General features: G+C 38.6%; 7 protein-coding genes across 10 annotated transcripts in view; 4 read left to right on the top strand and 3 right to left on the bottom strand.

Moving 5' to 3' along the window:
* The window catches only part of LOC146480253 (adhesion G-protein coupled receptor D1-like), a 34,050-nt gene extending 32,472 nt beyond the window's left edge, over positions 1-1,578 (top strand). For all 4 annotated transcript variants that reach the window (XM_085109429.1, XM_085109428.1, XM_085109426.1 and 1 more), the window contains one exon: positions 705-1,578. In XM_085109429.1, the coding sequence (XP_084965555.1) occupies positions 705-896 (192 nt within the window). In that variant the 3' untranslated portion in view covers positions 897-1,578. The remainder of the gene's footprint in view (positions 1-704) is intronic.
* A 1,965-nt stretch (positions 1,579-3,543) lies between these two features.
* On the bottom strand, positions 3,544-6,526 carry LOC146480252 (melatonin receptor type 1B-A-like). Its single transcript, XM_085109400.1, has one exon. The coding sequence runs from the start codon at positions 6,364-6,366 to the stop codon at positions 5,278-5,280; it is 1,089 nt and encodes a 362-aa protein (XP_084965526.1). The 5' UTR covers positions 6,367-6,526; the 3' UTR covers positions 3,544-5,277.
* An 826-nt stretch (positions 6,527-7,352) lies between these two features.
* LOC146480251 (melatonin receptor type 1B-A-like) lies at positions 7,353-16,356 on the bottom strand. Its single transcript, XM_085109398.1, has 2 exons — positions 14,399-16,356; positions 7,353-7,407 (listed from the first exon to the last, which is right to left on the bottom strand). Exon 1 carries the CDS (start codon positions 15,545-15,547, stop codon positions 14,456-14,458), a length of 1,092 nt encoding a protein of 363 aa, XP_084965524.1. The 5' UTR covers positions 15,548-16,356; the 3' UTR covers positions 7,353-7,407; positions 14,399-14,455.
* A 20,875-nt stretch (positions 16,357-37,231) lies between these two features.
* LOC146480250 (5-hydroxytryptamine receptor 7-like) lies at positions 37,232-38,564 on the top strand. The gene has a single exon (XM_085109288.1). The coding sequence runs from the start codon at positions 37,500-37,502 to the stop codon at positions 38,517-38,519; it is 1,020 nt and encodes a 339-aa protein (XP_084965414.1). The 5' UTR covers positions 37,232-37,499; the 3' UTR covers positions 38,520-38,564.
* A 14,595-nt stretch (positions 38,565-53,159) lies between these two features.
* Positions 53,160-54,688, bottom strand: LOC146480249 (uncharacterized). Its single transcript, XM_085109431.1, is given in 3 exon segments — positions 53,160-53,681; positions 53,684-54,279; positions 54,391-54,688. Coding segments are annotated over 3 exon segments (1,416 nt in total).
* A 929-nt stretch (positions 54,689-55,617) lies between these two features.
* LOC146480248 (adenosine receptor A2b-like) lies at positions 55,618-57,320 on the top strand. Its single transcript, XM_085109433.1, has one exon. The coding sequence runs from the start codon at positions 55,620-55,622 to the stop codon at positions 56,685-56,687; it is 1,068 nt and encodes a 355-aa protein (XP_084965559.1). The 5' UTR covers positions 55,618-55,619; the 3' UTR covers positions 56,688-57,320.
* Positions 57,321-59,918: 2,598 nt separating this feature from the next.
* LOC146480247 (beta-2 adrenergic receptor-like) lies at positions 59,919-62,107 on the top strand. Its single transcript, XM_085109437.1, has one exon. The coding sequence runs from the start codon at positions 60,877-60,879 to the stop codon at positions 61,840-61,842; it is 966 nt and encodes a 321-aa protein (XP_084965563.1). The 5' UTR covers positions 59,919-60,876; the 3' UTR covers positions 61,843-62,107.
* The last annotated feature ends 9,982 nt before the right edge of the window (positions 62,108-72,089 follow it).

Here is a 72,089-nt window from a genome sequence, read left to right as displayed (position 1 = left end):
TCAGTTTTTCAATTGGTTAGGACGACTTTTAAATCAAAAGAACACTTGGACATGTTAAATATTCCATCGTTCTTAAAAAAATATCCCTTCTCAGACCAAAGCGGTGTGTTCAACATGACACAAGTATGAACACTATTATTACATTTTTCTTTATGAATATTACATTTTTGTTATTTTATGACTGAGCAAAAAAAATATCATCGATGATCGCCGCGTGGGGCGCTTTCGACGTAGCTGATACTAACGGTATACACGGGGGCTGCATACACGAATTCCTCCTAAAGTAAAATTAAAAGTAAATCACTTTATTTTAGCGTCAATATAATTAGCGCAGAGCACTAATTGGGGACACTTTCCAGATCGAATTGGAATTTAGAAATGTTGGTTTCTGAGGGAAGGGGAAAACCGGAGTACCCGGAGAAAAACCTGTCGGAGCAAGGACAAGAACCAACCATTAACTCAACCCACATATGACGCCGGGTCCAGAAATCGAACCCGGGCCGAACTGGTGGGAGGCGATTGCTCTCACCACTGCGCCATCACTGCTCCCCCAACTTTAAAGTCTAAATATATCCCCAAAAAATTAGATGTTTTCCTCTGAAATAACTTAGGGTTTTCAGCTCTTAACGTCAAGCCACATCAAAAACTCCTCGGGACTTTATACTCTGCACCTTAAAATAAAGTCCTGTTATTTATAACCGCAGGGATTTTTTATCTTCCTTCTTCACGTTTTACGAAGCAGTGAAATACGCGCTACAGTAAAGAGAAAGGTACAACGTTGGGGAAGCAAAAGAAATACCAACATTGTGCCTTCGTCAGCTGTACCAACAAACTGCAACAGTTCCGATGCCAGGCAACAATTATCTGTATCAGCAGGACAAGAGGACACATCATAACCGAAACCTACCAGGCTTACCATCACCTCTTCTTCCTAACTTCAATTAAGCAGGAAGAAAATTTAGACAGACTCTAGAAAGGGCAAAGTATTTACTCGAAGTTATTTACTAACCTTTGTAGCAAGTGTTTCCCATGGGTTTATCTGTGTGTTAGAAGGACTGTGTAATGAACATAATGCATTTCATTCCTTGTGCGTTTGTATAAGGAATCTTGATACAAGAATTACAACATGGTAATAATCTCTTGGCGTATGCTAGCGTATACTGATCCACGTGAGGGGCCTCGCCCTTATATTTTCCCGAGTAAGAGACCAGATGCCGATCACAAACTCGTTCCCAGGGGCTCTGCTCTTTCCGTACCGAAGAGGAGAGATCCTGGGAACGAGGTTGATACAAATCATTTTATCTTATGCTCTTTGTTACCTGGGGAAGATCCTGTAGCCATTCTTCAAACCAGCGAAGACAAAGGAGACGACTGTAATACAAATTGTTAGAGCACTAGTCGGGTGTCTAACCAGGGGATCAGCTCTGCCTTAGTCAGTTTACAGGAACACGCTGATTTTGTTTTTCAATAAGTCTTTACTTGTTTTTTAAGTTGACTTTACATTTATAACATACCGTAAACTTTATTTATACTCGAGGACCTGGTGCTTATTAGGCTCCAAGCTCAAGCAGTTAATAAGTCGAGTTTAGAATAACTAACAAATAAAATATAACGAATGAGCAAACAAATAAATTAAAATTGACAGGTTTTACAGTTCAGTTCGTTCAATCTCCCACTTAGAACTTCTCGCGTTGCTTTCATGTTGGATGGAGAATGATTGACAACTTACTGTCAAACCCCTCATCAACTGCTAATGTGCTCTAACGTAAGCCTTCGCATGATTGGTTGGTATCCAAATTTCTGATATGTTCCTTCCCTTTATTTAACAAGGGAACAGTGATTTTCTTTTGGGATTTTCTTTATGTAATGTTTAAAACACGAGCAGCAGTGTTTTATCGGGATTTAAAACCACGAGGCGCAGCCAAGTGGTCTTAGACCCGATAAAACACGCGCTGCGAGTTTTTTGAACGGCTTCAAACACATTCCTGGAAAAGCGTGCGTCAAGAGAGTTCATAACAATGATGCTTTTGTGAACGTTGGAAATTAGCATACGAGAAAAACGTTAAACACCGCATACTAATAAGGAGGAGGTTTTATCGGGTTTTAAATACACTGCACGTGATGTTCTATCGACCATTTGATAGGTCAATGGACTTATAAATTATTAATGAGTTTTTGAAGTTTTTCAAAACGTCCAGCCAAAATAAAGCAACGGGAGGAACATACAAAGTGCAATGAACATTTACATCGATAAATGTTATACATTAACAATCGGAAATATGTTAAATATCAAATTGAAAGTTTCAAGCACTATCAAGCATAGTGGCTATATAACACAACGACATTCCAATAAGAAAGGCGGTGCTAGAAGTCCACACCTATTTCCATAAATTACAGAGTATGTCTTTACAAGTTTCAGTGCCCTAATTAAAAGCACAGTACGTGGTCATAGAAAAAAAAAAGGATTTACACTGACAGATACCTTCAAATGAAAAAGCCTTCTGATTACTATTATTTAAATATTTTAAGTTCGGTTAAGAATAAATCTAAGTAAAAATATCGGCTGGTATAAATTCAGTGACAAACGTAGTAGAATGTTACTAAACACGATAACAAAATAATAAATAAGATAAGGAGAATAGCCATTTCCAGGTGCTAACTACCTATGGGTTAACTGGAGGTCAAAAACAGTAGAATAAGGCATGATTTAATGTAAACAATCCGGACATTGTTATCTGGGGAAAATCAATTTCAAGAATGCTTGATTAAAAAATCAATCTTCCAAGAAACAGTCCACCTGCTCGTACCAAATTCATACCAGGAGAAAACAACGTTTAATGCGCGCTAGGTCAGTACTTAACACTGAACCTTTAGTAGAATGGTGAACCATTGAACCATTATACCTTTTTAATCCCATTCCATAAAATTTTCACCATAAATAAAACACTGATTGCACCTTTTCCCAACACCAACCATAAATAAACTGAACAAAACCAAAGACAAAATAATACACTGAAGTGTGAGTCTTTACATTGCTCGTATTTTCATTGTTTAACAAAATGCAAATGATACCAACAAATGGCACTCAAGAACATAAGCTTGAAAAACGATCGATGTGGCATGCAAAGTGTTCTCCATCACAAGCTTATCTCAATGAAAAAAGGTTTGCATCATCTATACAGCTGTTTAAAGGCCCACCTATTTTTAGTGTAACTTTGAATAGCCAAAAACATATATGTATGGATGTAAACATCAAAATAATGGTTCTGTTTTGTGCACAGAAACTGGTTTAATTTATCTTTGGCTGCGGATGGCTAGGATGGAAACGGATTGCAACATGAAAAAATTAGCCAATTTTTTCAAGTTCCTCATATGCTGATCTTAGAAAATGGCTAACAACTGATTATAGTTTACTATCATTTCATATTTCACTGCCGGTGCTCTAACAGCAATTTCGTATTAGAAGACAGGTTCTTAGTGAGAAATTTGAGTAGTTTTGATCAATAGAAAGCGACAGTGCCCTTTAAAATGCACAAATCTCAAATCTCATTACACCTTAGAGCTTTGCTCCATACACTTTCGTTACCAAGGAATCAACTTCTTCGATTAAGTTTCTTACGTGTAACGTGTAACCAGTCGCTGGGAAGATTTCCTTCAGTGGAACGCGTCTTTCACGAAGAAAACGCATAAATGTCTTCTATTGTAAGCATCTCTCAAAGAAGCGGACAATAATGCATTTATTAAAATCGATATCTGGATCTTTGGATAATACACATGAAGAGTTTTGAATGGCTTAGCGGACATAGGATACCAGCAAATTCAAATAAAATCGGTATAAAATCAGCAAGATGTAGCAACATTAATAAAATAATTCTTCCACCCGCGCTTGGATATGGGATAATTATAGCCCCCTATCACGTAATATCCAACGCACGTTAGTGGAATAGTATATTGTCATTAATAAAACAATTCATTCGCCCGCGCTTGTTGGATATGGGATAATTATAGCCCCCTCTTCGTTGATCTCTATCATCTCATGTCCGACGCACGATGGTGAAATAGTATATTGTTAAATATTTACTTGAGCACCTGTGAACCAGCTGATAAACCAATCAGACTGTAGGTTTCTTCTGAGAATTTGACCTTCGACGAGTCGAGACGACGACGACCGGAAGTCTTCCAACGCATGCAGCGGCTTCTGCGCATGTCATAGATGTCGTCCACATAGTGTTGAGGACGTCAAAACAACCGATTTGCCGTCTTCGAGTGAACGTAAGTATTAAGATTGATTTTTCTCATCTTTGTGTCCATTTTATCATGTCTTATGATAAAATTTGCTAAAAGGAAACTTATTTTCTGCTTTTTACCGAAAGCTGGACGCAAATATATCCGTCAGACAACTCAGAGCTGAATTGCTCGATGGCGGCGGGAAAGAATCCGTGAGTGTTTTAGTTTGCCTTCAATGCTTATGACTGTATATATATATTTGTCCAGAGGGACTATATCAGTAAAACTAAGATTAGATTTTTACCGAAGCATTCTATCCTGGGTGCCCAGGCGTACAATTTGGGGCAGAAGTGACCGCTTAAAACGAGCTTAAAAGAGCATGGACACTTTCACTGGTTCTCGGGATTCTTCGATTCAAACTCTTCCGATAGAAGAAAGAATTCTTCGTCATTAATGGTATTGTGCTCAAGACTTAAAGGAAGCAACTCTCGTATTTCTTTAAATGACGCCATTTACAACTTTCAGAGCTTCGAGGTCGGGAGCTTGCTAAAACATTTGTTATTTGTTTTTCGCGCCGCTCGGCACTTGCTTAGACATTTGTTTTTCCCACCGTGAACGGCGTCCCCGGCCCAGGTCCTATTCGGTCACGCTCGTCGTCGCCCAGAGACTCGTCGAGACTGCTTGAGGTCCCTGATGATCTCTTTTAGACGACAACAGTGTCCTAACTACAGCTATTTTATTCGGACACTAGCCGAGTCGGCAGCTCGTGGCACACAATTTTTCTGCCACGACCAGCAACGCGCCGCATCTTAAGAATTTGAAGAGGGATTTTATTCGTTTATAGCTATAAAGCTAAGAACACTGTCTTGAAAAATAGATAAACACAGAAAATTATGCAAAGAACAAAACAGGAAAAAATGAATTAATTAAATAACATAAAACCAAAACAACAAAATTGAATTAATCGTCTACAGGATTTGAAACCCAACTCACCGAAACTCTACCAATAACCGCATGTTTTGTTTATCGGCATTCTTGCTATTGTTATCTTCACAGTGCTGCAATTTGATTAGTTCTCCTTTCTACACGTTTAGTTTTTCGGCGGTAAATGGAATTCCAGACTTCCCTTCTCAGCGCTCGGCAAGTGGTTCCATAAATGAATGGATTAATCGCAGAGCTCAGACTTAGAAAATAGGTAAAAACTAATTCGCCTTGGCGAGGAAACCGGGGGTTTACCATGGTAAAGCTGAGCTGGTTACACACCATGGCAGGGATCCAGCAAGTTAGAAATCCAAGCAATACGACAAATACAGTTTTGGTGATCCGCACTTCTTTGATTTTCGAGGCTGCTGGGCTAGCCGTTGGGTGAACGCTTCTTCTCTCGGTGGAGGTACCAGCGGCTTGCACTTGAAAATAACTGCTTCTTATCACTCTGAAAACTCGGAAATAGCAAATGCATATCACAATCAAGGGTACTGCCACATTGAAAGCCAAAAACAAGTTTCCGATGACCTGGGCTGATTTCTGCTGTTGGAAGGTTGTAAAGCACAACGCGCGTCTCGGGTCCAGGGTGATTTTGGCGAATCCCGCGGGATACGGGATGGACGCAATGCTAAGTACAATTGCTGCGTCAACTATGACCATGAAACGCGTCGCCAGCTTGCTGAACAGTTTCTTGTAGAGTCTCTGATAGGCGACGCAGATGTAACGATTTATTGCGGTGAAACACATTATGTGTACGGAAAATCCGATCAAAGGGGTAGCGATGATTCCTTGCAACTGGCAAGGGAAGCTTTTTACATCGAGAGGGTTCACATCTACGATCCATTTTCCTTTCATGAGTACGATTGTAGCTACAGTGTGAGAAAGGCAAGCTGTTATCATGTCCGTAGCCGCTAACGTAAGGATCAGAACATTCGTAGCGGTGCGAAGTCTTGGATTCCGTAGAAGAGCGAAACAGATTAGAAAGTTTCCACTGAAAGCTATGACAGTAATAAGCAACATGATTCCGGATTCAATAGCGACAAGATATTTTGGCCTCGAAGCAAGTTCGTCAAAATATTTCGGCGCCAGCCACCAATATATTTGATACAAATCGGTGTCGTTGGTCGGCGGACAGGTGGTTGAGTTCGTTTCCATCGTCGATAAGGCCACCTCTACTCTCCGTATTTGAAGTACTTCGAAGTGCTCAGTAAACGGATGTTTTTGAATGTTCAGTTTTTCACTCGATTTTTTTTGGGGGGAATATATAAGACCTGTTTGAAGAATTTAGTGTTTGTCAGCTCATCTAAAAACTGAAGCATTTAAAGAAGCCTTCCTTAAATGCAGAACGTGAATGGCAGAACGCTTTAATAACTCTTAGTATGCAAATTGTCATTGGTGAAACTCGCCTAAACATCTGCTCCAAAAATTTGGTACTAGGTTTAGTGTTAATTATGTCTATTTAAAGCACACCAAGTCAACAATCATTCCTTGCTCCAGTCGTATAGGCGTCAACAGTATAATTTTATAGCACGCAAGAAATTCCCGCTAAAAGGGGCGACTATTTTGTTTATATATTAAGACATTTTGATGTAGTTTTTTTTTTAATTTCTCCAACCAAATAAAGAATAGTAAAAAATATAAAGTTGAAAATAAAACACGATTTGGTTGAGTTTAACAGAGGCAGCTGAGCAAGAAAGTAGACACAATTATGTCTTACCCCCGCATGTCCAACACATTCATTAAACAACAATTACGAGGGTGGACATTATTCACACAATAAATTTTGGCTTGTCTGCTGAGTTTAGCAGAGGCAGCTGACAAGAAACAAAAGACAATAAAAAACAATAATGTCTACTCCAACGTGTCCTACTGTATCATGCGTATTGGAAATAGCTACCTTTGCCACAGGGAACCCAAGCTCAATATCAGAGAACCGTTGAATTATAAGGATTTGTATGGGAATACAACGGATTTGTGTAAAATGGTAGAAAATAACATCGTTTTGTCAATAAACTCAACTTACCCTGTTTCTTCTTGTAATTTCTTCGTCATTTACCAGCTTTTTAAGCCGATTCGAAGCGATTTCGGCGAGTTAGCGTCATTCGGGTTTCCACTGTTAAGTGTAACTCTATTTCAGCCATGCCCGAAGCGTGAAAGGGAATGAATCCGTTGAAATCATCCCTGGTGTCCCAATTCCTTCAAAGAATTAAAATAGAGATGAATACCTATCCTTCCAGCGCATTTCCGACTCAATTGAAGCCGTACGTATCACGTTTGCTAGAAAGATGTTCTTTCAAGTCGGCTCGCTTCTGAAATTTCGAAAGGTGCGCGGCCAGAACGCCATGAACACATTGAACGTTCGAATAGTACGCTGGGTAACAAAAGTTCCCTGGCACGGGTGGTCAACGGCCAGCTGTCCGCAGGCAAACAGATTTGTTCGCAGGGTCTCCTCGTGTCCTTTTTGTCAAGACCGCCAAGGGACCATTGTTTCCATCGACCAATCAAAATTACTACCGGACGTGTTTCCCAAATTTAAAGGGCGCGATCTATTCAACCTAAATTTCCGATACAGAATTAGACTTGCTTACAAGTCGAACTTAGAGAGCGCGAAGCGCGATCGTCAGAGCTCGAGCGAGCGACTTTGAGAAAGTCTAGTACAGAATCAAATATAACGACAACCTGTTGTCTTTTTTCCCGGAAATTTGGAAATTCCGTTTCATTGGTCATACCATTTCACCAGATGCTCAGCCCCAGTTTCTTACGGGATTTAAAAATTACACTCGCGTTTTCTGAATAAATTTGCGATAATTTCTATTCATTTAGTTTGTGTAATGTGGCCTAACTATCCAGGAGCTAACGTCGTAGGAGCGGCATTTTTATTTCTGCGTAGTCCGCCGTTTCTGTAGAAGTTGAACGACGTTAGCTCCTGGATAGTTCCGCCACATTACACAAACTAAATGAGTAGAAATTATCGCAAATTTATTCAGAAAACTCAAGTGTAATTTTTAAGAGCGGCTTTCCGCAAATATCGCCCGAAATCAACTTTTGCTGGCACAAGTCAAAAAATTGATTTAGCTCATATTTTGCTCATAGGTAGACCTTAGTAAGAAACAAAACGGGCTGTAGTTAGTTTTTCCAAATACGGCTTCCTTACGCGTAAACAAGCGAAAAACGATTTTCAGTTCAGTTGAGTTCAAAATTCGCTTCCGGTTGGGCGGAATTTTCCTTAACTTTGGCCGACCGCATATCAATCCACAGCCAGTCACGGATCATGAAATAACATCTATTGCTTTTCTAGGTCTTCATCTTTTGTTCTACGAAAAACATTCAAAACTTTGGTTACTTTTATGCCCGAAACAGATTTAGAACAACATGCTATAAATGCAAATTTTTAACAACCAAATTTTCGAACTGAAATACCGGCAATTTTACCCATGGGCGATAACTTAGATTATCATTAAATGACTTTCTATGGCTTCCCTGTGTACTTATCAATCATAACATCAAAACAAAACTTTGGGTAAATTATTTTAAGTGACCCGCAAGGCCTCGAATTTGTCACCTACCCAGTCGAAAATCTGGCATTCGCATTGTAAACAATGGCGTGACATAGCCGGTGACCGCGAACCAGGAAAGCGAAAAGAGAATCAAAAACTTACGTCAATTTGAGACACAAAGGTACGGAAACTAAGCTGGTACCTTAATGAAAAATCAAACATAAGTTTTGGCCATCTTCTTCATCTGTTCTCGCTCGATACAAGCATATTAGTGTGTCGACGACGAGGTTTTCAGTATTTCATGATCATTTCATGCACGTTTTAACAAGAATTTAGTATCGAATTCTTCATTGACCCGAACTGGGGCTATTTCTGTACTCTTACCTTCTGAGTAACAAAACAATCCAGTTTACGAATTAATAAACATTTCTTTTTTTTTTTTTTTAAAATAAACAACTCGCAAGCTACACTGTTGCGTGACAACCATGAACCGGAAGTGTCACCATAGTAAAGATTTATATGTTCGCGCAATGTCTCAATGTATGTTTCCATGGGGATACAGACGATTTTAAGGGACTAGTTTTCGTAACTAATGTCCGTTTGCTTCCATACTTTCACACTCAGAATAAAAACTCAGAAACGGGTACATTATATTCGAAGACCAACAAAGTTAAATCATTCGTGACTTAATATTGGTGGTTTTCACCTCACACATCGTCACGCAAGTAAAAAAATGAAATCCTCAACCATTCAATAGATAAAGTCAAGAAATTGATATGTTGTAGAAGAGTGATAGATAAACAACGCGTGAAAGCCACGGGGCTGTGCGATATCTCATAATCGAGTTATTCGAAAAAATATACCACGGAAAATTACAGAGTTTAGTATGGGACGCCATGTTGGTGCCCCGTCTGATGGGCACCAACATGGCGGCCGGAAACCAGCAAAAACATCTGGAGTCTACCTTAACTATTTCAAAGCCTTTCTTCTCTCTGTTGAACTTTCACACATTGACATAGACACTTCTATTACATGTTAGCTGATCAGACCTAAAAAAAACACGAGGCAAATCGATGTTTTCATGTACGCGACATGTTTAGAGCAGCAATCGCTTCTGTCACGCACTACGCAAAAATCTGAAATTCAAACTGCTCTATTTTCAAAACAAAGAATGCTATCCTGCTGAAAACAAGCAAGCCGATTGAAATTTACATTTTATTTTATGTGATGAAGATAAAAACCCGAAATTGTGTTTAGTTATGAATTTCAGTTTTTTATGACGTCATGTGAAAACCAAGAATTGTTGACACAATGTTCTGTTTTAGTTTTTTTTTCGTTTCTCTCCAGAAAGAAGTCCTTTCCTCTTTATCAGGTGTGGGACTTAATTAACAAACGTACCGACCAAATTTGACGGCCGAAGTAGCAATAAGGACATGCTACGGCTCCTACATTTGGTATTTCTGTGTCTACCTTGTCTCCTATTTATCCGGCAGGAATACCGTAAACTGCCGCGGCTTATAAGAGCTTATAAGCCCTGGAGCCCGTTTCTCGAAAGTCCCGGTAACTTACCGGGCCCGATAAGTGTCTTTGGTGATAAATGTTTCTCAACAGCTAAGCCCAAATCGTCATTGTCTTGATGTTTTCTGGCGTTGAAAACATGGCCCTCGTTCCCTACACCTTGAAAACCATAACATGACTTATGCTGGTCAATATTCTTTGTACAGGAGACCCTCAGGACAGCAGAGGTACTATCTGGACGTTGTTCTGTCTCTGCGAGTAAACGAACATGGCCCACCAACTATCGACTTAGAAGAACAGCAAACTTCGATGCTCGCCGTTTTGTTTACAGTTCCTGACTGTTTCTCTGGTTTAATAATAATTCAATTTATTCGGCATAGGTCCAACACTGCGACGTTAAAAAATCTAATTAGTTAATTACGTTCATCTTCACACAAAGAATATTTCAGGACCAAAAAGCGCAGCAAAATAACATTATTAATAACACGAGTATTGACCACTATCTTGGTTTCATTAATTTTGTTACGGTTTTTATCGTTACTACTTTTTCCCTTAGAAACGTTCAGAATTCTGGCTTATTTTTTGTTGTCGTTGTTGTTGGTGTCCGGTTGTGTGTGCGTGTGTTTTCTCACGTATATTTCACGCAAACGATGCAGTTTAATATATATAACAGTCGAAACTTTTAATCTGATTAATGTAGTTCAAATCTGCTGCGTTAAACCTATTTCTAGTTTAATTTATCGATGGCAGTGATAAAGAAAGAGGAAAAGAAATTTTCCAAATATTTGTTTTAACACAATAATATTCAGCCATAATAACGAATTGGACTCCGCATCAGAGCGAACGGATACTCTGGAATTTCCATCTATAAAAAGCAGCCGCAATATATATTGGTCAACTTTCGATCCAAAGATTTTTCTACTGCGAATGAAAAATGCTTTTTTTTTTCAAAAATGTCGCTTCATTTTTTTCTAATAAGAAAAACTATTTGTACCCGTGATAGTCTGTCACGCCATCTTACGCTTCGATCGCCAAATCTCAAGAAGATGCTGATAAATCTGAAGCCTAGCGGGCCAATCATTTTCATTTACCCAGAGCTTTGTTTTTATATTATGATAAATAGGTACACAGTGAAGCCATAGAAAGTCATTATAGGGAAATCTAAGTTATCGCCAATGGGTAAAATTGGCAATGTTTTAGTGCTAGTGTGGTTGTTGAAAATTTGCATTTATAGCATGTTCTTCTAAACCTATTTCGGACGTAAATATAACTTAGGTTTTAAATGTTTTCCCGTGAAACAGAAGAGGAAGACCTAATAAAGCAATAAATGTCATTTGAAGGTTAGTAACAGTCTGTGGATTGATATGCGAGCCGTCGAAAGTTAAGGAAAATTCCATCCCGTCGAAAGCGGACTTTGAGCTCAACTGAGACAAAATCGTTTTTCGCATATTTACTCGAAAGGAAGCGGTATATGGAAAAACTAACTACAACTCAGTTTGTTTCTCACTAGGGACTACCTATGAGCAAAATATGAACGAAATCGATTTTTTGACTTGTGCCACCACTTGGTCGATATTTGTGGAAAGCCGCTCTTAAATCCCGTAAGAAACTGGGGCTGAGCATCTGGCGAAATGGTATGACCAATGAAACAGAAAATTCCCGGAATTTACAGATTTCCGGGAAAAAGGACAACAGGTTGTCGATATATTTGATTCTGTACCGGAAATTTAGGTTGAATAGATCGCGCCCTTTAAATTTGGGAAACACGTTCGGTAGTAATTTTGATTGGTCGATGGAAACAATGGTCCCTTGACGGTCTTGACTAAAAGGACACGAGGAGACCCCGCGAACAAATCTGTTTGCCTGTGGGCAACTGGCCGCTGACTACCCGTGCCAGGGAACTTTTGTTACCGAGCGTGCTGTTTGAACGTTCAATGTGTTCATGGCGTTCTGGCCGCGCACCTTTCGAAATTTCAGAAGCGAGCTGACTTGAAAGAAAATCTTTCTAGAGTCGGAAATGCGCTGGAAGGATAGATATTCATCTCTATTTTGATTCTATGAAGGAATTGGGACACCAGAGATGATTTCAACGGATTTATTCCGTTTCACGCTTCGGGCATTGCTGAAATAGAGTTCGACCTTTCTTTACACTTCACAGTGGAAACCCGAATGACGCTAACTCGCCGAAATCTCTTCGAATCGGCTTGAAAAGCTGGTAATGACGAAGAATACAAGAAGAAATAGGGTAAGTTGACTTTATTGACAAAACAATGTTATTTTCTACCATTTTACACAAATCCGTTGTATTGCCATACAAATCCTTATAATTCAACGGTTCTCTGATATTGAGCTTGGGCTGCCTGTGCCTTTGCTTATTATGAATTGGCTAATAATTTTTTTGGTCCCAACAATTCTACCGGATGCTAAGAAATTCAAGCTTTCTTATTACGGTGGAATTACGGTGGAAACCTTTTAAATTGGTTTGTATGTTTTATGCAAAGACTGTTAGCAAAATGCACTCGAGTGAAAGGTGAAAATATAAATATCAGAAAATGAGAGTTATCCGGACTTTTGTTCAAGAAAGTAATTAACCTGTAATGCAAGGGGAAAATATTCCGCGCAAGGACGGTTTGTAACTTCGAGAATTCTCCTAATCGGTCTGTTCATTGCTCTTGACAAAAGAGGATTTCAAAGGGGGGAAGGGCTGCCCGGAACCTGAGCCTCTTCTCTACTTGAAGCCGGAACAAAAAGATGATCTGGCCAACTGGAGCCTTTGAGTAATACCATGGAGGCTGGGTCCAGATTAACGAAACTCTTCTGTATCTTAATTACTGTTTCTCAATGTCACTTTCAACAACCAAAAAACATATATGTATGGATGTAAACATCAAAATAATGGTTCCGTTTTGTTAACAATAACCCTAAAAGTGCACAGAAACTGGTTTCATTCATCTTTGGCTGCGGATGGCTAAGATGGAAAGGGATTGCAACATGAAAAACTTAGCCAATTTTTTCAAGTTCCTCATATACTGATCTTAGAAAATGGCGAAAAACTGATTATAGTTTATTGTTACTCAGAAAATATCATTTCATTTTTCACTGCCGGTGCTCTAACAGCAATTTCGTGTTAAAGAAGAGGTTTTTAGCCAAATATTTGAGCAGTTTTAACAAATATACAGCAAACTCTCCGCGACAGTGTCCTTTAAAATGCACAAATCTCAAATCCCATTACACTTTGGACCTTTGCTCCCCAGGACGACAATGCCAGCCCATACACTTTCGTTGCCAAGGAACCAACTTCCTCGATTAAATTTCTTAATATACTTCGCATGAAGAAAATGCATGGAACGTGTAACCAGTCGCTGGGAAGATTTCCTTCAGTGGAACGCGTCTTTCACGAAGAGTTCGCATTAATGTCTTCTATTGTAAGCATCTTTCAAAAAAGCGGACAATAATGCATTTATTAAAATCAATATCTGGATCTTTGGATAATACAAGTGAAGGATTTTGAATGGCTTAGCGGACATAGGATACCAGCAAAAATAAAATCAGCAAGATGTAGCAGCATTAATAAAATAATTCTTCCACCCGCGCTTGTTGGATATGGGATAATTATAGCCCCCTCTTTGTTGATCTCTATCATCTCATGTCCAACGCACTTTGTTGGATTAGTACATTGTTAAATATTTACTTGAGCACCTGTGAACCAGCTGATAAACCAATCAGACTGTAGGTTTCTTCTGAGAATTTATTGACTTTTCAGTCAGGAAATTCTTGTTCTTCTGACGATGTGGTTGTTCACTTAGCATAGTGTAAAAAAACTGACTTTAACACTTTCGCTTCCAATTTCCCGTTCATCCCACTCAAAAAAGAAATAAACTTCAACTTCCGTTGACACGATCTCTTTTACACGACAACAATGTCTTAACTACGGCTACCTTAAAATGGCTACTGGACACTAGCCGAGTCTGCAGCTTGTGGCACACAATTTTTCTGCCACGACCAGCAACGCGCCGCGTCTTAAAGGATTTGGTTGGGGATTTTTTTGAAAAATAGATAAACACAGAAAATTATGCAAAGAGCAAAACAGGAAAAAATGAATTAATTAAATAACCTAAAACGAAAACAACAAAACTGAATTAATCGTCCACAGGATTTGAAGCCCAACTCACCGAAACTCTACCAATAAGCGCATCTTTTGTTTATCGTCATTCTTGCTATTGTTATCTTCACAGTGCTGCAATTTGATTAGTTCTCCCTTGTGCACGTTTAGCTTTTCGGCGATAAATAGAATTCCAGACTTCCCTTCTCAGCGCTCGGCAAGTGGTTCCATAAATGAATGGATTAATTGCGGAGCTCAGAGTTAGAAAATAGGTGAAAACTAATTCGCCTTGGCGAGGAAAACGGGGGTTTACCATGGTAAAGCTGAGCTGGTTACACACCATGGCAGGGATCCAGCAAGTTAGAAATCCAAGCAATACGACAAATACAGTTTTGGTGATCCGCACTTCTTTGATTTTCGAGGCTGCTGGGCTAGAAGTTGGGTGAACGCTTCTTCTCTCGGAGGAGGTACCAGCGACTTGCACTTGAAAATAACTGCTTCTTATTACTCTGAAAACTCGGAAATAGCAAATGCATATCACAATCAAGGGTACTGCCACATTGAAAGCCAAAAACAAGTTTCCAATGACCTGGGCTGATTTCTGCTGTTGGAAGGTTGTAAAGCACAACGCGCGTCTCGGGTCCAGGGTGATTTTGGCGAATCCCGCGGGATACGGGATGGACGCAATGCTAAGTACAATTGCTGCGTCAACTATGACCATGAAACGCGTCGCCAGCTTGCTGAACAGTTTCTTGTAGAGTCTCTGATAGGCGACGCAGATGTAACGATTTATTGCGGTGAAACACATTATGTGTACGGAAAATCCGATCAAAGGGGTAGCGATGATTCCTTGCAACTGGCAAGGGAAGCTTTTTACATCGAGAGGGTTCACATCTACGATCCATTTTCCTTTCATGAGTATGATTGTAGCTACAGTGTGAGTAAGGCAAGCTGATATCATGTCCGTAACCGCTAACGTAAGGATCAGAAAATTCGTGGCGGTGCGAAGTCTTGGATTCCGTAGAAGAGCGAAACAGATCAGAAAGTTTCCACTGAAAGCTGTGACAGTGATAAGCAACATGATTCCGGATTCAACAGCGACAAGATATTTTGGCCTCGAAGCAAGTTCCTCAAAATATTTAGGCGCCAGCCACCAATATATTTGATACAAATCGGTGGCATTGGTCGGCGGACAGGTTGTTGTGTTCGGTTCCATCATCGATAAGGCCACCTCTGCTCTCCGTGTTTGGATGTACTTCGAAGTGCTCAGTAAACGGATTTTTTCGAGTGTTGTTTTTCCACTTGACTTTTTTAGGAATGTATTTAGACGAGTGTGAAGAAATCAGTGTTTATAAGCTGATCTTAAAACTGAAGCATTTAGAGAAGATGAATGGCAGAACGCTTTAATAAATCTTAGTGCGCAGATTGTCATTATTGGTGAAACTCGCCTAAACATCTGCTGCTATGCTTATCTTTAATTATATATATTTAAATCACGCCGGCCAAGTCAACAATCACTCCTTGGTCCTGTCTCAGAGGAGTCAACACTATAATTTCACAGCACGCAAGAAATTCACGCTAAAAAGGACGAATATTTTGTTTTAATTTCGATTTAGTTTTTTACAATTTTGCCAAAAAAACAAAGGATAGTAAAGACTATAAAGTCGAATATACAACACGATTTGGCTGAGTTTAGCAGAGGCAGCTGAACAAGAAACTAAAGACAATAATTTCTTACCTCCGCATGTCCAACGCATTCATCAGATTAAACAACTAGGAAATTATTCACACAATTAATTTTGGCCTGTCTAATCTGATGCTGTACATCCTACTGCGTCATGCATTTTTAGCTAATTATGAGATGGCTAATAATTTTAAGTTGGTCCCCTCAATTCTACCAGCTGCTAAGAAATTCAAACTTTCTTGTTACGGTGGAAACCTTCAAAATTGGTTTATATGTTTCAGTACACTCTTTTTATGAGAACGTTTAATTTTGGGGCTGAGCCTGAATGTTCTTATTCTTGTTGGAAATTTAGCCTGAAAAGTTATCTTTGATAGTATTTCAATAAATCTATGCGGACGTGACCAACACAACTATTATTTGGGTTTATTGGACAATATAGACTGGCTTTTTTCATGTATTATTTTATCCGTATTTATACTGTTCATTTTAAAAATATATGGTTGCAATAAAAATGTTCATAACTGACTCTCAGCCTGGGTAATGTTCTTAGTATGTTCTTTAATTTTAGTTAATCTCACAATCAACATTCTTATATAAAAGGTTCTTATAAAAGAAAGAAAACACAAAAACTCTTTGCAAAAGACACTCGAGTGAAAAGTAAAAAAAAAATAAATAAAAAATTGGGACTTACCGCGCAAGAACGGTTTGTAACTTCGAGAATTCTCAGATTGGTCTTATCATTGCTCCTGACCAAAATGGGTCCTAAAGGGGGAAAGAGCTTCATCGGAGCACCAAACCCGAGGCCGTTCCCTTACTAGGAGCCGGTACAAAATGATGACCTGGCTAACTGGAGCCCTTGAGTAAAACCATGGAGCCCTGAGGCCAGATTCACGAAACCTTACTGTATCTTTTAAGTACTGTTTCTTAAAAACAAGTAAATTGTTGACATAGCAGAAGACTTTGGTTCAGAAACAATACTTTAACATCTGAACTTAGGAGAGCTTCGTGAATAACCTGGCCCTGGAGTCCTTCATTTTTCGGTCCGAAGCCCTAAAGCCTTCAACCCCATTGGGACCATGTCAAAATGAAATTAACTGCTGCATGATGATACCTCTCACGCTATTCCATAACATTTGAACTTTCCAAGTGTGTGGAAACCTTGTTCAACCAATCCTCCCGTGTCCCCAAATTTTAGCACCCTCACAGGCAAAATGTGTTTGTCAACAAGGAAACCACTATCTTCTTTCCAGAGCCTTTCTAAATAGTCACAGTTATAATTCCATCCATCGGCGCACAAGTTTGTTATTCCACATGCGCACTTCTCACTTCCCGAGGGAGCTCCTCCCCAGTACTTCATCATCTCTCCATCACATGACATCCTCCAGGCGTAGCCCTCCCCTAGAAACCACGTGTTATAACATTCGTATTTAATGAACTGTTCACATCCTGCTGCCGGACCTTGGTGAGACTCGTCAGCTGCTGCAAACTCGCACCAGTGTATTTCACTTGGCGTGAATAGGAGCCCTTGGGTTCACAACCGTCCACTAAAATCCTGTCCTCACTGTCATGACTAACAACTGACACGCCAATGTGGTCACGCTCAGCTCTATCATATTGCAGTAAGCAACAAAGGGGTCGACTCCGCCAACGCCATCGGGATCAATCACGTAACTTCCGCTTATTCTTGTAACAAACGCCCTGATGATGCTGCAAGACTCGGGGTACTTGACAGTTACGTTAACAGAAGTCTGTATGGAATTTATTTCACTTGTCGCCCTACAATAATAACGACCTTGATGTGACCGCGACACTTTTGATATCATCAAGGTACCGTTATGATATATCATTATTCCAGAAGGCATAAACGAATGGTCTTCCATCGCCCATGTAACAAGTGGAAGGAAACCTGCTTTCGCTGTACAACTTTTCTCCAAGTACAGTCATCACGGCCTTTGGTGGGGAAATTTTAAACTTAAGTGGGGACAATACGGTTAGTTTAGCCGAGGTGAGTATTACTCCCAAGGAGTTCTGTGCGTAGCAAATGTAGATACCTTGATCGTGTTTAGACGCATTAGAGAATGTAAGAAGTCCGTTTCGAAAATTAACAGGTTTCCATGGCGGTCCCTTAGGGTCTGCCATTGGTACTTTTTTCCACCATACTCGAGGAACAGGCTGTCCTTTTGCTTTACATACCAGTGTAACGGTTTTACCAACTTTTGTGATTGTCTCTTTTGGTCTCGTGGTAAACACTGGGTTCGCTGAAAGGTGGAAATAAAAGCGAAGTGTCAGTTTTGGTTTGTTCGCATTTGGCGGATCAATGACCCCGACTAGTCAGTGAACACCTTGCCAACAGCTACTTTGACCCGCTTTCAGTCACCCTGACCACGGCCCTCGGTCCTCGATCGCCCTGTATTTTATTGGTAAGTGAAGGAAAACAGTAGAACGATAGCTTGGTGACAAGGGCGCGAAACGTCGAGGGAACGAGGAAACTAAGAAGGCATACTGAACATTACTTCAAACATTCCCAAGCTTAACAGACATGAATGCAAGGTACTAGATTGTAATGGTTGTTATTGCACAATTCTCTGCCGGCTTTCCATGAAAAAGCTATCTGTGGAAAAGTTGCTAAGGTGCTACTCAAGTACACACACTTTGCGCTTACTCTAAACGTTACGTTTTGAAATCAGAAAACTGAATAGTTAACTAAAAAACAACATGAACGTGAGCTATTCAAAAACACAAACAGAAACTGCCTACGCGGACCAACACTATACTTCACCACTGGCTGACCATTAACTTTGTTTTGCAACTGGAAAATCCTTTAGAATAGCCGTCATTTCTGGGAAACCCACTTTTAGATCCGCTGACCATTTTGAGTCAGTAATGTGGCTCGGTCCAACCTACACTCAAACCAGTTATAGTCATTCTTATTTTACGAACCTCGGTTTTCCTGAGCGTTTAAATTCTTGAGATATATTTGGTTATATAATCGAGTTCACTAGTCCTTTAAAAGTTGGACGACCAAATCAACACCCAGAGGAAGGAGGGAGAGAAAGCAACCTCGGATCGTCCGCAAATCAGGCTACCAAGCCGATGGAAAGCGGATTTTCACCAATATAACTCGAATAAGCAATCCAACCTAATCAACTGCCAGTACTTCGAATAAAATACGGCTTAACAGAATACAAACTTCACTTACCTTGTACCTGAATTTCTGATGAAACTCTCGCCGATCCCAAAATGTTTCTCGCTCTGCGCACAAAGGTTCCCGCGTCCATTAACTGGACATTTCTGATCACCAATTTACCACTGGGGCTTTGAATATATCGTCTAATCGGCAGCGATTAATTCACCTTGGACCATCTGACTTCTGCAGAGGGATTAGCTCTGACCTCACAGTGCAATAATACATTTTGGGTCTCATTGACTGTCAATATTACTGGTGGTGACATAATTATTGGAACAGAGACAGATTCTCCTGGCACTCCGGGATTTCCCTTGTCTCCCAACGCTCCTTTATTTCCCCTTACCCCAGGGAAACCTGGCCTCCCCGGATAGCCTCGCTCGCCTCTTCGTCCAAAGGGTCCTGGGGGACCGGCAGGACCTTGTTTTCCCGTATTCCCTTGTATTCCGGGCTTTCCGTGAGTTACCTTTTCACCTTTAGGTCCAGGTCTTCCTGCTCTACCTAGTGGTCCATTTTCTCCCCGGGATCCCTTGATGCAGATCCGTTCCTTGCTCGCGCAGAAGTCGTTCACAAGGATGCTATATATTTCGTTTCTGACAACTTGCTGTAGGCCTTGGATTGTATAGGGGCACGTTTGGATCGCATTTTTTCTGCTGGCTGCGTCTGAAAATTCAAATACTTTTCAAAATTAAATTAATTGCTTCATGAAAAATTGGTAACAAGTTGTTTTTCAGACCGAATACATAACTGCCCTTGAGAGACCAAGAGTCAAAAAAGTACACTGGAAAGCTCTATCTAAATACTGCACTTTCGATTTTCGACTGAGAAATATGATAATAAACGGCAATTGAGCATACGACCTTAGATTACACCAGTGGAGACGCTCTACAACTTAGCCGGAATCACATCGGTTCTTGGAGCAGGGCCAAGCGTTAATTCAAATTTATACCCGCCAGTTCTCGTCACAAACGCACATGCATCTCATGATCATGAGGTTATTATCAGCTGTGAGTACGAATGAAGGTGAAATGAATAGCGACATCCGACTAATTTGCATACAGCTAACTCGTCGCGGGATTTTGCTTTTCCGTCATTTCAAAAGCTTTCAAAATATCGCAACAACTGAACAGCTTCTGTAATTATACTATTTAAAGAACGTTTGTAAATAAAAAATTCAGCTAACTTTCTGAAGGTGACCGTGATTCAAATAGATGAGAACAGGTTCCTGAACTCTGCGACGGTATTTGTAAAAGTTGGGCCAACGATTTCAAGGTGCTTCTCGTCAACGCGCGCATGCGCCTGGGGTAACATGGTATTTGTTCTGAGGCATAGGTCAAGGCAGCGTAGAATCTACGCAAAATTAAATATTACACTGAATCGTGCAAGTCATCTATGTCGTTCCTAGTAAAACATGGAATGGTAATATAAAAGGCTTTTAAAGGTCATGTAAAACAAGCTGTCAACAGACGACTAATTATTATCGGGATGTAACATATTACGATGACTTACAGCACACACGGTTCAATTTTCAGGTACTCTCAGCACTGGAAATAACACTGAAAGGATACTCTCTAATGACCATGACCATAAAAATGAAAATTATAGTCATTATGAACAAACTCAAAGGCACTTTCTAAAAAAAATTAAATGAATACAAAAAATAAAAAATAAAAAAATAGAAAGAAAGAACATGGTTAAGATGATGATCATCATCATGAGTTTTACTCATACGTCAAGGTTAAGAAGATCTAGTCCCCTGTAAAAACAGGGTGCTAATTGGGGACACACTGAACTGACAAGTAATTACAATCCGGAAAATCTAAAAAAATTATGCTATCCGATATAAATAAAGTAAGTTTAATCCAAGGAATAATAAAAGATTGTTAGGAAAAACAATGAATTTGCTCGTGTTAAAAGTTTCCTATCTAAAATTTCATATTAGACCAAAATATTCTTTTAAAATATTTCGTTTAGTTGATATCATTTTAAAATGCATTAAATTCAATTATATCCATACAAAATCAAGGTTCGTGTTTCCAAAGTCAACAGATCGCCAAAACAAATACCAACACGTTAAATAAATCAACTAAATAAATAAATTAATAAACTGTGGGCTTCACCCGTAAGTTTACGATTGTTCGGTTGAGTCCTTTCTGCAGCAGCATGTTTACTCCATGGCTATACATCTTACCAAGAGAGGCTGAAGTCATCCTCTCTTAACTTCTCAATTTGTTGAGCTGAAAGTAACTTCAGTTCCAATGTAACTGACATGGTGTACATCTGGGAACGACATGGTGACTATTTTATAGTCCCAACCTACTACGACATTAAAATCTGCGCAGTTTCTTTCACTTACCGTCACTCAGACTTGCGGTGTCACGTGTTCGACTTGCAGGCATTTTTTCCAGTTTGATCAAGCGGCTTTGATTCAAAGTTCGATATGAATAACACCGACCATGCACATCACCGAAATCAACAGAGTATGCGTAACTTTATCCTTGTTTGTTCCTCTTTGTACTCCCCGGGGGGAGGGGGGCACTTGACCCATGTTTGGCTATAGGGGTGCCGCTGGGGGTTTGAAACCCTGACCCTGTTTAGGACGAAAATAACTTTAAATATCTACCCTGTGTAGGACAATGTCCTCTATTTTAAGACCCTATTTAGGACACAGGACAAGATCTAGCTCTTGTGTTACACAAGTGTTTATTGGCAATAGTAAAAACATTTAAAGGCCCACTGTCACTTACCGGACGTGTTGTTCAACGCATTGAAACGCGAATACCAATCACAACAGATAAAATAATACTGACTACCTAGAAGTGATGGCGAAAAATCCCAAACTTTCGCATTAACAGCGGTGATAAGTGGGAATTCAATCGACGTGAAGCATTGTTCACTAAAATAAATACAGACTAACGTCTCTGATTTCGGATTGCCAAATACTCGACGACGGTCTTGCAACCATACCCTGTCTAGGATGGGTCCAGGGCAGACTCGTTTGAAATTATATACCCTGTTCAGGGCAGAGAGGCCAAAAACCATACCCTATCCAGCGGCACGTCCCCGTATAGCCCATATAGGGGAGTAACCCCCACCCCCCCCCCCCCCGGGTTTGTACTCTACATTCTTCACCCGTATTCAACCGGATTTCCGCGACGGGGAAGTTCTTCTCGATCGGAGATTGGATGTTGCTGAAACAAGGGGAGCGATTTTGTGCTCTGCGTAATTACCGGTGAAATGATACTGATCGCTTTATATGTTTACTCAGAGCTGCAATCTGAATTCACGTATAAAGTTACTAAGCTCTTTTTTTATGAGATCTGGTTGGTGGCACTGACCGGATTCAACAATTTAGACGAATTTATCAAAGCAGGTTGTTGATCAATCTCTTGCTGCAGATTATACATATTTATGTAAATATCGACAGATGAATTATAAACATTATTAATTTGTTAGTTCAAGCATTAATAACAACTAAACTGAGGACCGTAGACTGTGAGCTCTTTCTTCACGCTGGAACGTGAGTGCAAGAAGGTTTGCGTGCGAAGGCCCGCGCGTGTATTCCCGTGGTCGTTTCGGGTACTGGGAACGAACGAGGGATTCAAAGATGGCGCGCGATTCTGAATGATTGTTGTTTGTTTTGTTTTTCGACTTTTTGACGAGCCTTGAGGTTTGTAATTGTGCTGCTGATTTATTTGCACCATAAGATTGCAAATTTACCAATATTTTTAAACTCTGTTTGAAAGGTCATCCTCTGGTTCTGTTCTTGTGGACAATGTGTTCTGAACACCTTTCAGCACCAGTCTCTCAAAGTGGATCGAACCAACATGAACCAAGTGAACCACATGAAGATATTCTTTGACAGATGTTCCTGGGGTACTTTTGCTCTTTTAAGAAGTCTTCAAGGTATTGCAACTTGTGTATTTTAAAACCTGTAGCTAACACAACCTCATTTCCTAAATTATCAAACGGGAGTGAAAGATAATAAATATAATGATGATGATGATGATGATGATGATGATGATGATAACAATAAGCTTAATAATAATTTAATAATTAAATGCAATGATTAACTCCATCTCCATTAATCACTGATCTTGGTAAACAGCAGATGCTGTGGCCTTACCCAAGGGCGAGCCTCCTGTAGGGTTTTATAGCTGTGGCTTTGCATAATTACTGAAAAAAATGTAGTATGTGGCCCATAAAATTTGCACCTGAACTCTTATTGTCACCAGGGAAGCCTGGAAGAGGTTTAATGATGACATATCTTTTTCTTCGAATGACTGTTTTAAAACAAACCTGCAAAAGTTACCCTATAAATGTAAGCTACTCAAAATAACATTAATTTTTACACCACCAATGCACTGCTTGCTTAAAGCCATGTATGGTTCCAATATCTTGGGCCTGTGTTTGTAAGAGGAGTTGGGAAGGGGTGGGATGGAGGGGCACTGAGCCTTCACATCCAATAGAACAATTTTCAATTAAGTGCCAAAAGCAATTCCAAGGTTGAGCAATTTCAAGCTTCTTTGGTTTTACTTTATTAGAGCAGTTTTTAATTTAGCATTGTAAAACCAAAACCAGTGTAATTACTCCAGCCAACAATGAAATAGAAACAACACAATGAACCAATCAGAATTTAAAGCAATAAATTCAAATAAATACATGTAGCCAGTGGCAACCGTACAAAAATGTGCACGAGCAAGTCATGATTGGTTTTGGTTTTACTTCTCACTGGTTGAGAAACTCGCATGACTTTTTGCCAACCAATCCCAATGCACAGTAAAGCAAACCCAAAATTACTTTTGACATGCAATCTAAAACTGCCCTGTGCTATGTGATTACTTTACAGACTCACGCTATTACATCTCAACCAATTGGAAGTCAAACCACAACAAAATGTGAATTGCTCACATGCATTTTCCTGTAATAGATACCATTTACTTGTATTAATATCGGTTTGTGTAGTGATTGGTTCATTGTTTCGTCTGCGCCTGTAGTCATTAGTTTGAAAATTATGTCAAAATGGGGGAGCCGTCTTCATCATCAGCCACAAATGGAAGTTTTAAGCCCGTTTTGGCACTCCCACCTGATTTGTCACCTGCAAAACTAGGACATAGGAATCTTTAATTTCATTTGGAGGAAAATTATGATTTTTACAAACAATTAGGATCAAACTAAAGTGTGAACAGTTCTGAAAGCCTAATTCCTTGATGTGCACTTATATTGTTTACACTTTTCACATGACCTGTTAACAATAACCACATTTGATCAATTAATGATTCAGAAACAGTTATATTTAATAAGAAAATCTCTTTTTACAAAATACAATAGTATACAATATTTACTTTATAATGATGCTCTTAGATACTTGCTGAAAAATGTTTAGAATGTCAGGTCCCAGCTTGTCTATTAAATTGTGCTTTCCTGTAATTTTCAAAATACACTACTCACTCAAAGATATAATTTCATTGCTCTGATTCTCACTTCAGGTGATAGGTATTTTTGAGGGTTGAAATTTTAGTTAGTTGAGGACTGTGCCTACTAATAAAGAAGTATTTTTGTTTTGTTTATGACTATGCAGGGAAAGCAGATCTTAGCAAGAACTGTTGAAATCCAAAAAGAAAATTGGGGATAACCACGCATTTTTTAGAGATAATTAAGCAACGATTATTCTGAAAAACAGTAAAATACAAAGAAATGTATGGTGTTTTTTTTTTCCAAATTGAAGCTTTGTTATTCCTGAAAAATGCATGGTTACCCCCAATTTTCTTTTTAAATAGCAATAGCACTTGCTAAGTTCTGCTTTCTCTGTATAGCTTTAAACCGTACAAAAATATCCCTTATTAGTAGGTACCATCTATAGGAAACCCGAGTAGCTCAAGATGTGCAGAACGTATGCACAGTAACAAAAGTACGCACCGTCCTTAAAAATTTATTGTTAAACATAGGCATACAAAGGGTGCATGAGCTATTTTTGGATTGTGAAAATGGCCCCTTGGTAGAACTATTTGTTAGTGAGGTGTAGATGCTGTTGATTTGCTCTATATAAGGGAATGAGCCTGATGTGACCGCAAGGCTGCAACACTAAGACACTACTTGAGTTGAGTTTACAGAAAGTAAACAAAAACAATCAAATTAGCATGGCACAATTTTCCTTTTTGTGTTTTCATATAGAGTTCGAGGTGTTATACTTAAACCATTTTTTATCATTTATCTATTTATTTATTTATTTATTTATTTATTTATTTATTTATTTAGCTTCGCCATGTACAACACAAACAAGATAAATCGACTATTAAATAACAACAAAAGAGACCAAGTAATGACAAGGGAACCGCTACAGCAATAGCCAATTACAGTAGTCCCCTCAGATAAAAAACTAAGTTAAATTAAATAAAATTAAGAAGCAGCAAGATGGAAAGCGTGCTAGCCCACAGGCGCTGTTACACTTAAGGACGGTGCCTACTAATAAAGAAGTATTTTTGTTTAGTTTATGACTATGCGGGGAAAGCAGATCTTAGCAAGGGCTATTGAAATCCAAAAAGAAATTTGGCGGCAACCACGCATCTTTTTTAGAGATAAAAATTCAAAATTGAAGCTTTTTTATCTCTGAAAAATGCATGGTTACCCCAATTTTCTTTTTGGATACCAAGAGCACTTGCTAATTTCTGCTTTCTCCGCATAGTTTTAAACCACGCAAAAATATCCCTGTATTCGTAGGCACCACCCATAGGAAACTCGAGTTTCTCCAGATGCGCAGAACGTATGCGCAGTAACAAAAGTAGGAACCGTCCTTGAGACAAATGGACTTTTAAGTACTCCAAGTCCGGGTCATATATATTATTAAGAGCATTTAAATAATAATTTAATGAACTCCCTTTTTATATGCGTAAGGCAACGTTTTTATCAGGTAACTGCTCTGGCAGTGTTTTTGATCTGACAAAAAAGAACGCAGTCATGTATAGCCGTCTTGAATCCTTTTGGTATAAGTACCCTGGTTGCTTCACTCATAACTGGAAGCACGTCATTATCAATATAAATCAGGTCATTGATGGCCTTAAAATAGAAGACAATATCAAGAAATTCGTGCCTATGCTACATACACTAGGGTGAAACAAAATGATGACTAAAATGGTGCGATAAAACGAATGAAACAAATCAAATTGACCACATAACATTTAACATTATTACTTGTTCGGATATATTTACATTATTTTTATAATATATTTTTGGGCAATTGCAAACCTTACATTTACTACTCACCCACCATTTCAAAGTGTGGTTAAAATTAAGCTTCGAGAATTTAAAAGTGACAGTAACAGACGTAACATCGTTGAAAGAATAAAACATTTTCCATGCCAGGTTTTCGAGCGAAAATGAAGTCCAATTCATGGAACTTTCAGAAGACAATGAAAGCAAAGAGGCTAGATATGGCAATAAATATATCAATGGCGACAAGATTTTCCTCTGAACGTTTCTCAATCAAAATTAATGCGTAATTTTTTATGAGACTTCGACAGTTTTATAGAGCAAACATTTTTAAAAATACAACTTCACAGAATAAGCGAAATGGCCAAAACCAGCGTCCAATAAATAACTTTGAAAGTTAAAATTCCATGGCCTTAATAATTTTTACTTCTTTTTACAAAAAGATTCCATCTTAAAATTAAGATGTCATTTTACGCAACATATACAATATCAGTACGAAAGAGCGCAAGGGTATCCCAAAGTAAGAAGAGACTTATCTTTTCAAGAAGAAACGCTTACGGTACCCTATGATAATTTACGCGATGAAACACTCAAGGATTTGGTTTGCCTTCTGAAAAAGACAACCGTTCGATAACCCTCACATCCCCAATTGTCGCTATAGCGTTTAATTTGATTCTTTGGTTAAAATCTTAGAGGTTGTCCATTCAATTGAAAGTTAATGAGCACTTTTTTTCTTGTAGCATTGTTTACATTTTCAAGATTTTGGAAAATCCGTGTCGGTATTTTTCCCCAAAATGTACTGAAATAGGGCGCTAATGTAGCGGAAAAGGTATTCAAAATCGCTACAATCTATGCTTAACTTTGCATGTTCAAACGTACCCTCCTCGGAGTTATGAGTTTTGTAGTTTTTCATTAATGATTTATAAAGTATTTACTTTATGTAAGTATGGTTTATTTATTTATTTGTTTATTTAGTTTTACTCCCTCCTTAGTTAGTTAGTTAGTTAGTTAGTTAGTTAGTTAGTTAGTTAGTTAGTTAGTTAGTTAGTTAGTTAGTTAGTTAGTTAGTTAGTTAGTTAGTTAGTTAGTTAGTTAGTTAGTTAGTTAGTTAATGAGAACTCTTCAAATAATTTCTTCCGTTTTGCTTGGAGTATCCAAAAAATCGAGGAAAACCTCAAAATATTTGAGAATATTCTACACACCTTCGATAGAAATGGTTCGTATTATATACATCGTTATATAACTATGTATATACATCGTTATATAACTATTCAGTTACTGTATATCCTTGAAAACTTCAAACGTCGTTGTCATGTTTGTGCCGATCAATGCTTCTCGCTCGGTTTTAGCATCGGGGAGTAGGGGATGTTGGGGCTGGTTGCCACTTACATGTTTCTTTCTCCGCCTCCACAACAAACAGCTACCTTTACGACCTTGTGGAACGTTTTCTGTAGTCACTTTGTCTTCTTGCCGTTCGTCTCGAGTGACTTGTAACGTTTTTAGCTTTCCTGGGCAATGCACAAGTGGCAGTGTGTCCGGCTGGAGAAAATCAACCTTTGATCTATCCTTTACGCACATCCCATGCGTTATGGTCTGGACAGAATCTGAATCGAAGTGTTTGCTTCTCTTGTCACTTTTCTTTTGAGCAACAGGCCACTGGAAAGCGGACATCATCTGAACAGGGGCTGACTTAAGTGTTCTTGGCGAAGGAGCTGCCCGAAACGTAGTTGTCCTTAAAGGCGGTTGTTGAGGTAAAGGAACTGAACGGCAACGGGTGAACTTTCGTCTGAGGAGAGCATCCACATTCTCCAGTGAGTTTGTGGTTGAATTGTTTGTATAACATGTATACCTCTGGAATGGTAACTGAGGTGGATGCTTGTGTTCATGCCCTTCCCCAGCAAAAGGTTTATTTACTGGGGGCTCCTTGTAAATGTCAGTGTTTAGGAAATCCTCCATGCATTCCGTTTCTTCGTGATTGGTAGGCCATTCACGGGATGTGGGCCGTTGTGACAACGGATCCGGCCAGTAATTCACCAGCTTTCTTCTCCGTTGATCAGGAACTTCGTCAGGTGCATTAACGGCTATATATTGTGAAAGTTCGCTTTGTTGTTCTGGAATAGGCCAAAGTTCCTCTTGAAATACTTTCTTGGCATTCATCTTACTCGGTAAAGGTCGTGATAACTTCTCAGTATTAGCGGTATTCACGAAGTTCCCTCCCTCTTGAACCGGAGGCCATCGGAAGGCAGACAACATCTTTGCTGGCGATGAATTCAGTTTTCTTGATGATAGAGAAGCGCGTGAAGAAAACCTTTCCGAGGAAGGCGTTGACTTCCATTGATACGCAAGTTTTTTTTCCCTGTCGATTTGCAACCAGTGACAAGTTGTCGACCGATATTAATTCTGGTGCATCTTTAGCTGTCTTTTTCGCATTTCATCTTTCTCGAAACAAACGTGCATCTTTGTCTTGGATTTCTCTGATACGTGGTGATGACGGCATGACCGTTTGCCTCTCCTTTACGCCTCTTGAGTTTGATTCGATGGCATGCAGCTGGCCATACCTAGCTGTAGCTTTTGGTTTCGTCTCTGCTAAAAGGAACATCTTCTCCTCCAGAAGAATCAAATTGTCGTCCTTTGACATGTTCGCAATACCTTGGGTGCTTTGCTGTGCCGTTGAGATGTTCCAGCTGTGAATGATCGAAGCTGGAAGGTAGCTCGTCATAGAGTAACCTTAGGTGAGCTACTTGAATTTTTGGTAATTTCCAGCCCACATTTCCAGCCAATCGCTGTGCAAAACCTAACATGTGAAAGAGTCACCGTCTGCCAATTGTTTTTCAGTCTTGTGAAGGGTGTGTACGGAATTGGAAATATAACGTACGTTTTGCAAACACCGCCTTGACGCAGTGGCGACCTCCACCAATCACGACGAAGGCAAAAAGTACATAACTCACTGAGGTGTTCATTTCAACCCATCAAAAGGTGTGTCATTGATTCAGTGATTTTTCGGAGATTTTCAGCTCTGTTTCTCTTTTTCTGATGTTTCAAAGAGGGACTTTTTGATCTGTCCTTTTCATGTATAACTGATACAGAATTTCACCAGATAGGACATTTTCCACACTAACAGAACAGCCAAAGGACACTCCCTCAACATCACTCAATTCTACTGCCTTTATTGCGGCATATTTCGTCTCTGCATGACCACGCCCAAATCGAAACAAACGCTGATTGGCTGGCGGCAATAGTTTAGTAAGGGAAATTCTGAATTCTAACTCAAAGTCTAGCTATTATTTCCGTTCTATTTCCGTTCTGGATTCATTCTTTATTGCCAAAGGATTGTCCTGTGATAGTCAGTAAAATTTTAATTTTCATTGAGCATAAACCAATAGTTTGTAGTCGTTGAAAGTCTAATAAGAGTCTGAATTAAGGATTGATCCTGATGAGTGGCAGCCAAGTAATTAGGTTTAATTAGGTCTAATGTGGTTCTCAGCTGGTTTGCTGTTTTTCTAGCTCCTGTTGGGAGAACTCAGATTCCCTTTTTACAATTATGTCTGTGTTACCTGGTAGTTCTTACCCTACAGTTAAAACGACCCCACAAGCATTTTTAAGCCTTAAATCAGATCGTGTTTGAATAAAGGATGCGTTATTGTCGTTGTTGCTGTGTCATGCAGTTGATTACCTACTACGTACCTAATTAATCAGATAATGGTAAATTAACTACCATTAATTAATTCAACGGGTCGTGTTATGCACCAAAGTAAAGCTGCCAAATCAGTCGATTTGCTATTCAAATAACTAAACACACTAACTCCACTCATTTCCTAAACTTTGATCACACAACTTTTTCAAGCAATAGTGGGACAAAATTTTGCTCCTGTTTATTATTACATAATTAATTACAACTAATTAATGAATTGAAACTTAATCCTAACTTAATCCTCTTAAATAATAAATGTTGGGACGGTAAGTGGCTTTCAGCCAATGGGAAACTTTTCCCCAAATTAACCTTAATTTTTTAATTAGTTAAGTCAAATAAATTTTTCAGCCTGCCGCCAAGCCTTCATTTCCTTCAGCCGTGAAAGCAGGAAGAATTGGCATTCGTAAACTGGCCCACCGCTACAGAGAGAGAGAGAATATGTCAGTAGAGGGAAAACATTTGAACTTTGAAAGAGTTCACGAACAGCAAAACATCGTGCCGTTGCGTTCACCTCGTTCGGCGCCGATTAAACGAAAGTTATCCAATCAGCATCAAACCACTCCGAGTCCAAAGCAAGCAGACGACGAAGAAAGACAAAAATATTGTGCTCCACAGCGAAAACGTCGAAAGAGGTTCCTGAAGAAAGACAGTGATAATCAGACAACGCCATCCCAAGAGGTAATTGTGTGCTGCGATGACGAAAATGATTTTGCTGAAGTGTTTGATTCATCTCCTAGTGCCAGTTTGTCGACGCCAGACGCCGGGAAAAGCTGGTTTTCACTGAACGCGATGAGTTCCCAGGATGCAGCTTCAAGTGCCAATAGTATGAATGGCTACGATGATATGACTGTCCTTGTAGTTCAGTTAGTATCCAACATGCAAAATTTCACTTTTAAAGGCACAGTGAAAAGTTGTAAAAAACGAAAGGCGCGAGACTAGTAAGAAAAAAATGTTACCTAACATTTAAGCGTTGTTGTTTAGAGCAGTTTTCAATTGGGTGTCATAAAACCAAAACTGGGGTTATTTTACTCTGGCCAATCACAACCAGCGGAAACGGAGCTATGATACAATCAGAACAGGAAGCAAATACATGTAACCGGCGAGCAGATCACGGTTGGTTTTGGTTCAGTACGTCTTATCGACTGAGGCTCGAGCGTAATAACGCAAAATCAAAGTAAACGTGCATTACTTTCGGCACTCAATTTGACAACAACAGTCAAGTTTCTAGCGCGTTTTTGGGTAGTTTTTATCGTCTGTGGGAATACACTGATGCAGACCGATGAAAAGCCGACCGGAAGAGCTGACGCCATCCGCGACAGTTCCGATAAACTTTGCGTTCATGTGGCTCTACCTCAAAACTACAATTCTTGAATGAGAAAATTGTCAAACTACTTGAGGTGAAGCAAAAGAGCACTTCTGGATCAGTCCCAAACGTGAGGATGTTTTTGATGCTGAGAATGAAAAGACCGAATCTGAAATGATGAAATGATTCGTCGGTTACAGCCGATTATTTTGAGAAAATTGCCAACTGGAGTAAAGGTTAGTTCTCCAGTGTATTACTGAGTTCTTCTTTTATAATTTTAGTCTATGAATGAGACATTTTCCCAGTAATAACGATGAAATTAAAGTTTTGAGATCTCGCAAAAAGCGTATGGATGTACATTGGGTTGGCTTTACGTACGTAAACAAAATAAGAAGCGACGTACGAACAGCTTGCGTAAACGTAAAAAGGTGAGTGCTGTTCAAGTTTTTACGTTTACGCACGCGGCTCATACATCACTTCTTATCTTATTTACGTACGTAAAGCTAGCTAAATCAACGTCTTTACGCACGTAAAATTTACGCGACAGTGGAAATCCACCTTAACTTGCATTCTACCCCATTTATTACGTTTGTAGTAATATTCTGAAATTCATTAATAATTCATGATAGAGGAAATCCTACCTCAAAGTTGGTTTCAAAAATTCGGTGATTGGAAATAAACACTCTTTCAAGTGTTTCATGTAGCTTCCCAAACCACTGTTAATTCTTGAAGAAATTCAAAGCAAAGTTCATCAAATTTTATGATAATTGAGATCACATTTCCAAACTTCCTTCAGGATAATGAATTATTTGAGTTTGAGAACCAGATTTGTTTGGTTTTTGTCATTTGTCATTCTTATTTGTGCGTCACCAGTAAAAGGACAGACGCATAGAAAACTGACGTCAATTTGTGTTTTACGGTAACAAAAAAAAAAGAAACAAATTTGGTTCAAATGCAAGAATATTAAAACAATAGAGTGGAACTTCAACGTCATAACTGGGAGAATTTCAAGCACAAAGACTAAAATTATAAACGAATAGCTGAGTGCTTCACTGGATAATTAAAATTTCGAAAAGCTGTTATTCTCGTTGATAATTTTTCTCAAAATAAGCAGTAATTCCCGGTCACGAACGATTTGCTGGTGAAACATCAACTACATCCTTACCTTTCCGCTCTGGAACTGCATGTCAGCTCCTTCTGTTTCTCAGTTATTTAGACGTTTTTTACATTTAAGGGTCCTAGTTTTGAGGCTGAATTCTCGCCACGTCAAGAACGCAATGCTAAAAAGTTTAGCAAAGCTTACGCCGATGGCGTCAGCTCTTGTAAGCTCTCCGACTTCTGATTAGCCAATGAGGGCGCAAGAATTGAAAACTGTCCCATTCGACTTTTGCAAACTTCATGTACGCCAGTTGTTAACACAGTAGTTTAAAAGTTCTTAAATAAATGCTCAATGTTTATGTTTTCTCTACAAGCTTTTGTTTTACATTATTTGTTTTGAATCTGAGTTGCTATTTTGTGGAAAGCAATATTGTACATTTTTGCGCATTTTTAGCGTTTAAATCACGCAGCTTGCAAAGGGCTGAATAGATTGGGAAAGGCTCCTTTACTCTATTGTGATACGTGTTCAGTACTGCATCACTTTTGTTTGAGTGCGTGTGGTAACAGCAAGTTGCACATGTACACTGAATTTGTCTGCACATTGATACAACTGGACTTGAAAGTGCTACAGTTAAACGCTTTTCAGAATTAATTAAGTTTCCCTTGAAATGATAAATTGGAATACAGTTTGAAATAATCTTCTATTAAAATAAATCACAGCACCTGTAAAAAAAAAACACCCTGAAATTTCGGAGCTTCAAGTTGTGAGTAATTGATTTCCAATGCTTTCTTTTTACTTAAGCCCTGTAAATAGTTTTAAACAGTGATGTTAATTTTCTGAGCTTTTTAAAGTACAGAGTAATTTCTTTGGAATTTTTCTTATCATATTCACCATCACTGTAAAACAGTTGTATAAAGCAAAGATGATATATTAACGCTTAAATGACATGGGTTTGAGTTTGTTAAATACAGAAGAGGCTCATCTTGACCCTGAAAAAATTTGTAAGTATTTCGTGTACCTCGTGTGTACTGGATTTCATCATTCGCACCTGGTTGTAAAATGAAATTATGACAGCCATAACATTAGTTAACAATCATGTACATAGGCCACCGACTATCGCGACATCACGAATCATAGCACCACGGGTTCAACAATTAACAGTGTAGAATACAGGAGAGGGGCACAGTCTCCCTTTTTTTTTTTTTTTGAGATTCCGAGATATTTTCAACCCACCCTCTCCTACTCCCATTCCTTTTTCCGTTCTACTCCAAGGCCCAACTTTTCGCGAAGTTCTGGACCCACCACTGATGAAGAAGGGGCCGGCTATCTCGATGATAATCAGCAAATTACTACGGTTTGGCTTCACCCTTCCTGATTGGCCCCCTTTGAGCTAGTGCCTTCAGCAATGCCAGTCTTCTACCAACTCGCTCCTCACACCTGTTCACCTATAGGAGCTAGCACAGGTGTCATTGACACGGCAAGTCTGGGCATATTCTCTATACCCAGCTGAGAAAACCCGTTTCATAGTAGCTACGAATCTGTGTTGATCAGTGTCAAACAAGGATTGAGATTTTGGTTAACCCGAGTTCAATTAGCCGAGTTAGCTGGTCTGCCTCCTGCGAGTTTAGATTCTTAACCTTTTTATGTTGGATTTGAAATATTTGTTTCTGTTCGATTATTTCGTTACCCTTGAAGAGCCCCTTACTGGGAGAGGATATTGACTTTTATCCCATGCCAGAGAAAACAGCCAATCAGAAAGATAGAAACCTGTTGCATATTCTGCGGTATGCAATGGGTAGTATTCCACGAAAAAATTCCGGCGTTCCTTGCGTCCTACAAATTTTTCCCGCCGAAAATGACCAGTACCTATTTATATTTTTTAATTTTTAATCACAAATATGTACTTTCAAGAAACGTTGCCAATCTGTTCAACATTTTTTCACTGATTGTATTTGCTGTTAAAGCATTAAAGAGTGACGTTTTGTGTTAATTCAAGGAGCGGCATGGGATAAATTAGTTTGCTTTCTCTTGTTATATCGTGAATATCCCACTCGTGACTTGATTTTTCTTTGTTTACACACTAGTATATCTTATCTGATCTTATCTTAATATTCTGTCTTATATTATATTATATTATATCATATTATATTATATTATATTATATTATATTATATTATATTATATTATATTATATTATATTATATTATATTATATTATATTATATTAAATTATATTATATTATATTATATTATATTATATTATATTATATTATATAATATTATATTACATTACATTACATTACATTACATTACATTACATTACATTACATTACATTAAAAAAATTGCAAAGGCACAAAATCCTGCGACGAACTTATGTTTACTTGTTTGAACGTTTTCAGAGTTAATGTTCGTTTGCACTATTTACACTTTTTGGTGCGCCGATCAATTCCAACCTTCAACATCCCCTCACCCGGGTATTTGCCCATTTTGCGAGCCCCGGGGAGTAGCGGAGATTTGAACTTTACCTGGAATTTGGTCCTACGGGGCGAGAAAAGGCCATTTCCGAGTTGCTTTGAACTCATTATGAAAGCGAATGTAAGTGCAAAGTTTTTGTTAAAAAATTAGTTTTCATTCATATGCAAACAAAACTAATTTTCATATGAAAAGCTTTGCACTTAACCTCGCTTTCAAAATGAGGTTCACAGCAATTCGGAAATGGCCTATTCCCGCCCTTAGGACCAAATTCCCCACCCCAAGGGGACCCAAGGGGGTTGGGCCTTGGAACAAGGCCAATCTTCACAAAGTTCAGTTAACCGGAAGGGGGGGATATGTTAAGGCTGGTTTCCATATGATCGCAGACCTTATTGCGATCTGCGATCATATGGAAACCAGCCTTTAAAGTTTCGAATTGATCGGCGCATTACACTGTCACACTCGGCTTACAACAAATTGGCGTTAGATTGCTAGAAATTGAGTTTAGTTTAAAAGTGGAGGTAGCATTTTAGTGTTCTTAAAATTGGATTTTATTATCGCTTTTTTTCGCTTTTAAATTTTCTGTGCTCCGCCGTTTTGGATTGCATGACGTCAGAAGGGCTGCCCAATTATTCTAAACAAAAGAACTCCTGCTTCCTGGCAGCAGTAAAGGCAGTGGTAACTGTTGACGTCGTAGAATCCAAAATAGCGGTGCGCGGGAAATTTCAACCCGAAAATGGGCGATAGTCATATCCTATTTGTAATACACAAAAATGCTATCTGCACTGAAATTTGTACGACAATTTAACATCAATTTGTTGTAAGAGTGTACTAGGTTCCCTTTAAGAAATGACAGGTTACATAAATGATGAGAAGATAAGCTGTGTCAGCAGTGACCAAAGTAATCCTTGGACTTTCGAGTTGGTCACTGCCACGTATGAGCAGCCTGGTATTAAGAAAAAATGAATAATAATGAATAAATGAATAAACTCTTTTATTAAAAACTGAATCATTGTTTAATGCAATTCGAGGGATTTGATTGGCTCAGCGGCCATGGTATATGAGCCATTATACCATGGCCGAGAAATGGCGACCATCAAATTGCCTTCTGGTTGTTCTTGCACGGTAAAATCAGTAAGATCTAGTAATATTTCTTGATTCTTTTTAATAAAACAATTATTCCACTTGCGCTTGTTGGATATGAGATGATTATAGCCAACTCGGCGCCTATCTATCATCTCACATCCAACGCGCGCTCGTGGAATAATTGTTAAATATACTGCACATATCACCAAGTCTCATGGCAGCTTACAAAAAAGAAAAGAGAAATTTTTAGACTGTAAAATCAACAGTCTATAACGAGCTCTCCGCTAAGCCGTATATGTGATGTATGTAGTTTGGTACAGTGTTAACAAAGGCCGCTGAAAATCTTGCAAAACCAGCCATTCATCAATGAGATCTCCGGAGGGTAACATACTGGGCAGATTTTAACTGATTTCCCCAAACTCTAAGCTAGTATTTTCCCTCTTTATGATTGATGAGAAATGGATTTACGACAGCTTTAAGGAATATGACAGGGGAAATTATAAGTGCAGAAAAGCCTGCGCCGATGTACTTTGGTGGAACAGAAAAATAAAAGATGAGACAAGAGGAAACAAGAAAAGAGGAGATAAGATGTAGTTTCAAGAGCCTTAAACCCTCCACCAAGCCGAGTTTTTGTGGTATAGAACATAAGATGAAGTGTCCAGACCGGCTGTGAGTTCAGCAGCCTTGAACCCTCCACTAAACCGAGTTTTGTGGTCTATTTAGCGTCATATTGTATTAACAAAGACCGATGAAAATCTTCAAAAGCAGCCATTTCAGTATACGCATAAAATGCCCAGAAGCCGACGTGGTACGGGTAGAGGCCACCAAAAGCGAGTGAAAATAGATAACGAACTAGTGGTAGATTTCTTGACAATCTTTGTGCGGCGAATATGAAGTCAAAGTTTACTTTGAAAAGTTTCAGTTGTTGAGAATACTTCAAAATTGTTTGTTTTACCAGACAATTAAATCTGAATATCGGAGGCGATTAAGGCCGGTTGCGAACATATGTTTTGCTGAAAACGATCCATTGGGTGCCCTTGAAAGGTGGAGGGCTTGCCAAGATTTTTAATTTTAATTTACTGACTGGTTAACTCATTGAGTTGATGCATTGTTTGCGTTCTATGTTTGCTGCGGGAATTACTTGACCTTCTGGACCCTTCAGGTAAATGACAGCGTTCAACTGAAACTGAATACACTCTGCAAGAGATTAGCAAAATAATTGACGTCGGTAAATCAAAGTTACAACGAGATTCACTAACTCTGGTTGCATATTGGTGTTATTTACGTTAGCAATTCGCACTTTCTTGGGAAACAAATTTTGAAAAATGAGGGCCAATGTTCAGATGTTGCATTCACTGGAATCCTACATCTCATAGATACCTACCCATCTCCTAATGAAGAGTTAACCGGCTACCAAAGCACTGAGTTACAAAGAGCGTACTGATGGCTGGTTCAACTCAGGATGTTTACGTAGTGGCCTCCCTAAGCACTCTCTCAATTCTGATCGTGGCATCGAATGTTTTCGTTTGTTCCTTGGTTTGCTTTAACAAAGCCCCACGATCACACACAAATTGGTTGATAGTGTCACTCGCAGTATCGGACATCCTTACAGGAGGAGTGTTACTACCTGTTCTTCTCATCAAACCCTCGTCCATTATACCGAATTATTTGGCTTGCATGATATTACTGTCGGGTGTTGCAAACCTTTGTTCGGTGACGTACGATCGGTATGTAGCCATTATCAAGCCGCTGGAATATCAGTATCGGGCACCAAAGATACTCAAACGATCTGTGATACTGTCGTGGCTCATTCCAGCAATTTACTCCTTGATTCCACTCACGTGGGACACGGATCCTACCCTTAAAATACACAAAGCGTACATTATTTGCCTGCAGTTCTTTGGCATTATCGTGCCGTACGTCTGTATTACGTTTGCTTATGTTCAAATATTCAGACAAGTGCGACGCAGCTCAGCAATGAAGAGAAACTTTGAGTGTCCGCCAGTGCACAAGAATGAAAGAAAACGTTTGTCATCGGATGCCAAAGTGGCGAAAGTGTTTTGCATAGTCTCCGCAGCTTTTACTCTCTGCTGGTTGCCCATTATTTACATCACAACTGCTAACACTGTATTAAACCGATTTGATATCATCCCCGATGTGTTGCCTACCGTTTCGTTTTTCACCATCGCCACCGGTTCGCTGGTAAATCCACTAATTTATGCTTTCCTTAAACCGGATTTTAAGATGGCCATTCGGAATTTCCTTCCTAGGAGAACTCGCTCGGATACTCACGAGTCCTCCAATGGTTTTCTTGCAATTGTTAAGTGGGGCAAAGAAAAAAGCGAAGTGTCGTTACCAGAAACATTGGCAAAAACCAAAGACAGTTCGTGTTTCAGCGTGAACATCGAAGCAATCAGTTATAGGCTTAAGGAGGCTAGTGAGTCAAGGCTATCAGTGATTTAGTTACATGCCAAGTTATGAAATCTGAAAAAATCAATGTAACTGGCAAACTGGCAAAACATAAAAAACCTTTGGAAGTAGTAGAGAAAGGGGAACACATATTATGAGCGGAAGCCGTTACTGTATAGACGAGAATCTTTGCTGAATTAATTCTTTACATTTTGCCTCATTAGCAGATATCAAACAACAAACTATGAACAAACGGACATCGTAAACTAAAACATGTTACTCTTGGTAATATTGTAAATATTAGTATGATATGCTGAAATTCCTCGATTAGTTTTCAAAAACTATGAAATATGCAAATAATGTATAGCTGGGTGGCATACACTCGTTGCCGTAAGAAAAGGCCGTTATCCGGGTGTATCGTGTGACGATGAATTAACGGAGTCAAAGAGTGGTCTCGACGTTTCTCCATAAGCCAGTTACTTTCAAGAAAATAAAATTATAATTGTTATTTTAATTATAAACCTTGTATTACGAGGAAAATCTTCGGGGCAATTGTTATTAAATTTGACCACTAAATACGTCTTTCCCTCTTGTTTCTCTTGCTAACAAGAACCACGATAAGCTGTCACACCTTCGATATAACATTGAGGGAGTGGAGATAAAACGTCTGCGAAGTAGTCAGGGATTGTTTTTATTCAAAATGCACGCATTTTGTTTCAATTAGTTCTTCCTAAGGGGCGGGGGCGGGGGGTAACTCTTCGAGGACGGGTAACATTGGCAAGATGGATGCTGACCAAACTGTGAGCATGGATGCCTCTTGGTGTCTGTACCCGTATGTTTTCATATTTCCCTCTTTTAATCTACCTTAAATCTCTTCATATTTTTTTAAAAATATCTTTATCAAGAAAATTCAATGTTTCTCCTTGTGAAACAAAATAATTTGAACAGTTTGTCCATTCAAACACAGCAAGGAAATCTCAAATTTCAAATCTATTTTACTAGAAGTTTGACCCAACTAGCATACGATCTCATAAGCATTGATTTCCTTTAATTCCAATCGTGCTGATATAAAGGATGACTGCAATCCCAGATAAAAACTTTGAAACAGTTTGAATTCGAACGGGTCTCACCCCATTCCACTTTTCAAGTAATATATCAAACACGAGATACAGAGTTTTATCACATATCAAACATCGAGAACGAACTTCGAGGTTTTTGATAATGTGATGAAACACTGTGACGAGTGTTTGATATAACTTCTCAAACAAACTGATCTTGAAGGAGAAATTAAGGATGCAAAAACGAGGAGTTTTTCATCAGATATCCAAACACGTCACGGTGCATGATTTCCTTTGTCTTTGGCTTTTGAATTATTAATGAGTTTGAGTAAGTAGTTTCATCCGCAAAACAATTTACATTCAAACAACGGTTACGATGAAACAACCTGATTGAGTGGTGGAGCGGAATGTTTCAAGGAATTTTGACCCGGAATGTAACTCTCTTAAAGCAGTAAGATAAGAAATAGAAAAAAAAACTTTGCAGAAATCGTCGTAAATCTTGTTTACATGTTTTCATTGCAATATAATTAATTATTTACTAGTAAGTGAATATTCTCAGTGAATGCGGAGAAATAAAGTATTCTGTGATCATAAAGTACCGTTGACTCAGGAAGCATGAAGGATTTTGTTTCGTCAGATAGAATTCTTTCTTTGTGAAAAGAGACAAAAACAGTCACGAGTTGAAAGTGCGTAAAATACTCCAGACAGCTATTTCACGTTATAAATCCCATAGGCTTAGATTTGAAACGAAAAAAAAATTATTCATTAGAAATGGGCATAGAATTCCGTTCCAAATATGCTTTTTCTATCGACCAGCGATTGGTTCCATTTTCTAATCCATATTCATGACCAAAAGTGCCGAATTCTCGTCAAACCGGGCAGCTACTTGGCGAGTGAGGACGCGTGAAGGTGACCTTCGCCGTTGAAACTACTGATACGCCAGAAGCACCAAAGACTTAGAAAAATAATATTCGCTCACTAAGACGCTAATGGTAAGTGTCCAAATCCGTTAAATGTTTTCAGTACGTAAAATTCCGTAGTCAGTCGTTTAGAGCGCGTCCTGGAGTTTGGTTTTATTGAAGTTACGGTTCACTCTGCGTGGTTCAGTAAGATTAGAATAGTTCAACAGCACCTTGTAAGAAGAGCTAATCAAGCCTATAACATACAGACGAGTTTACGATAAATAATGAAGTGAATTTAAGGCTTTTCTGCGGCAAGAAACCTTTTTTTCCTAATTTTCCGAAGTGACCACGTGTTGATAGCTTTGTCGACTGTTTTGCATTGAAAAAGCACGAATTCATCAGTATTGGCATCAGTCTCTTGCCTCGAAAAACCCACTCAGGCGAGCTATACTCTTGAAATTAGGGGAAATGTCACTGTCCAAGTTTGTTGGCTGTCTTCACCAACTTTCGATGTGTTGTTATGTTTGTCATGCTGTACAAGGTGGTTTTAACTTTTGAGTATGTGAATGAAATCCAAAAGTGTGGCAATTCAAATGAAAGATACTGAGCAGTACTTTCTTGTGGTGCTGTTTAATATGCTGTACGAGGTAGTTTCAAGTTTTGAGTCTGTGGATGAAATCCTAAAGTGTGACCATTCAAATGAAAGCTACTGAGCAGTAACTTTCTGTGGTGCTGTTTGTTATGCTGTATAAGGTGGTTTCAAGTTTTGAGTCTGTGAATGAAATCCTAAAGTGTGACGATTCAAATGGAAGCTACTGAGCAATACTTTCCTTTGTTTTTCATTACTTAACAAAATTTAAGTCGGAGGTATTCTGAATTTTTATTTTGGGCTCTTCTGAGCTTAAAGAAATACCACATGATAATGATGATGAAGACAAACGTCATTTAAATTTCAAAGTGACAAATTTGTTGATCGAACACAAACTCGCGTCTTTTGTTTGTTTTATTTTCAGAAAGGACGTTTCCACGAGAAAAAACACTGAACAGGAGGAGCAAAAGAAACATAAAAGAGGAGAAAGCACGGAACTGAAGCAAGCGGAAAAAAGATAAGATTTTATTTTTTTTTTAAATATGATGCCTTTGAAAGATGGTGACTGTGTATGACAAGACTATTTAATATTCAATTCAGTAACAGTAAATCGATGATCTGCCTACTAAAATATCGTATGATTAAATTTTGCAACTATCTAACCATTTTGCGAGAGGGCAGATCGGGGGGTGGGGGGAGGGTTAAGCTGATATTTTCAGTCAGAAATGCTGACGCTCGAATAAACGGTCGCATAATTTTGAAAATATACCAGTCACATCTTTAAGGTATTGTTCTGCAGATCGATTAAGGCATTTCTAATGTTAACTCTGAGCGATCAGTTCATACTGACATAGTTGAACGCCACATTTTTCAGTTTGCGATTTCAAATTGTTTTGTGCATAGATTTTCCAACAAATTTAACTTGAAACTTAAGTTAATTTTTTTAAGTAAAATTGGGATATTTTGAAAATGTCAACACCGGCAATCGCTCAGTGTGGTGCTTTTTAGAAATCGGTTAAGTTATATTTCAGTTATATTCTGTTGCCAAGGTTGAGCTGCAAGTTGTTTAAAAGAAAAATTTAAAAATAATGTTGTTAAGAGGACAGGTCGATCAAAAACTGAAAAATTGTTTCTCTATTTTCAAAACAAAAAATGAAATCTGAAGCACACTAAGTCGAAACTCGGAAAAAGGATACCTAAAGATGAGACTAACAATTGCGTTTTATTTCTTTTTATGCCCCTGGGACGAAAATTTCATTTTCCATCTTTTTGCATTTTCGTGTAGAATATGACCTTCTTACTCATGTTACCAAATTTCAATCCTTTACGGCGATTGGAAGTATTTTTTTTTTTTTTAGCCTTTTATTCGAGATTTCACGGCCGCCATTTCTTGGCCTTGTTCCGGAAGTTAACAAGGCTGCTTGGCTCAAATTACAGGAAGTGACGTCATTGGCTCAACACGAAAAATTCCACATGGCTAATTTTCATATGGATTCTACTTCATAAATTGTATTCTGCTGTTATTTAGCTCGCAGATAAATTAGTTTTCAATTTGAAAACATTGATTAGGCATGAGAACTTGAGAAATTCATTCAAAAGCTCCAACAAAAATAACTCGATATTTCAAAAGAAAATAAAGCACTAAAAAAGGGTATACACCAACTAGAAAAAGTATCTTGATATTTTCTAAAATGAAACGAAGCCGCGAACAAATTATCGACGAAGTACAAAGAGTTTGTCTCGATATTCAAAACATCATGAACTTCCAACTTCATTTTCACCAAAAGACGCTTTCACTCGTTAAATTTATATTCGTCCTGTCCTCTGTAACACTTAAGTTATTAGCCTGTACTGACTACACTTGCTAGTTGAACAAGCTCTTTTAAAGCGACATGGCAAGCAAAATAGTTTTCAGCTGTTAAAAGTTAAGTTTATGTTTGGGAATCAAAACCTTAAGAGTTCTTCTATTGGTTAGATCGAAATTGTCATGATGATTATATTTTTTTCTGCTGCCAAACTGTTTAAAAGGTTACCATGTCGCTCTTTTAGTGTACTCCACTTCGCAAATGAAACTTTACTTCAGACAATAACTAGAAAACTTTCTAAAATTCAAGGCCAAAAATTGGCAAAAAGAAAACCTATACTTGTTAATTTTCAGAAAAAGTTTCTTTACGAAGTGGTGTATGCTTTTTTGGCGGGTTTAAATTTGTAGGGGCACTTTTTGAGTTTTTTATATAAAAAAATTTTCAAGGGGTGGCCTGTTGAATTTTTTGCGAAAATTGTTGCCAGGGGAAATGCTGTGCAAATTTTGTCAAATTTTCCCGCCAAAAGACTTAGTATATATAGGAAGAAGAATTTTTGTCACACCTTTAATTAGTTAATTTAAAGATTTTTCTTAATTAATTGACTTATTATATTGAAAAGCATTGTTAAGAGAAAGAAAATAAAGAACACAATGCAACTGAAACAACTGTTTTGATCTTTATTGTCTTCTATTAGCTAATAAAATGACTACTATTTGACATATTGAAATTAATATTTAATTATTTAAATTAAATTAATAATAAAAAAGTTTTCTTGAAATATTATTAACCTGCCTTTATTTACAAAAAAGAAAAACGGCGCATGCGTATTTTGAGCGTCTGTATTTTTTCTAAGTTTTTTGGCGGGAAAATGTAACATTTTCAAACAGAGCATAACAAGTCTAACTACTTAGAATGATAACAAAAATTTTTAAAAAACGGCGCATGCGTATTTTGGGTGCCTCTATTTTTTTTAAGTCTTTTGGCGGGAAAATTTGAGTAATTTGAACGGTGGTTACCATAGGAAAAAACTAAAGCAAAATAAAATGAAGAAGCGCAAACTGTGTCAACTTTTGTTTAAAACATCTTTGAATAAAATGATTATACCAGAAAACGTGTTACAGGAGATTCTCTGATGGCAAAAAAAAGTTTTCTTGGCGATAATAGACTAAATATACTCGGAGTTTTTGTTTTGGCTTGTCCTCAAACTTTGCTTACGACCATTTGTCACGTCACGACAAGGACTACGTCTTTTGCTTACAAACTCAAAACTTTGAAACGTGTTGAAAAAACCTTTCAGCAGTAGTGGCCATGTTAAACGTTTAGAGTTGTCTTCGAGTTTAATTTGGCACTTTGTCGTCTGAACAGCAGTATGCCATCGCGATACAGTTGTAAGCAAAGTGAGTACCGTGCAAATTGTCGCTAGCTTATTGATACAGTGCAACATAGATAAAAATAATTTCAAAGTACAGTTAACGCAACGAAAACGATTCAAACCGCAAGTTTTAAAGTAGAAATCACAAAAAGGGTTGATTGCATTACCGCTATGTTGGTGCCAAAACAAAAGAAAATTGTTCACATAGTTTACATAAAGATGGAAGTTAACTCCCAGGAGAAAAATCTTATTGTTCCTAACCACCAACATGGCCGCCATGACGTTACGTGTAATCAACCTATTGCTACCGAATAATTTCATGAAACGTTTCCAAGAAAATCCAAGAAAGCTCGTTTATCAACCAGAGGGCAAAATCAGTAGCTTGAAATTTGTAGTTTTCCTTTGTTATTGCTTAAACCACTGAAGGAAGGTTAAAGAATTGACTTTTTCGAAATATGTTAATTTGTGTAGGGAGAGAAAGAACGCAGAAATTTTAATAAATTATCACAGCTTTGCATTTTATTTAAACTAGCCAACACGCGAGATTCCTTAAATTCCGTGAAATTCCTTGAATTATCTGTTTTGAACTAACCGGCATTTGCTACAATCGACTAACAACTTCCCAAATTTCAAATTGAAAAACTTTTGGTTATTAGCAGGTAAAATTTAGTAGAAGAATTTAGTAAAAGTAGAAGAATTTTCATGAGCTGAAACTTCCACGGGAAAAAATCAAATGTAAATCTACTGATGTCTAAGGTGGGAGATCTCGGTTCCTTTCAGTAAAAACTTAAACTGAACACAAACGGATGACCCCCCCCCCCCCCCCCCCCCACCGATTGGCTGTGTTATTAAAAAAAGGACATATTGCTAAAAAGTTGGTAAGATAACAAAAGATAAAGAGAAGTTGTTGGTCCTGAATGAATTGGCCGGTCGTTTACATTTTCACTGGGAAAATCAAATTTTGGTTTATAATAACTGCAAACTGAAAGAAAGGAAAAATTAAAACCCTGACGGAACAATTCAAATTTTCGTTCAGAAAACCCATCCCAAGTGACCTTAAAATCCTTACAGAAACTGAAAAGTATGCAAAATCTGACTGAAAGCAGGCAAAATTGAAATTCATTTACATGCAAGTTTAAGCAAGTGTGAACAGACAAATGGCCTTACACTTAAACTGACATAGCAACTCTAATTTTTAAATTCTCGAGTAGTGAAAACTAACATGTAATCTTTATAAACAACGGCGATTTAAACTTGAACGAACTCGCGACTGAACACTTAGCAATCGCATCTCTGAACTTTAAAGCTTTCCTGAAAACTGAACACGCAGAATTTAAACAAAAAAATCAATTTCAATGGGGAATCTTGCCTAGACCGACTTATGCACACCTTACTGAAAACTAGCAAAGAAACAATATTTGTATTAATAAAAACTTAAAATAGCTTAACATTTTCACTTCAAAATTGAGTACCACAAGCTTGCATCCCTTGTCAAAACAATACAAATTGCTAGAGATTTTACAGAACCTTTATCGACCGTGAGTTTTTTCTTACTTTTAAGTAAGAAAAATTATTTCAATCTGAACTAAATAAAAAAGTTAGGTGAAAACTGCCAAACAGCCCTCAAGCTATCGCTGAGAAATCAGTCATAGCGTTTCTCGATCTATTGCTTGTGCAAAGGTGGAAAAAAATCATACAAGAACGACATGATGATTTGATCAAGTAAACAAACACAATTCTGTCGTATACACTTTAATGAAAATAAACAATCAGCTTAATGTTTTGTAGGCATAATCACTTCTTTTCGCAAGTCTTGTTAAGTCGGATTTTATCATCAAAGTCATTGCAGAAAATGGTGAATCATATTTAATTTTAGACAAAAACAAATGAAGTGGCTGATAGTTTTACGGGGGAATGCTGAAGTGTGGCCATTCCGAACAGCACTTTCCCTAGATGCTGTTTACAATACCGTTCAGTTCAAAAATTTTTGATGCGCAATTTCAATTTTCATTCTCTCTCCTTAAAACTCCTGATAGCCGAGAGTTCTTTATATCTCTGGTTGCACTGTATCTCAAACCTTGTACTCTATTTTAGTTTTCAATTCGTGTGGCATAACCGTGAGTAAATACGATAAACCCTTTTTGCGCTTCTTCAAGTAAAATTATTTTCTCTACCCCTACTTGCATTGCTTGCTCTGTTACGGAGGTGATCATCTCTGTTGCTTGCTTGAATCTGACATCTGAAAGTTCCTTGGATCCTTTTTAGAAAGAAAACAAAAAAAATATATCAATAACTAAATGTATTAAGACAAAGACAGTATTGTAATAAAAAGCTAAACTGTTTTGAGATGTGTTGGGTCGGCAATTTAAGTGTGTCTCAGTTTTATACGCCCTGTATACAATGAATGTCAGATCTATAATTTGGTTATTCCGTGTTGCTAGTTTTAAAAAGAACTGGTAATTGTATCAAAATGAACAGGACAATGGCAAAGTCCTCTGCTACCTCCTTGCCTTTTTGTCTAAGGTCGCGTTTGATTGACCACATTAGTTTCGAATTAAACGAAATAACCTCTATGTTCCTCTCGTTCGGTAAATTTTGGGAGACGAATCTACAAAAGTCTGCTTCTGCACGATATTCAAGACCCATTATTTGTCCCGGTAACTCAAAAAAGAATTTTTGAAAAGAATTTTGCGGTATTCTCTGTCTGGTAAAGGGTCGAACGCACACTAAGGCTGCGTTCGGTTGACCGTATTCCGGAATAAGAATAAGCAGAATAGCTACTAGATTTCTCTTTCTAGATATATTTAGGAAGACAGTTTTGCAAACTTTCACTAATAAACGATAATTTAAACGTCATTTTGAATTCCAGTGACTCCAAAAACCTGTTATAAGGGATTTCTAGAAATCATTGTATGTATTCCTATTCAGGAATAGCGTCAATCGAAGTGATTTTGTTTAAACACCCTAATAATGACTCGCCAAGGAGTACTTAGAAATCTATCTATTAAAAATAACCAACTCACCTCTTTAGACAGTAATTTCTATGTTTAGGCGCCTTTCGTGACTTCTCATCCCTCGCCTGAAATTAACCTAGAGAGAAAGAGTTTAATAGAGGATCAGCGACTGGAAGTGAAGTGAAGGGACAGTTATGAAACACACGATCTCTTTACTCTTTTTCAGAGGTAAAGGTCAAGTCGTGAGCAGTCAGACCAAAATTAAAAGCGAAAAGTGATTTCCGGGGCATAGAAAAAGTAGGAGTATTACTTCTCCACACTGGATGAGATTAGAGTCCCTAGCAGAGTTAACGCATACATTTTGTTCGATTTTAGCTAACAGTTCGCTGAGCTGGTACCCATTTATATACCCGGGTAACATGACAATGCAGATGACAGAGGCATGATTCCTAAAGCCATCTAAGGGGAACTTGTTTTGCCTACAAAAAGTTTTGTATTGCCTACAGAAGGTCGTTGGTTCATCAACAATAACCAAGGTTCATCTTAAGTTAGGAGAACTTCAATAAATTTGAGCCAACGACCTTATGGTCAAACCCCCCCCCCCCCCCCCCCCTCCACGCGTTAACCCATTGGACTCCTACTGAACACCGGCCAAAACACGCCTGGATGGGACCATGGTCTTTGTACGACGTGTGACGTCATCACTTTAAATACCGCCCCAAGATGTTTTGATAACCAGCGTGAATCCTTAAAATCGAAGATACGTTTTATTATAATTAGTTGAATAATTCAGTGCACTTGTTCTAGAATTTGTTATCGAGATAAACGATACTCAATGCTGCAATAAAATATAGCCCACCACAAACGTCTTATTCAGCAATAAATGAACAACACTAACTGTAGCAGGAACAAACTTTAATAGTTTCGTAATGTGGTTCTGGATGTTTAAATTGTGGATTCTGTAAAACCCCCTCAGCATGCAGTATCTCACTTTCATACCACGAAAAGTGGGTTTTAAATAAGCTTTAAAATATTTTCATGCACTTTGCTCATGGGTAAATAAGCAAACATTAACTAGTTCCGAGCTCTGGGTGGCTCTTAGTTATCAGAGCTGAATCTAGTAGAACATCAACTTGCATCATAAGTTTTATAAATTCTTCCGGTAGTAAAACACAATAAAGGAAATTACCTGGAGTAGGACGAAGTAGCTTTCGAAATTAAATTTCAAAGTTGACGAGGATTCTTCAGCGTCAACAACCCAGCGTCCACGTGCTCCAGCAGATTTCTAGAGTTTCTTCGATGTACGACGAAGATTTTGTCCTTATGTACTTTTCTCCGGTGTTTTCCTCCACCATATGGGACATCATTAGGCATTTAGCGCGGCAAAAACCACGAAAAAAAGGCAGGAAAACTCCCTTTACAGAGCAATATTTTGCTCTTCACATTAACGGTCACCGGATCAGGTTAAAGGTGAGAGATAAATTTTAGCATATAATTTGCAATGCAGATAAACATTTCATAAAGGTGCGGAAAGATACGAATGGAAAACGTTTTTGTATCTCATGATAAATTATATTTGCAGTAAGTTAAGACTGTCTCAACTGCGAGCAGCTGAATAAAAATTCCTGTGTTAAAAGCAGTTCAATGTTTAAAATGTCAAATAAATCGTCTCCTTACTGAGAAAAAAGAAACATTGTTGCGAGCATCATATTCACAAAATCGTCCCTGTTTACTTTTATGCTTTTTCAATTTGGAACACAGCAATGTGGAGTACAGAGCGTCAAGGTTCTTTGCGCACAAACGTCGAGAAAACAGTCTCCGAGACATTGAAGTTCACGAGGCCTTTTTAAATTTCGTGGCAATGTTCTCAAAGCAATAACAGCTAGAATGTCTCAGTCAAGGATATTTGGGAGTATAAAAGTGCTATTTAATCAGTCCCTCTAGTCATCTGGCAGAGACGCTTGAAGGCCTTGTAGTATCACAATTAATTTACTGAAACACGCCTTTTTTCAATTTGTCAGCAGAAGTTTGTAAAGTTACTTTGCCGCCCAGTGGCACTTTAACATCATCTTTTGTCTTTACTGTAGTTCACGAAAAATGCCTAAAAAGCAACTTGATTTCGACATACCTTTATCCTTCCAATTTCTTCTTCCCTTTCCCTTAAGAATAGAAAACGCTTCTCTTCTCGATTTATTTAGCAAACTCTTTTCTCTCTTCGGCAAAACACAGCTGAATCAAGTGCTTTTTGTTTCCTAACGGAAGTCTTCCTTTGTGACGTAACAAAGGAGGAGAAACGCGCGCGCGCGAAAATCGGCCAATCAGATTCCTTTGTAGCCACGTGATGTGAGCGCCGCGCTGAAATTTGAGTTTGGGCCCAGGTTGTTAACAAATATACAACCTGTTTACTACGTTTGCACAACAACTTGTTTTGCGACAGGCGCTTGTAAACTAGAAGGTGTAAAACGGAATGACTTTTGATTTAACATTGTTACATAGCACGCCGTTAACTTTTAACGAAGCAGTTTAATAATTCATCAAGAGAAAACAAAGAAAATCACTACCTTGGTTTGGACATGTGATCCTAATTACCATAAAATTTTGTCAACTTTATCCTTGAATTTCTCCAAGAATTATTGATTATTTGAGAAGCCATATCAAACACTCGAAAGTGTGTTTCATCAGATATCCAAACACCTCGAAGTCGTTTAAAAAAACTCGGCGCTTCTCCGTGTTTGGATATCTGATGAAACACTCTTCTTCGTGTTTGATATATTACATCTAAAATTCAAGTTATTGGAATATCTCAAGGTGATCTGCTATTTGGCAAGGTTTTGTCTATACCGCTCTTTTACATGCAGAGAGAGCCCTGGGGATGAGTTTGAGATCGCCGCCGGATGTTGAAATTGATGATCTCGATCCCAGGCTCTTTGCCAAGTTGGGATGATGTCATCCGCCCCTGCAAAATCTGCGGAGGTACCAGATACGCGCCCCAAGATCCATCCGCTGATCGATCGACTGTCCCATACAATCTCGACTCCAATCTGTAATAGGAGTCCGTTCTTTCTACGTCGAACGCAATTATTCTTTTGTTGATGTTGTTGTTTCTGTTGGCAGACAAAGCTTTTTGGGTTTTGAAATTATATCAACTTCGCGTGATAATTACCCTAGCTTCGTGTCTTTCTGCATGTTTAGTCTGTGAGCCGGCTCTCTTTTGAGGCCTCACGCACGTTTGGCGAAGTCGGGAGGGGGAACTAGGAACCCTCCAAGCGAGGCATCTCGGCGAGAAGAATGGGACGACAGAAGGGAAAATTGAGTCTCTTAAATTTTTGTTTTCCCACCTCAAGCGCTTTGGACCCCATTGTGAGCCGTCTCGAAGGCTACTTTTTGACATTGGCAATTTTATAAATTAAAGAAGGTTCGATATTAGCTATGAATTTTCTTTTGAGCTCAACATTTTATGGGGCTTTGTTTGTTTCCGACGAACGTTGAGATAAATGCTGTTTTTATTATTATTATTATTATTATTATTATTATTATTATTATTATTATTATTATTATTACTACTACTTACAGCACAAAGAGCTCTTAAACAGAAAGGAAACTAAACAGATGTTGTCTTTCATACCCTCTATTTTTATTCGACCTCCACTGGCTTCCAGTTTCCGAGCGAATTAAATTGAAAATAATTCTGCTCACCCACAAAGCTCTTCCCCAACAGTCCCCCATCTACATACAAGACCTGATACGCCGCTATTCAACTTCAAGAACGCTCCGGTCGTCGTACGCATTTCGCCTGTGTCATGTCAACTATAATCTAAAGTCGTATGGCTCCATGGCTTTTGCTGTTTCGGCCCCAAAACTCTGGAACAAACTACCTGTCGACATCCGTTCTTGTGACAATTTAAATCTTTTTAAACGTAAACTTAAGACTCATCTTTTTTCGAATTATTTTAAACAGATATGATTTTTTAAAACTTTGTAAAGCGCTTAGAACAGAACTGGATAAGCGCTATATAAGTAGTTGTTATTATTATTATTATTATTATTATTATTATTATTATTATTATTATTATTATTATTATTATTATCATTATTATTAGTAGTAGTAGTAGAAGTAGTAGTAATAGTATTATTATTATTATTATTATTATTATTATTATTATTATTATTATTTCAACTTAGTAATACGTAGTAATGATTCTTGCGCGTGAGACTTGGACAGGGGAACCAGAAAATCGATACAGTAAACACCAACATTCAAGAACTTATTTTTTCAAGGTATGCCTGGATAAGTCTTCATCTAGTTATTGTAAGGTTCTTATATAACATCTTAACTAAACAAGCTTTATCACTATGGTATCAGGGGCATCATTAACTTATCCACCATTAGTAAGATCTCATGTGGTGTACCACAAGGCTCTGTTCTTGGTCCTTTGTTATTCCTAATTTATATCAATGCATGATTTTTACAACTCTTCAGGGAAATTCTCGTTTTACCTTTTTGCAGATGACACAAATTTGTTGTATGTCGACAAAAATCTTAAATCTCTTGAAAAAACGGTCAATAACGAACTAGTTAAAGTCTCGGATTGGCTCAATGCAAATAAGCTAACAGTAAATGCTACAAAATCAAACTTTGTTATCTTTCGTCCTTACCAACGTAAGATGGACCATTCGGTCAATATTCAAATGTTTGATAATAGTAATCACTTTCTTACTTCCCTTGAGTGTAAGAACCATGTAAAATATCTAGGTGTCTTACTGGACAGTCATTTGAGCTGGAAATACCACATTGACAATTTAACACCAAAAATAAGTAGAATTATTGGAGCTAGTTATTGCCCGTCTAAGGCACCTCGTCCTTAGTTTTCTTAGGCACCTCGTCCTTAGCTTTTACCGCTCTTTGATACTACCCTATCTGTCCTATGGTTTGGCTGCTTGGGGCCAAGCTGCCCAATCCCATCCAGAGAAAATCCTCCTGCTACAAAAACGTGTCCTTCGGTTGATGTATTTCTCTGAACCCAGAGCGCATGCGGTGCCTTTATTTACCTCCTCCCTTTAAATATGTTATAGGTTGAAACAGTTTCCTCAAAAATGTTCGACGTCTCATGTTTAACTGTTCCCACTAACATTAATAATCTTTTCATTAAAGCTAATGAAAAGCATAATCATGAGACCAAGTTCTCTTTCTCCGACAATTTTATATTAACCCATCGAGACTGAATCAAAACCAAGCTTCTTTTGCTAGGTTCGATGCTAAGCTTTGGAATTCCATTTGCAATGAACTTCGTCAACTCCCCAAGAGAGCTTTCAAAAAACACGTCAATGACATGTTATTCTCGTAATTAGAGGCCGAGGACGATTATGATGAATCGCCCATACTGCTTCAAAAAATAGCGAACTATCGGACGGACACACAGTTTAATTTATAAAGGATACTGAAAATCTTATTTGGTTTAGTTTCGCAGCTAAATTTACTTGTTACAAGTGGTTGATTTTGTAAATGTGATTTATTTACGTTATTTATCACTGACTGCTGTACCCCTTATCTCCGCCCGCCTCGACTAGCACCTACTATTTGCGGGTTGAAATGGACCTTATGTAAATGAAAGTGTAACATTGCCCGGTTGTTCGAAAGCCAATTAACGCTAACCCCGATTAAAAGTTAACCGAGGTTTCCATTTCGCTTGTTAAAAATGTCTTAGATAGCAAATTTTAAGCTTAAAGCAAAGAAAAGGCTTACTCAAAACTGAAGGACAAAAATCTTATTTACCACAATACCAACGTCAAAGAAATGTTTATTTCAGAGCGTGACCAAGACCGTGACACAAGGGAAGGAAAGGAGTTGTCTATAACTTTCTCGCAATCTGATTGGTTTATTTCCCAAAATGAGCGTTTCTGATTGGCTAATTACAACAAGAGAAAACTACCACAAAAATTCTGAGCAAAACAACTACGAAGCTCAACGTTCATTCATGAAAATACAACTTTTACTGTTCATTTACTGCAAATATTCAAGCAGAATTATAATGACTTTGCGGCAAAACATACACATTGGCATTTGCAATGGTACAGCCATGAAAAAAGCCATTTGGGAAGGCCATAGCACTGGCGTTTGTGGCAGAGTATGAAATCGAACTCGATGCTGGCGTCACTGGAACGACTGCTGTACTCGCTTGTTTACTAACTAGAGCATTTGAGAGGATGTTGGAGCAGTTCTTCAACCGGTTTACAGATGGTCTGGTGTTATAACTTGAAATGCTTTGCTCGTTTGCATGACCGGAGATGGACATGATGTGGCGTGAAGGAACGTTGGCGTTTGACCATAGTGTGATGGCGGTTGCTCGCACCGAGTGGTTAGTGTACTTCTGGGACAGTCCAGCGCCAAGGGAGATTTCTTTCATCATTGTTGCAAGTGCATTCACTCCGAGAGGGCTGTTTTCGTACCAGATCATATCGGATTCTTTGGCTTTCGACGACGGTCGTTGGAAAAAGGCTTGCTGTTGCGGGTTGAGTTTCTGCACATATTTGGACAGGCACCAGACTATGAATCGCCGATCTCTCCTGTTGAGTACAGTCGAGTGAGGCTTTCGTGGCTGTTTTTTTCTGAAATTCCTCCTTGGTGGTTCTTAGTCTGGACACTGTGGACCATTTCAGCATACTCCTGCCCTTCTGCATCTCTCATAAACCTGAAGCTATCCCTTCTGAGCTGCCTTTGACTCTCGCACCCTCGCCGGCACCAAAACAAGGTTATGATAAACCAGACTCGGCGAAGAAGACCCGCAGGATCGTTAAAACTTAGGAATGGACTGCGTTTTAGCTTCTCCATGTCTTCCTTTTGGATGACGGGCTTATGTTTTACGTTCTCTTTTCCTTCTCTACGGTTCAACTTCAGCTTACACTCAAGCATTTTGTTGGACTTCGCAAACAAGGGGTTCTTCGTGATCTTCACCTCCCGTCCGTTGGCTGCGAGATGCCTCTCGATAGCATTCCGTATACCGAGAAGGGACGACCTACTATATTCTTCTCCCTTTTTGGTTCTGGCTTCCGCATAGAATCGTCTGAGGACGTTATCCAAAGATTCAAAGGTCATGGTTAACAAGTTGGAGGGCAGTCTTCGTTCACGGCACCATTCTGCAAGTGCGATGTAAACAATAAAAATTAGCAACATTTTAAGCACATTTTCAAACTGTACGTTCATCTGAAAACATGTTATAACTTTTCCTTTTTTTAAGATGTATTTACCTTCGATTGTGCCAACAATCCACTTTGTATTTTTCTTTGTCCCCTTTGCTTCTGCGTTACTTAATATTGTTGTTAGGTCCTCGTCTGTCAGCAATGCAAAACGAGCATTTTCAGGTTTTGTTTGAGGCCGACATTCAGGTGGGTTTGTAACGCTCTCTTGCCCTTTCTCGATAGTTTCCACACAACGTACCATTTCTTCATCAGTTATATCGTCGCTAATATCAGTTACATCGTCGTCAGATTTAAAGTCGCTAAAAATCTCAAGATTAAAATTTGGGAAAATTGTAGAGTCGTCCATGTTTGAGGGCGAAAAAGCATTGCGTGACAAGTTGACGCGAGCATCGTTGTCTGGACTCTTATCGACAACGGAAAATTAGCCAATCAGATTGCGAGATTAGAAACAATTGTGGTAAAAAAACAAATCGAATGTGGTTTAGCGTTGTCTGCACTCTTATCGACAACGATATTCGTCATCGCAGTGGTCAAAATTTGTTGTGGACTCACTCGGCTGCGCCTCGTGAGTCCACAACATTTTGACCACTGTGATGACGAATATCGTTGTCGATAAGAGTGCAGACAACGCTAAACCACATTCGATTTGTTAATTCGAAAAATCTTTATTGGTTAGTAATTAAACTCGAATCAAAGTTCAGGTTAATCCAGGATTAGCTTAATCGGACTTTGAACAACTTATCCCGGGGCCCAGTTGTTCAAAGCCCGATTAAGCTAATCCCGGATTAACGTGAACTTTGAAGCGGGTTTAATGAATAATTAGTAAAGATTCTCCCAAAGGGTTTTTGTCGGTCAGTTTTGCCGTAGACTTTTCTTAACCTTTAGCTTGAAATTAGCCTTTTAAGCCATTTTAAACGAGCGAGATGAATACCTCGATTACCTTTTAGTCGTAGATTAGCGTTAATCAGCTTTCGAACAACCCGGCCCGTGTCTAAAATGACGAATTTCAGTACGGAGGTTCTTAATCCACTTCAGTGTTCTTTTATGCGGGTGATTACTGTACCAGCAAAGTTAATAACACATGTTTTTTCTTCGTATTACTTTAATTTGGAACGATTAGTGACCTATTTGGCTAACTAACACAGTTAGACCAGTCTGCTCGGATGCCATAGGCGGAGAAGGTAATGATCAGTTTCATGAAGGCAGCTGGTGGCACCTTTTAGTGTGGTTAAATAATTGGTGAAGCAAAACAGCAGCAGTGGCAAAGGACACTAATAATGGCGAGTAACAGGTCTGCGATGGGGGAGGAGGAAGGAAAGCAAATGTGCAGCCTTGAGAGCTGCCTAAACAGAACAAACCTAAATTATACTCCAGAATGTTGTAGTGATCAACACAAGCCGGCGTTTATAGCGGAGAGGGCAAAAATCATCCTTATCAGTATCCATGTGTTTCTGATAATCGTTTCAGTCTTCGGCAACTCTTTGGTGCTTAAAGCTTTTCACAAATTTTCAAGCCTGCGAACGGCGTCCAATGTGATTCTGGTGAGTTTGTGCGCCGCTGACAGTTTGATCGCGATCGCTTACATACCTCGCATTATCCTCATCACTCTTCGTGACGAACCTTGGAGAAATGTTCTTTGCATGGCAAGTGTATGGTTCAGCTTCTTACTCCTTTCAGTCATCATTCTTCATCTCGCGTTGATCAGCGTGGAGCGTTTCATCGCCGTCAAGTTTCCCTTGAGGTACAAAAGCATAGTGACTAATCGCCGAACGCTGATCGCTTCCATTGCGGTATGGCTGTGGGTTTTGGCCGTAACAATCGTCATACCACAAGTCTTACGACTGAACAGCAAGGAAGCATACATTTGCCTTCGACAATCTTTGCATCCATGTTCCGAAACCAAAGAAGGCCGTCCGGAAGAACTACCACCGTCAACCAAAGGGTATCTTACCTTCTTGGTCACGTCCATGCTTGTCATCCCTCTGGTGATCATTCTATGTTCATACGGCTACATCTTCATTGTATCCCACAAGCACAGAAAACAGATCAGAGAACAAGGCAACATCCAAGAAATTATCACCGCCATTAAGCATGAAATGAGAGGTGCTCGTACTCTCGCCATTGTGGTAGTAGTGTGTCTTCTCAGTATCTTCCCTTTGTTGGTCGTGTGGAGCCTCCGTTTTTCCCACGCGCTTCGTGTAAGTCAAAAGCCAGAACTTAAGTGTATAAAATACATTGTTTACGACGTTGCGTTTGGTTTGAACGCCATCTGTAATCCCCTCATCTACGCCTGGAGTAATGAGAAATTTAGAAGCTCATTTCGAAAACTTCTCAAATGCGCTTAGCAAATGAAACATTTTGCAGCTCTGGATGAGGTCAGCTAAAAGCTGTGTTTCATAAAATCCAGAAAAGGTGATCTGTTAGATATCAGGATAGACTGCGCGCGACTCGCGCTTCGAATATCTTGTTCGCGTTCTTCCCCACGGATTCTCGAGCAAGAGAGAGACTGCTCACAGCTAGTCTAACATTAAAAAGGGAAAACTCCCGCTGTAAAGAAGAAATTTTCAAAGTTTTATATGAGAAGACATGGTTAAAACTTGCGCTTTATGCGCAATAAACCACAAACACTCTTACCGGATCAAAGAGGAACTGTTATATTTACCGTCTTGTGCGCAAATTTGCACTTTCTTCAATAGCTAAAGGTTTAGTAATGACAGCTTTCGAAACAAACAGTGCATAAAAGCGTTAGCTCTAAGATTGTGTTTAAGGCAACTGTTTTGCCAAATATCAATTATTTGAGGCTTATGAAAATATACACCGTAACCGTCTAGTATTCATTGTAGTTATCATGTGAGGTTGGCTTCCAAAGGAAGTAAGCGATCTTTATTTGATATGTAAATAAGAAACCAGTCTCTTGTAGTATTACTGAAGAAAATGAGCAGAAGTTATGCCAACTTTTTTCTGTCTGTCACTATAATTTATATAAAAAAAAAAAGTGAACAAAAGCCAAGGCTTGAAATCCTTATTTCTTAGAGGACCGAAGGGCTCTGAGGTTATTGTCGACCATCCATTTGCCGCTTAAAGTTGTGAAAAAATTTTTTTTTAATATAGCGCTGTATCATAAATGGATTTTGCAACCTTGAAATATGTATTTTTTCGATTGAAACAAGTGTCTAGAAGTGTCACTTGAATGTGCCTATATGAATTGCAGATCTCCCCACGCGTACCAACACTGGTACATCTTTTGCCTCATCTCCACATGGTCTTGTTATTTCCCTTGTAAGAGCCTGGTATCGTTCCCGTTTCTATCTCTCTCTCTCTCTCTTTCTTATTGTCAGTTTCGATGTTACTATCAGCGGCAAACGGCATTGGCTATTGATAAGGACTGTTATTGTTGTTTCTGGAAAGTGATATCAGGCATACGGTGATACATCTCAACATGTTTGTATAGTAAAACGCCATGAACATTTCACCTCCTCTCGTGATGAAGGCAATTATGATGATCATTCTAAGACCCATTGCTCAATCCTTGGTTTTAAGTTTTATCAGCGGTTGGCCGAGACGAGTTTCATCTCGGTATTACTTGAGGCGAGCCCGGCACTGGTTAAATTTAGACGTTGTCGTTTAAAAAACGGGTTCAACAACGAGCATGGATGGAAAGATTTTACTTTCGTTAATTCATCATTTTTGCGAATTATTTTTCACATTAATATTCATGCAGCTTTGTGAACCCTCATATGTCACATTGAAATAGAAAAATCGGCTTTTCGATTAGTTAGAAATTTTGTTGTAGGGCGAATTTTGTCGTGACAAATTGCTAGCCCGCCCCTAAAAAGTTGAATTTTTTTATTTTGTTGTGGTGAGTGTATTTACTTTTCCATTGTTCAAACGCGAAACATAGCCTATAGCCGGCAGAGCTCCCTAAATTTATTTTTATGCGTTTAAAAAAAAAAACAGCGTTTATGAATTACAAGAGCTGGAATTCAGCATGAGATTCATTTTAAACTAGGGCTCCCTACGAGCTCGCCTTTCTTTTTCTTTTAATAATTCGCTATGAACACAGCAAAGCCATATATAATTTTATGCCTCCTATTGTTTTGTCTGTCAAGTGAATAAAAAGGAAACTTAATTTGAATTCAGCTAATTTCATAACAAGAAACAAGGAAAAACGAACGATTTTCCAACGTTTTTGGCTTGTTTGACCAAAGGCGCAAACAAGATATTTGAAAATTCAGTAATAAATGGTTGATGCTACCAGGATGCTATAGCGCTGAATTTTTCTGTTTTGCGTTTGCCATCTCGTTATCTCTTGCTTCCAGCCGTTCCCGCTAAATTAGTCTGCGCATGCGTGTCTTAGCCATATTTTTCTGTACCAGCCGTACCACGAATCCTAGCTTTAGAATTCATTTAAATGCCAAGATCAGCTATTACGATTTATAAAACTGAATATATCACAGAATAGCTACTTCTTTGAAAATTTCGTCGAAGAAGGGATTGAAAATACATAACCAGTGTTCAGCGTCATTGCGTGAATCAAAAGGAATACGTAACAACGTGTTGGAAGAGACTGGAAATGAAACAGCTGCGCCAAAATGTCTCACGTTGCAAACGCCATACACTTTATAATGAATACGAGTTGTGATGGGCATTCTTTTTTTCTATAGTCACGTAGGACTGAAAAAAATGAAAACACAATCAGCAGCCCTGCGTGAGCCGAATAAATATTTGAATGAGGAAGACAAACGTTTTGGACAAAAATTGAAACAGCTGCACGAAGAGGGAGGATTAGTTGAGTTTAGATGACAGGAGCGAAGGCGTCTGCTAGGAATATTCGCTTGATAGCTTGTCTGAATAATATATAGCTTGCTAACTTGCAAAACAGGACGGCGAATCCAAACGATCCACATTGGCAACGACAGTTGTATGATTCACATCAAGTCAACGTTCAGTTGTAGTTTTGCATGTAGTAGCGAGATAAAAACTGAACTTACAAAGAAAAACGTGCTTATTTTAGAAATAGAAGGCATTCATCCGATAGCAATCGTTTTCTCGAGGACAATGTTAATGAATGTCCAGTAAAATAAATCCAAAAATGAATAACATTTCTTTTTACAGAGTTTCTCGCCAACCAGGGAGCCTTTTCATCCTTTTTCCTCCCTTAATTTTGCATGAACTGAAATTCAGAGATGACTTACCCCTCATTGTTTTGGCCGAAAAACGAACGATAGGCAACTTCGCTTGGAAACATGTATCCCGGAAATTTGTAAATATAAGATGAAAACACAAGAGTATTTTAAACAAAGGAATGGTTTCTCAGTTCTCTGTTTTCCGCCATAATTTAGCTATTGTTTTTCGTTCTTTTTTTTTTTTTTTCTAGACGACAGTATTTTAACACTGTAACTTGTAAATTAAAGACTTGCGTGCCTCAAGCTTATTTTTGTTGACGTAAAACACTAAACCTGTAGCTGGGCCTCCTAAATTTTGCTTAGTCACAAGCTCTAGCATCCAAAGTCATCTTTCAATTTAACTTAGCGGCTATAACAGTTTGCCAATGATCCGGTCTGTCTTAATAAAATTGCCCCTCGAACACAAAGCCACAGCCGGGAGTTACTCCCTGTTGTTTTGGATGACAAATGAATAAAAAGCATCTTTACTAACATACGAAATGCAAACATGATGAATTTTTTAAAAAAAATGCAAAGAAAAGAAATTTGTTCTCAATTCTACATTTTTCATCGTTTTGACGTTTTTGACCATTTCTTTGAGGTTTTATTAAAACTTCTACAAATAAAACGTGTCTGTGATGTTTAATCTGTCCATTGCACATGTAAGCTAACTGAACCAGGCGACAGGTGACTAAGTATAAGTCATCGTTCCGTCGATTCAGACAAACAAGATCGCCAGATTTGGGATCTAACGTCGCAAACTTTGACGGCTGATGGCTATGGCATTGTTGATTATATAAAAATTCAGTTCTCAATTCCATTTTTGAACTTGTTCTGCCTTGGCCAGTCATCTTTTAATTGTTATTTAAAAAAAGAAGGCTTTATTATGACCGCATGATTCATATAACTCCATTTTTGCATGCAAGGGTTAATTGCTTTTTTTTTTTAATCAATATTTACTTATTGAAATGCGAATCATTTTAAATGGATATAAATTGAAAATGGAAGCTAACCGATGGGATGTCACTCTCTCGAAGTGGAGCCTTTTTATGACGAAATTTCACTGTTCACTGGAATCATTCGACAATAACAACGATCTTTGATATACTGAAATTACAAAGTCGACATGTACTAAAAAGTATAAATTCATCCCAGGAAACTTCGTCGTTCCTGTGTAATCAAAGGGAGAAAAGCCGAGGAAGCTTTGTTATCCTTTACGACTGCTTTGCTTTCACAAATTTAAAACAACTGTCCCCACGTACTTGATCATTGCTGCGATATCAAGGAAGGAAGCTAGACTGATTAAGTAAACAATTTCAAAGTTTGAAGCTACCTTGAAGAGCTTTCCAAAGCACCTCTTCCGTTAAGTATGAATTCAACTGGCCTCTTAGATGGTCGCCTTAAACGCGATATTCCGACCGGAATGAAAGTTGGCTCCGTTTCCATGCACGCTGTCCTCATACTTGGCACTTTTTTCGGCAACTGTCTCGTCATAAGAGCGTTCAGCAAATTTACAAACCTGCGAACGGCGTCTAACAGCATCCTGGTAAGCTTGGCAATGGTGGATCTTTTGATGGTGGTTGTCTTTATTTTGCAGGTCATAAACATCCTTCTCCCGACGGCTCTTCACAAACCATGCATCCTAAGGTCGACTCTAAACTTTTCCTTCAATTCCATCATCATTCTTCATCTCGCGTTGATCAGCGTTGAACGTTTCATCGCCGTCAAGTTCGCCTTGAGGTACCGCGCCATAGTGACCAATCGTCGAGCACAGATCGCTTCCATGGCGGTGTGGCTGTGGGGAATTCTTTTTTCGTATGTTTTCCCCGAGCCATTGAAGGAAAGCGGATTTAAAACGTTCGATGAATTTCGTGTAGCCTTGACGCCTTGCTTCTTCCGCCTTTATAATAGAAAAAAACCTTTCATTTTGCATTCAGAAGCCGTCAAAGCCTACCTGATTTTCTTGCTGTTGACATTGTTGGTGTTGCCTATAGCGGTCATTGTGATATCGTACAGTTACATCTTCAATGTTGCTCGCAAGCAGCGAAGACAAGTCATGCAAGAAGAGCACAACTTCCAAGTGGTGACAATGAAGCGTGAGATGAAAGCTGCCCGTACTGTGGCCATTGTTGTGGGCCTGTGTCTTGCTAGTTTCGTACCGTTGTTGGTGATATTGTGGCTCCATGTCTTCACCTCAGTAACAATTAGCCCACGTCAGTTGCACATCGCTTACACTGTCGCGAGTATGAACGCTTGTTGGAATCCTCTCATATACTGCTGGAAAAATCAGGATTTCAGGAGAGGTTTTAAGAGGCTTTTGAAATGCAATCCATAATTTTTATGTTGTTTTGCTAGCTGTGGCAGCGTTAATTTTCCTGTGTCCTGCGGGTGAAACAAGCTTCGCCGGAAAAGGCGTCTGCTCTCGCAGCCTAATTCTCCTGTGCTTGATGTTTATGTGAAGGTGTCAGTGCGTACATCTTTGAAATAACAACGCAAAACCAGGCATTTTAGCGACTTGCAACACTCTTTGTAACAATCGCTAGCGCACAGCTTCATTGTAAATAAGTGTTAGCCTTATGAAATCTGTGCCTAATAAATTATCTATCCACTACCATACTTGAAGGTGGTTCTCCTGGTTCATACAGTTCGAAAAGCGTTACCCCCCCCCCCCCCCCCAAAAAAAAAAGGGAATAAGCATTCAGATAATCAAGGATCTCTTTCTTTTGTCGAAAGTATTATCATCACCGCTATTTCTTCGTGTTTAAGTTTAAATGTAGTTAAATTCAAAAGGTAGCGCAACAACAATTTCGGTATGCAGGATGTTTGTCCCATGAACCTAGTTTAATGGCCTTAGCTCCCACGAGTCTCCTGTAGCTCAGTGGTGGAGCGTCCGAACTAGTAATCAAAAGGTCTTAGGTTCGACTCCTGATAGGAGCACTCGGATTTCCTCAGTTTTTCATAGTATACCTGTGTGATTCACTGAATAATACATCATTCTCAATAATTTCAGGTATCTACATTAATAAGCCACAAAAATGGCTAATTTCCGCATTTACTCTATATAGATGCGTTTTCGCTCGCAAGTGTTGCGTGTTTGTAATTAAGCCACCAATCTAAGCCATACAGGTAACCGAAGACAATTAACAATTATTCCATGAGCGTGCGTTGGATATGAGTTGGCTATAACCAATCTGATATCCAACAAGCGCGAATGGAATAATTGTTTTATTAATTTCTCCGCGTTCGGAAATTGCTGTTGAAGTTTACTGAATTTTTTTTAATGTAAAAATCTCTTTCAAATTAAAACGACCGGATGTTGAGACGGTCATTCACGTGCTTTTGAAGTTCCAGCGCATCGAGAAGCGTAATAGTTAATTGTGCACATTTGAGCAAATGTTTTGCTGTGTGGTTCTGAGGGAACTGAAGGGATCAAGGACTTCTTTTTTTATGCTGAACTGAATTCCTCGCAGACGTTTTAAAACACTTGAAGCAAGTCCAAGTGTACGAGGTACAACTGCAATGAGACAAGCATTCACTGCAAGTTTTTAAACTTTAAGCTTATCAAGAAGCGTAAGATCTGTGCACATTTGTGAAAAAATGTTTTCCTTAGTAGTGCCGAGAGACGGAAACGAACATGGCCGCCGCCGCTCGTACGGATTTCATAGATGAACTTTTGTAACTAGAGTCCTCGTTAATGCGTAGAAACCTGATAAAGGTAGGCGTTAAGCTCTCCTTGAGAAATTTCTTCGATCGGTTTTAACCTCTTACCACCGGGATTTGCAAGCCACCCTATAATTTTTGAAGGTAATCGGTTGTTGTTGTTGTTGTTGTTGTTGTTGTTGTTGTTGTTATGTGATCTAAATCGTAAAATCGTGCAAATTTTTTATTTTAAAGGAACCTTCAGAGATACCTACCATTAAATAGTGTCATACCAAGCTTCGTGGGTTTTATTGTAGTTATATTGAGAAAGCATTCTCTGGTATTTCTTTCTTTTCTTTTTTTTCCTCCATTTTTCCGAAGAAACTTTCGCTTCCCGCCGAAAAACAAATTTAGCTTAGCGACACCTGGGGCGATCGTTTTCCATACAAGGTCAAACTACGGTATACAGCGTTTTATGAGCTGGAAACCGGGATTTAGTGAGTCAATCAGAACGCTACGATGCATTATCCGGGACTGAAAATTTAATAATTCTGAATTTTCCACACTTGAAGAAAACATACGATTCTGTTGAGCATAAATTGGTTTCGTTCTTGTTTTTGCCTGCTTTTTTCTACCTTAAGCATCAGGTTGTTCTTGAATGTCTGTTAAAATGTAATTTACAACGTTTCCGAATTATCCCGAGTCAAACCTTGAATAATTTAATAATGTGATTTTAGCTTTAGAGCCGATGAAATCCCACATTGTGACCTTTCAAATGAAAACTACTAAATAGTACTTTTCTATGGTCCTGTTTATTAAGCTGTACAATGTGGTTCTATAAAATTTTAGGATATGTAGACGAAATTCCAAATTGTACCGATTCAAATAAAAGCGATTTTGAAACACTTTTCTTTCGCACTCTTTATTATGCTATATTTTGTTCCAAAACCTGTTGGGTCTACGGACATCCTATTAAAATTGTGATCATTCACATGAAACCTATCGAGCAGTACATTCCTGTGCGGGGCGCTGTTTGCTTTGCAGTCTTGGTAGTTCTGTTAAGCTTTTGACTCGATGTAGATGTGGTACTAGACATTTTGCAGTAACAGGACATCCAACTCAGTTTGGGAAGCATCACAACCCTTAATTTCAGAGTAATCGCGAAACAAGTCATAAGGTGTTAACGCCACCTGTGCTTTCGAATATGAAATGAGCTTCAGTTTATAAAGGTGCGAAAAGCAATTTCCTCCATTAGCTAAGCTAGCCTATTTTAAAGTGGTGTGTTTAGCAACCTACAATCAAGGACAAACCTTTAGCGAAATTTACGATGTTTCCCTCCCTACGCGAGAGAACGATGGTACACGCGAACAAAAAGTCTTCGTTTCCCGTTCCCCCTTACAATGTTCACCCGTATAAAAAAAATACCTTGTGTGAAGGGGTTAATCTCGTATCTATAGATCTCACTGCAGAATTGGAAACGTGAAAATGATTAGGAAGGGGTGGGGTGAGTAAGATGCGTTTTAAAAGGATAACATGAATGCTCTTGCTAGTTTCGACCTCTGCACGGCTCTTAATTATCCGAGATGAATCTAGTAGAACATCTACTTGGATCACAAGTTTAATAGATTCATAGTAAAATAGAATAAAGGAAGTTACCTAAAGTAGGACGAAGTAGCTTTCGAAATTAAATTTCAAAGTTGACGAGGATTCTCCAGCGTCTACGACCCAGCCTCCAGCAAATTCCTAGAGTTTATTCGATACAGGACGAAGAGTTTTTCCTCATGTACTTTTCTCCGGTGTTTTACTCCACCATATGGGAAATCATTAGAGATTTACTGCGGCGAAAACCATGAAGAGAAGGCAGGAAAACTTCCCTTTACGGAGCAATATTTTGCTGTTCGCAGAAACGGTCAGCGGATCAGTCGAAGGTAGGAGAGAGATTTTTGCATATAATTTGCAATGCAGACCAACATTTCATGAAAGTGCGGAGAGGTACAAATGGAAAAATTTTTTATACCACGCGATAAATTATATTTGCAGTAAATTAAGCCTGTCTCAACTGCGAGCAGCTGAATAAAATTCTCTGGGTTAAAAACAGTTCAATGTTTAAGAGCGACTCTCTATAGGGACCGAGTGAGATTGAAAAAATGTGGCACAAGGTTGAAAAAATGGACCCCTTGATATTTCGTCCAGAGATAACCTATGGTATGCTAAGAATCGTGATATAAGTTTTAGGTTCTAGAGTTTTTACATTTTTGAGAAAATTACGAAAAACCGTCGACAACCGGTGAAGCCGAAAAATCACAGGAATGAGGTCAAATTTCATGATCAGATAATCGAACTCGCGTGAAGGCGCATAGCAAATTATGGTTTTTCTTAGTTTATAATGTTAATCAGGAGGTATTGCTAAGCTGCTTTGATGATAGTTTAGACTTACAATTGTAATTTCGAATTCCTGGAGAGCAAGCGAAGAGAACCGAAATTTGTAGACTTTGAAAATCAAAAATTCCATACCGTTTTCAAATATCTCAAAACATACTCGGTATTATGTAGAATTCTTTCAAAATTCAATTCTAGCAAGTAAAAGAGCTGTTTGTGAACGTGATATAATTTTTTTCTTGGCAAAAGTTATTTGTGAGGCGAGCGGCCCCATGCAAGTTGACCCAATTTGACCTTTCGAGGAGATCTTGTTTAACCAGGAAATGTAAACAATTCTACTATCCTTAGCTCGCTTTCTAAGCAAACCATTGTAAAACCCTGCCATTTCCCATTAAAACTACCCAGTTAACCTGAGATAATACTTCGGTTACAGCTTACCTTCCAAATGGCTGTTTGAAGGCAAATAATTTTGATGTTCTTCGCTAATTTTCCCGTGTCTTGCTGCCGTGCTTAGCCACCGGCCTTTTCATCACTACGGCATTTTCTAAGCGTCACCTCTTTCGTGCCGCAAATACATCTGCGTGGATATTTTTGTCTTGCTCTTGCTCATTTCTTCATTTTCTTCCTTACTAGCATGCAATGTTTTCCTTTTGATTTTCGTAACTTTTTTATTTGTAACCACAAGCCTATTTCGAAGGAGAGTTCTTTGTATGCAATACTTTGAGTCGGTGTATATACACGCAACACATTTACTTTTCCCATTTATTTTGAGTGACTGTGCAACAAACTAGAAATCCTATCTAGTTTTAGCTCAAAAAGTCAAATGCCTGGGAAGGTCCATTGCTAATGATTTCCTAAAGCAGAAGAAAGGGAATAGTAATATATATCTGAAAAAGGGCTAGTTACTGGCCGCAAAGCGAGTTTTTGTAATTTGTATTAATTGTACTTACCAATTTGCCTATGGCAGGTGTACACGCCAATGGGTCCCCTTCGTGGCGCATCTAACTTTTTAGGAGTTATATGTCCAACAAGATACCTTTTGATGCAGAAGTAGACGCACGCTTTTATATGATTCTCCAAAAATATCCCTTTGGAAACTGAAAATAATTTGCTGTTGGGTTCGCACAAGACATGTTTCTTTTCGCACGAGCAAAGAGCACGTAAAACTGTTTTGAGAGTTGCCATCGAGAGAGATCTTTTTTTTAAGTTTAAAACCGATAATTACCGAACACAAATAGATCTGTGGCAAACGGTTTGTTTACCTCTACAAAAAAGATTCTAAATATAGAATTCTCACGGCGTTCGAGCTGTGATCTTCGATCGCTCGCCCGATAAGCGAAGCTAGCACGTTCGAGGCTCCTAACTTTTTTTAAATTCGGCAAACCTTACTAAGCGGACAAACTCCACTGGATTAAAATCTTTACAACTTTACAAAGATATGTACAGGAAAATGAGTTTAGGTCTTTTTAAGTGTATTGTATAACCTTGAGCGCTCACTTTGTCAAAAAAAAATTGAAATCAAACATTATTTACAATTCGGCATTCCGAGTAATTAGGACGCATGTGTTTACTTCTGCCGAAATTGAGTCATTTGCTCTGCGTCATCAGTTGAAAAATTGGAAGATGGAGAGAAATTGCTCGTTTCAGCGGCTAGTTGGTAGCCAAAGCGGTCAAAAGCAAATGAGTCAATTTCGGCAGAAGTAAACACATGCGTCCTAATTACTGTTGCCGAATCGTAAATAATGTTTGATTTCAAAGGAATTTTTTTTTTTTTTGACAAAGTGAGCGCTCAAGGTTATACAATGCACTTTAAAAGACCTAAACTCGTTTTCCTGCACATATCTTTGTAAGTTGAAAAGATTTTAATCTAGTGGAGTTTGTCCGCGTAATACGGTTTGCCGAATTTAAGAAAAAGTTAGGAGCCTCGCACGTGCTACGTAGCTTTGCTTATCGGGCGAACGATCAATAAGTGAGAATTCTATATTTAGAATCTTTTTAATAGAGGTAAACAAACCGTTTGCTACAGATCTCTCTCGATGGCAACTCTCAAAACAGTTTTACGTGTTCTTTACTCGTGCAAAAAGAAACATGTCGTGTACGTGCGAACCCAAAAGCAAATCATTTTCAGTTTCCAAAGGGATAGTTTTCGAGAATCATATAAAAGCGTGCGTCTACTTTTGCATCAAAAGGCACCTTTACAGGGCTGTCAACCTCAAACGTCTTCAAATATGGAGAATATGACTTCCCCGGACAGCAATAACAAAGAGCCTTACAGAGGCGTCCCATCCAGGCCAAAGTCACGGGTTCAGTGAGCAGTGGGGGGAGGACATTAAACACTAACAGAAAAAACGCTAAACATTTTACATATTCTTGTCAGCAAATTCGAGTCTACGACAAATAGAAAACTTCGTCAATTATCCGGGAGATTACAGACATAAATCTGGAGACCAGAAGATACGGCTCAAAATCTGGAGATTACAGACATAAATCTGGAGATCGGGAGATAAGGTTCAAAATCTGGAGACTCCCGGATTATCCCGGAGAGTTGACAGCCCTGCCTTTTTGAAATAAATGTGATGCGGTATATTTCCAGCCTGGTGAATGAATGAGAATGATGAATTATTCTAGAAAGTGACACAGGCATACTCGGAAATAAGAAATCCGAGTGCTCCTATCAGGAGTCGAACCTAAGACCTTCCGATTAGTAGTTCGGATGCTGCACTACTGAGCTACAGGAGACTCGTGGGAGCTAAGGCCATTAAACTAAGTTCACGGAAAAAACATCCTGCATACTGCTAGGATTTGAATGTCGAACGTGTCGTATATGGAATAAATGTGATGGTATATTTCCAGCCTGGTGAATGAATGAGAATGATAAATTATTCTAGAAAGTGACACAGGCATACTCGGAAAAAAGAAATCCGAGGAGCACTCAGATTTCTTTTTTGCGAGTGTGCCTGTGTCACTTTCTAGAACAATTCATCATTCTCAAAACGTATCTTGTCGAACATAATCCTAAAAAGTTAGATACGCCACGAAGGGGACCTATTTGCGTATTCACCTGCCATGGGCAAATCGGTAAATACAATTAATACAAATTACAAAAACTCGCTTTGCGGCCAGTAACTAGCTTTTTTTCAGATATATATTACTATTCCCTTTCTTCTGCTTTAGGAAATCATTAGCAATGGACCCTCCCAGGCATTTGACTTTTGGAGCTAAAACTAGATAGGATTTCTAGTTTGTTGCACAGTCACTCGAAATACTAATGGGAAAAGTAAATGTGTTGCGTGTATATACACTGACTCAAAGTATTGCATACAAAGAACTCTCCTTCGAAATAGGCTTGTGCTTACAAATAAAAAAGTTACAAAAAATCAAAAGGAAAACACTGTATGCTAGTAAGGAAGAAAATGAAGAAATGAGCAAGAGCAAGACAAAAATATCCACGCAGATGTATTTGCGGCACGTGATCACTTGGATGTAAAGATTGCGTGACATCGATCTGCCTCTGTTTTTCAGTTCAATTAGTTCCTTCACATTCTTGCCTCTTTTCATTAGAAATATTCAATACAAAACTCAGTAGATACCCAGAGGATGCTTTTTATGCAAGACTTGGATCCAGGTCCTACAAAAATATTGGACAACCCAGAAAGAGGTGACGCTTAGAAAATGCCGTAGTGATGAAAAGGCCGGTGGCTAAGCACGGCAGCAAGACACGGGAAAATTAGCGAAGAACATCAAAATTATTTGCCTTCAAACAGCCATTTGGAAGGTAAGCTGTAACCGAAGTATTATCTCAGGTTAACTGGGTAGTTTTAATGGGAAATGGCAGGGTTTTACAATGGTTTGCTTAGAAAGCGAGCTAAGGATAGTAGAATTGTTTACATTTCCTGGTTAAACAAGATCTCCTCGAAAGGTCAAATTGGGTCAACTTGCATGGGGCCGCTCGCCTCACAAATAACTTTTGCCAAGAAAAAAATTATATCACGTTCACAAACAGCTCTTTTACTTGCTAGAATTGAATTTTGAAAGAATTCTACATAATACCGAGTATGTTTTGAGATATTTGAAAACGGTATGGAATTTTTGATTTTCAAAGTCTACAAATTTCGGTTCTCTTCGCTTGCTCTCCAGGAATTCGAAATTACAATTGTAAGTCTAAACTATCATCAAAGCAGCTTAGCAATACCTCCTGATTAACATTATAAACTAAGAAAAACCATAATTTGCTATGCGCCTTCACGCGAGTTCGATTATCTGATCATGAAATTTGACCTCATTCCTGTGATTTTTCGGCTTCACCGGTTGTCGACGGTTTTTCGTAATTTTCTCAAAAATGTAAAAACTCTAGAACCTAAAACTTATATCACGATTCTTAGCATACCATAGGTTATCTCTGGACGAAATATCAAGGGGTCCATTTTTCCGACCTTGTGCCGCCCCTCACGCGGTGGTTAGGGAAAGTTGCTCTTAAAATGTCAAATGAAAGGTCTTCTTACTGAGAAAAAAGAGCCATTGTTGCGAACATCATACTCACAAAATTATTCCTGTTTGCTTTCATGTTTCTTGGAACACAACAATGCAGAGTATAAAGGCTTTTTGCTCACGAGCGTCCAGTAAACAGTTTCCGAAACATTGAAATTCACGAGGCCTTATTTAAATTTCCCGCCGATGTTCTCAAAGCAATGACAGTCAGAATTTGTCAGTCCAGGATATTTGAGAATATAAAAGTACTATTTAATCAGTCCCTCTAATCATCTGTGGGAGACGTCTGGAGGCCTAATTAAAAAAATTTATTTTAAAACGGTGAGCGTCTTTTAGTATCACAATTAATTTACTGAAACATGCCTTTTCCAATTTGTCAGCAGGAGTTTGTAACGTTAGTTTGCCGCCCAGTGGCACTTTAGCATCATCTGTTATCTTTACTGTAGTCCACTAAAAATGGCTAAAAAACAACTTGAGTTCGACATACCTTCAAACTTCCAATTTCTTCTTCTCTTTCCCTTAAAAGAATAGAAGACGCTTCTCTTCTCGATTTATTTAGCAAACTTTTTTCTCTCTTCGGCGAAGTTGAACCAAGGAATTTTTGCTTCCGCACTGCAGCCTTCTTTTGTGACGTAACAGGAGAGGAGAAACGCCCGCCAGTAAATCAGCCAATCAGATTCTTTTGTAGCCATGTGATGTGAACGCCGCGCTGTAATTTGAGTTTGGGCCCAGGTTGTTGAACCTGTTTACCACGTTTGCACAACAAATTGTATTTGCGACCAGGCGCTTGCAAACTGGAAGAAGATGTAAAACGGAATGACTTTGATGCAACATTGTTACATAGCACGCGGTAAACTTTTAACGAAGCAGTTTATTCCGGTAACACATTGCAAGTTTTAGCTCGTTGCAGCAATAAAATCTTAAGTGAAAAGTTATCCGCGTGCTATGTTGTGTTTAAAATGTCCTCTGTAACATAACCTTAAGTTTGTTGTGTAATGGCGCGTTAGAGGAACAATCACATTGAAAACCCAAGTTTTCAAACTCGTGCAAAATTATTTTGTTCTACGTGTTAGGAAGCTACTCGAATATAATGTACAAACCGTTGTTCACAGTCAAACCTTTCTGTTTTCGGACAATATTACGTTAAAGGAGTCTGACATACCTGAGGTCTTTTATCTTCTATCTTTTATCTTTTATCTTCTATTGTAATTTGAAAGAAATCAAAGTGACTTTCAATTTTTCCCGTAAAACCGCCTCCGAAGCAAGTGATTTTCGATTTGCAACTTTTCTTTGTGACGTAACAAAGGAGGAAAAACGCGCGCGCAAATTTCCAGCCAATTAGATTCGTCTTAGCTCACGCGAAGCAAGCACACGCAGCGGCTTCAAATAAGTGTCGCCGTTGTTCTTTCAAAATAATAAACTCTTTATTGTTCCCCATCATGATCAAAAATTCAAGTTATTGGAACATCTCAAGGTGATCCATTTGGTAAGGTTTTGTCTATATCGCCCTTTTACAAACAGCGAGAGCCCTGGAGATGAGTTTAGGATCGCTGCCGGATGTTGAAATGGATGAAGTCGATCCCAGGGTCTTTGCCAAGTTGGGATGATGTCATCCGCCACTGGAAAATCTGCTGGGATGTCAGATACGCGTCCCAAGATCCATTCGCTAGTCGATCGACTGTGCCATACAATACCAATTACCCTAGCTACGTTTCTTTCTGTTTAGTATGTAAGCCAGCTGTCGTTCGAGTCCTCACGCGCGTTTGACGAAGTCGGTAAAAGGAACCCGGCAAACGAGTCATCTCGACGATAAGAATTGGACGACAGCCGAAGGGAAAATTGAGTCTCTTAAATTTTTGTTTTCCCGCCTCAAGCGCTTTGGACCCCATTGTCAATCTACTCGAAGGGCAACGTTTTCACTCTGGCAAACTTAATTCCGCGCAAATAAAATAAAACTAAACAAACTACAACACTGGCATCATCAAACATCGGAGATTCAACTTTTATTGGTAGCACCTCGTTTTTTCTTCTATTCATTCATATTTATCCGCATTTATTCGTAGCTACTGATTTTGG

Source organism: Pavona decussata, unplaced genomic scaffold, assembly GCF_977016875.1.
Source record: "Pavona decussata unplaced genomic scaffold, jaPavDecu1.1 SCAFFOLD_53, whole genome shotgun sequence".
Lineage (NCBI taxonomy): Eukaryota > Metazoa > Cnidaria > Anthozoa > Scleractinia > Agariciidae > Pavona > Pavona decussata.
The sequence above is the reverse complement of the archived record's forward strand: the minus strand, read 5'-3'. Positions and strand labels throughout refer to the sequence as shown.

Bases quoted from the DNA above. Each gene is read 5' to 3' on its own strand.
- LOC146480252 (XM_085109400.1), bottom strand. From the start codon at position 6,366: ATGGAAACGAACTCAACCACCTGTCCGCCGACCAACGACACCGATTTG.
- LOC146480251 (XM_085109398.1), bottom strand. From the start codon at position 15,547: ATGATGGAACCGAACACAACAACCTGTCCGCCGACCAATGCCACCGAT.
- LOC146480250 (XM_085109288.1), top strand. From the start codon at position 37,500: ATGGCTGGTTCAACTCAGGATGTTTACGTAGTGGCCTCCCTAAGCACT.
- LOC146480248 (XM_085109433.1), top strand. From the start codon at position 55,620: ATGGCGAGTAACAGGTCTGCGATGGGGGAGGAGGAAGGAAAGCAAATG.
- LOC146480247 (XM_085109437.1), top strand. From the start codon at position 60,877: ATGAATTCAACTGGCCTCTTAGATGGTCGCCTTAAACGCGATATTCCG.